The following is a 72,089-nucleotide window of genomic DNA, read 5'->3' as shown; positions in this document are numbered from 1 at the left end:
ATATTCATATATTGTAACATATACACTTATAATCATGTTTATCTATCCCTGTACATATATTCATATATTGTAACATATACACTTGTAATCATGCTTATTTATCTGCACACTACTGATTACTAATAGCAACCTGCACATATATTCATAGATTGTAAATCTGTTCATAGCTTATCCAACCTGTATATAATGTTCATAGCACATCCATCTGTAAATATTACCATAGTTTTCTATAACTGCACTTTATAACTTATTCCTGTATCCTGCACTTGCTGCTATTGCACTGCTGGTTAGACCTAAACTGCATTTCGTTGCATTGTACTTGTACATGTGTAATGACAATAAAGTTGAATCTAATCTAATCTAATCTAATCTAATAAATGGAGCACCTGGAGGAAACTCACGGAAACACAGGAAGAACATACAAACTCCACACAGAAACGCCAACTGACCCAGCTGAGACTCGAAACAGCGACCTTCTTGCTGTGAGGCAACAGCACTACCTACTGCACCACTGCGTCGCCCCTACGTGTACTATAAATGTCCTGTTTTTGGAGCCATTGTTTTTTTAGGAACCTTCATTGAATAGCATACTTTTACATAACATGACTGACCACATCTGAACAGAATGAAGAATTCCAGAGAACTGTGTATTAATAGTTTGAATGTGAACAAATGAGATGGATCACACAAATAATGCCTGGATCATATTATGTTATTTGTGTCACTGAACTAATTTTGTTGTTGTTGTTGTTGTTTCGTTTTTTGGATGAAAGGGGCAGAAATACCTAGCCCAAGCAAAACAACTTACAATATAAGTATACAGACATTATTACAGTCAGTAATACACCACATATCATTTTGTGGTTACCTTAGAGTTTATTATTATTAATCACATTTTTATATTTTGTTTAACATGAACTTTTTTAAAAAGGAATTTTGCACAAAAGATTGCACCTGTAAAATATCAAACTTTTGAAAGTTTGGTTGATTTATAGAAGGGGTATTCTGAACAGTGTTGGTAACTTTTTAAAGTAGTGCATTACAACATTGAGTTAATCCCTCAAAAAAGTAAATAAGTGCCTAGTAACTTAGTTACTTTTTATGGAAAGTAATGCGTTATATTACTTTTGAGTTACTTTTGTGTTACTTTTCCTTACCTGTCTGAGGTTTGATCTCTTTCAGAGCTTGCAGGTGTTTTTTTTAACCTTTTTTTGTAGAGAAGCTCTGCATTATCTGTATATACAGATTAATGACAGCATGTAATATGTTTGCTGCTTTTGAATGTTTTGTGTTATTAGTTAATTCACTGTCCATTAGGATAAAGACTGCAATAAAGCGTTAGAGTACTAACAAGAAATCATAATAATGAAAAAGACAAATACAGATTTTAAACCTTTAAAATGTTTAATAACAAAATCTTCAAAAACTTTAAACCTCAAATATCACACATTTTGTAGAAAAGAATGAGTTTATACCACAACAAAGCTGCATATTTCTGCTAAATCTTTTCCCTACAGAAATGTACTGTAAATGCTTTGTTTTTGCACACTGGATTTTACTGTCTGCGTAATCTACAAGAAGCCACAGATGCGCTGAGAGTTTAACCTGTGTTTCACCCTGAACATTCCTGTGTGGGTGTTTGTTTTGGGTGCATATCTGTGTTTAGAGACTGTTTTAGAAGCATGACTCTGATATCTGCTTCTGAGGGCCATGGATCAGTATAAATGTTTTGAGGTGAAGATAAAGGGCTTAGGGTTTGTAGCATCTGGTGTGTCAGGAGGACTCCTGGCCTTCTGGTGGGACGGTCAAATCAGTTCCCCTAACAAGGTTGACCTCAAGCGGCAAATTAAGTTCTATAAAGCGGATCAGAGGCCGGCCATCACTTTGGGTGGCAGGAATATTGTAGCACGTAATGGGACCATCACCAGCTGAGTGCACACTAAGGTTCATGTCTGAGACAAAGTCTGTTTGATTTTTATAAGTAGTTAATTCATAATTTATTAAAGAATAGATTACAAATACATTCAGAATATCTAGAGTAGTAATGTAAATCTTTTATTGAATATATGTATTATCTCATCTCTTTATATATATATATATATATATATATATATATATATATATATATATATATATATATATATATATATATATATATATATATAAATTACTTGATTTTTATATTATATACAAATTTTCAACTCTTTTCTGTCTTATTTGCAAGTTATGGTAAAAACAGCAGGAGGAAAACACAATAACAACAAAATAGCTTGCTTAATTTATTTGTTTCTTTGCTCTATTGATTATATTAGTCACAGTATTTCAATCTTCATCAAATTTAATAGAATTTATAATAATACGCATTTCAATATTGTTCTTTCATTTTTCCAACTTCAGACTTTTGCATCAAAATGTACATTTATAAATGTAAATAAATGTATTATTTATGTTATAAAATGCACAAAACATTAAATTTATATATGTAACCCACTGGTCCTACTGCACCAATCCCCTTCTGAGCTGGGATCAAACAAGTAATTCTTGGTATGGGAGTCAGTTGCTCTAACAAAGAGGCTAAAGACCGTGGTCCCTAACGTCTTTCACAAGAGCACCTTAAGAGGTCAGAGGAGTGAGGTTTACCTGCATAGCACTTCACTAGCTGGCCTTTGTTGCACTGACCCCCCTAAACCTGACTCCCATCCTGGATGAGCTCCCACATCTAACCCACCGGTCCTATTGCACCCATCCTGGTCTAAGCTAGGATCGAACCCCAGATTCTTTGTTTGGCAGTCAGTTGCTCTAAAAAGAAGGCTTAAGACCATGGTCTAAAGCGTCTGTTGCTAGAGCACCTTTAAAGGTCAGAGGAGTGAGGATTACCTGCATAGTACTTTGCTAGCCTGCCTCTGTTACACTCACCCCCTTAAACCTCACTCCTATCCCGGACAAGCCCCCACATCGAACCCACCGTTCCTACTGCACCCTTCCCTTTCTGAGCTGGGATCGAACCGGCGATTTTTGTATGGGAGTCAGTTGCTCTATCAAGCAGGCTAAAGACCATGGCCTCTCGCTCTGTCGCTAAAGCACCTTTAGACATCAGAGGAGTGAGGTTTACTTGCATAGCACTTTGCTAGCTGGCCTCTGTTACACTCACCCTCCTTCTGAGATAGGATTGAACCAGCGATTCTTTGTATGGGAGTCATTTTCTCTAACAAGCAGGCTAAAGACCATGGCCCCCAGTGTCTAGAGCACCTTTAGAGGTAAAAAGAGTGAGGTTTAAGGCTGATTTATACTTCTGCGTCAAACGCCGGCGTATGCTACGGCGCTGACGCATAGCCCTTCGCCGTGGCCGTCTCCGTCACTGACGTGCACCTCTCAAAAAATGTAACTACACGTCGCAACGATGCGTAGCGTAAGCTCTGTGATTGGTCGGCTTGGTAGCGCTGACGAGTCTGGGCGGGACCGAGAGCCGCGCGAATGGCGCGAGCGATTGTTTACAAGTGTGGAGTCCCGTGAAGGTGCTCCGGATGGAAAGTTTTGTTTTGTGTTTACCTCATAGTTAAAGTTGTTGCACGTCCGCCAGTTCCTGCCTCAAAATGAGCGAGTTTGAGCCACTTGTACATCCCGGAAGTGTTCAGGAAAAGCAAAAAAGCAGCGAGGAAACTCGACATAGAGGACAATTTCCACCTCACTGCCAACTAGCGTTTCGGAAGTGTTAATGCAGACCAACAGAGACAGCTCACAGAAGTATAAATGCACAGCCACACAAGTTGCATGCGCCGTGGGTTACGCCGGTCACTTGATGCAGAAGTATAAATCAGGCTTTAGCTGCATAGCACTTTGCTAGATGGCCTTCGTTACATAAAGGATTTCATCACTTTCCTTCTGCTTAGTTGCCACAGCAGAATTAACCGCCGATTACTCATATGTTCATATTAATATTCATATTACTGTTTGTTTTTGCCCTTCCAGCAACAATCTTTTGCTTTATTTATTGTTGTTATAATATTGTATTTGCTTCATTTACTTTTTTCATTTATATAAATATTATTTTCGCCCTCCTTCTATCAGTTTTCTTCATTTGCATCACAACATACATTCGCCAAATGCACACACACACACACACAGACACACACACGAACACACACACACACACACACACACACACACACACACACACAAACACACACACACACACACACACACACACACACACACACACACACACACACACAGATAAGCTCTTAAAATAGACACATAAGCACAAACAGACAAAAGTAGAATTTATGGCATGATGCAATACCCAAATAATAACCCGAGTGTGTATACAGCAACAAAAGCTCCAGACACACTTGTTTCTCTCCTAAATGAAAACTTGTTTATTGGCGTAATAATTGCAAAGGTAAAAGGTCTCTCTCCCTCCCTCTCTCTCTCTCTCTCTCTCTCACTCTCTCTCTCTCTCTCTCTCACTCTCTCTCTCTCTCTCTCTCCCTCGCTCACCCTCTGGGAGGTTTAAATTGTTTGTCCTTGCTCTCTTTCTCCCTCGCTCTCTCTCTCAGTCATTGGCCTGGCTGTGTTTCTGTATCCCTAATGAGACAGTCCTGTCCTAACCTGACACAGCAACTTACTTCTGGCTAACCACTAATGAGCAATATGAGGTGCTCCACTCGTTTATTTACACCCTCGTTCTCTCTCTTTCTCTTTCTCCAGCATCACAGAGCCTGCAGAGCTTTGCTGTGAGGTCATAGGGACAGCAAATAAAAGCAGAGTGAGTAAATGACAGGGTAAGTGGAAGTACCCCAGCAGTCATTACCCATGAGTCTTCAGTGATACAGTCATCTCTGATTGGCTCGCCCACAAAAATGGCTCCTAGCATGCCGTGTCGTGTTGTGTTGTTTTTTCGTTTTGTTTTGCAAGCACGAGGCAATAACTCATGCGCGCACTTTGGCTTAAGGCAGAGCGTCATCTGACATGTGGGGAAATTAATTTGCTTAAAGTATCAACTTGAGGCTACAGTAAACTCTCGCAGAGTGTTGTGTTTTGTTGATTGGTGGAGGCTAAATGATATTTGATCGTTGGAAGATGAAACTCTGTAAATGTGTGTGTTATACTGTTAGAACACAATGTACAGTGAGGGAAATAAGAATTGAACGCGTCACCATTTTTCTCAGAAAACATATTTCTAAAGGTGCCGTTGACTTGAAATGTTCACCAGTGTTGGTTAAGTAACTTTTAAAAAGTAATAGATTACAAATTACTGACTACTACAGGAAAATTGAAATCTGATTACATTACCAATTACTTAATGTAACAAGTAATCAGATTACTAATTCTTTTACTTTGAAGCTACTTTTAAAACATATAAAATATACTTATAAAAATACAAAAATAAACTGCAGCTCTTTTAGTAATTTATTATTCACTGAAAAACATCACAATGGGTTAAACACAGCAGCTTGAAAACACTTTTGCCCAAAACTTAAAATTCTCTTAGCATTCAATTGTTCCAAACCTGTGTCCTTTTATTAACACAAAAGAAGAAAGGAAGAAAATTGAATACCTGTAACCATTGACATCCATAGTCAACCCAAGCTCATTCTGGAAACGTAGACCCGCAGACATTTCTGGAGACCGCGATTTACGTGGCCGGAGGTACGTAAGGCCGCGTTTAGTTTTTTCCGAGCGAACGCTGCGGGGCAGTGTGGCGCCGCTCCGCCCCTCGTCTTCGCGCTCCGCCTCCGAGTGGAGGGCTTTCCCGATGCAACCAGTTTGTCCGCCCAAGTGTTAAATGCATTTCAGTAGTTCAGCACTTACTCTTTGTGTCATTCCATTGTTATTACGCATAACTAATGTTTCAGCTTTGTTTGTTGTTTTGTTTTGTTTAATTTTTATGCTCGTATTGTTCATTTCCATGTCAACACTCCCTTAAGAAATATTATTCTCAGGAAAAAAACATGATGTATAAAATCAGTCAATAGAGCTCAGAATGGTCTTTCTGTTATTTGTTTTCTGTAAATGCTTCTGTGTTAACTGAAGCTAGGAGAAGATTCGCTGTTTTGCCAGAAGGATGTGGATATTTTCTGGTAATTAACAGGATTAGCTAATCGAGCCATTTTTTTCTGAGGTCAATGTCTTAGCTTTGTGTTATCTGCAACCGTTTGGTCTTTTTCTGTTCCAAAATACTAATAGGCCTGTAAACAAAGCAGTAGCTGAGTCTGGTGTGAAAGAACTAGATAAATCCCAGACCTGTAGGGGACTTTGAATTGCTAACAGATCAGTCTGCTGGTAATTTCTGCAATTTTTTCTGCTTTTTACTTAAAAAATAAAATGATTTTGGAATGTTTATTTTCACAATAAATATGTTCTAAATAAATAGGAATAAATAGCAAAAGAGACATTTTAATAACACAAAGCACAAGCAGCAAACACATTGTTTAACTGAGAACTCTTTACAATAAGGTTGTTTTAGTTAATGTTAGTTAATACATTTACTAACATGAACAAACAACCAACAACACATTTATTACAGCGTTTGCTCATGTGTAGTTAAGAGAAATAAAGTAATTCATTGTTAGTTCATGTTGACTCACGGTGCGTTACTAATGTTAACAAGCATGAGATTGGATGTTAACATTTATTATTAACATTTATTAATCAATGTTGAACTATGATTAATAAATGCTCTACAAATATTGTTTATAATTAGTTCATGTCAGTACATACATTAACTAATGAAACCTTATTATAAAGTGTGACCGTTTCTTTCAACTCATGCTCATTCTGATTACGTACCCCTATGGGAGAGCACAAACTACTTCTCAGTTTTTGTTTTCTAAGAATGCATCAGAGGCCACTGTGTACGCTTTTTGAGATCTCAAAGATGAACTGCAGCCATACGTAGCTCTGGCTACGTAATTCAACGAAAATTTATAATGGGCTACGTTTTCAGAATGGAAAACATTTCAGAATCTATTGGTTTAATTCACTGTAAGTTTCAATAGATGGATCATGGAAGCTTGTTAATGTAATAAAACATATATTTCAATTTTTAAAAAAAATGTATTGTGAGTTTATAACTCACAATTCTGTTTAAAAGTCAAAATTACAAAAAAGCTTGTAAATGTGCAGTTTTTTTTTTTTGAAAGTGCTTTTTCTAGAAGCTTTTTTATAAAGGTTGTCTCAGTAGAAATATATAAACAAGCAAAATTGTTTGATTTGTGATATTAAAAAAGTCACTATTTATTTATTTATTTATTTATTTACTTATTTATTTATTTATTTATTTATTTATTTATTTATTTATTTATTTATTTATTTATTTATTTATTTATTTATTTTGGTGTTGTTGTTTATTTTGTTGTTGATGGAATTTTTCAACCCAAGCTCATTCTGAAAACAGCCCTGCGGACGTTTCTGGAGACAATTTCCGTGGCTGGAGTTACGTATGGCTGCATTTCATTTTTTCAAGCGAACGCTACGGGGCAGTCCTCTTTGCACTCGCCAGCTGACGGCTCACCTCCTTGCGGAGGGCTTTCCCCTTTTTTTTCTTTTGTGCAGAGGCCCAGAGGGGAGCCGGCCGCGACGACCGGGTTCGAGTCCGGGGAAGAGCGATTCCAGAAACCAGGTAAGACAAAAGACAGAATCCAAAAAATAAAGCGAACGAGTTCATAACGGAGCGAGAATGCGGTGAAATCCAAAACCACAGTCAAAATCAGACGAGGGCTTTTCTTTTCCTGGACGGCTTTTGTAAATCGTTGCTTATGTTTAGGGAAGGAGGAGGAGGAGGGTGGGTCGGCCAATTGGCCGGCCGCCCAGTCAATCGTTCAGTCATTCAGTCAGTCAGTCGGACAGGCAGTCACTCGACAGCAGCCTCCGCCGGCTTTACGCAAGAACAGCACGGGCATGAACGGTGCTCACGAGAGGCATTTGACATGCGAAAATGCTCGCACAGCGGCCTCTCACTGATTCGCGAAAACAAAAACTGCACAAATACATACCTCCCAGGACGTATATCGCGGTCTCCAGAAACGTAGGAAATTACATGGTCATTTTCACTGTATTTGCTATTATATTTTTCTTCTGGAAAATATTTATGTTTTACTTTTAGTTTTGCAGAAAAAAAATCTACACTGTAAAACCTAAAACATTAAGGTAACACAAACCATTTCAGGAAACTAATTGCAATAAATCATTTAAGTTCAAAAACTAATCCTAATGAGTACTGTGAACGTAATCCATTTGAGTAATTAAAGCAATTTAAGCAGAGTAAAACCCAATAAATGAAGAGAACTCAAACCAACCGAGTATTGTAAACCCCAATAATTTTAAGGCAACTCAAACTGTTTAAGTAAAACTGATTGCTGCAAACCATTTGAGTTAAACGAATCTATATGAGTACTGCGAACTTACTCCGTTTAAGTTGAAGTAATGAGGTATAAACTTTCGGTAAATTTCAAGTAATCTACCATCATTTAATTTGATAAAGTTGACTTTTGGTTTTACAGTGTATTAAAATAAATAAATAAAAATTTGCCTTTCTACCTTATCTTTGTTTCTGAAGAATCCCTCCTTCCACCCAATCTCCTCCTTTTCCTCCCTTTACCAAGGGGAGCTCCTGAAACCTACCTGATCTCTGACCCCCTTATATGCTTACTGACCAGGCGGGAGCCCTGGGCTCAATTATTTCTGAGCTCAGGGTTCTCTTCCGGGACAGCATGCCAAATCTGCTAATAGCGTCAAAGAAATCTAATTTTTTTTTTTTTCAGTTGTAAACTTGCCTAGTTAACCTAATGAATTAAGTCTTAAAATGGCACTTTAAGCTAATTTCTAATGTCTTGCAAAATAGATAGAATAATATGTATTGCCTTCATCCAAAGATAATAATAAAATAGTTATTAGGAATCAGTTAGCAAAATTATTATGTTTAAAAATCTGTTAAGAAAAAACTCATTTGCATTTTGCTGTTAAGTTTGTGTTTAACTGTATGTGTTAGAAACATGTTCATCATAATAATGTGCCTGCTTAATGCAAACATGTTCATGCTTCTGTAACTGGCACCACTGAATTCATAGCTTTCATTCAGTGGTAGTCCATCATGATAAAATACACTATAAAGTCAGGTAGCTTTGCTTGAAAGCATCTGCTAAGTGTAAACACACCGATACATGTAAGTGCAATTAACGTGCGTTTATGATCTAACATATTTCTCCTGTGCTTGTTCTGCCCAAGGCGACTTATCATGTATCTGTGCATTTTTCTGTGTGCATGTATATGTGTGTGCGTATGTGTGTGTGTGTGTGTGACAGTATCACAGCGCATTCCCTTACATGCAAATGAAGTGTATGCATGAAGTGATTTAAGTGTAGGCAACAGATTGTGAATTACCACAGCAGCGCAGCAGTTGTATCTCACACACAGCTGCTGTTCTCCAGCATCTCCTCTTTGGTCTGGCTAACAGTCAGAGGCAAGCCTTTATACATTGCGTCTTTCGCAGGGAGATGAGCTGTGTGCGTGTGCGTGTGTGTGTGTGCGCGCGTGAATGCATTAGGCTTAAATAGAGAGACAAGTCTTGTGTTTTCTTTGTTTGTAGTGTAATGGTTGTGGAAAGCTGTCAGAAGTGGTTGGATCTTGTTTTATTCTTTCATAGGGAGGCAAGACTTACAGTTTTTATTCTTTCACATTCTCTTTCCTCTATTCCCCTGTTGTTTCTTGTTTATTCTTCATTTGTGTGTGAGTGTATGTGTGCATGTGTGAAAATGTAGTTCCTGTTGATGTCACACTTGCGGAAAATAGGAAGAAAAAAATTGGAATTTGCTCAACTATGGAAGCAGAACGGATGCTGATTTAAAAATAGCATGTGTGTTTGTTTGTAGGGATTTTTACACAGTATCGTGTGTGAAATGGTTTTGGCCATTTGAATGCATAATGGCTTGGAAGTGGGATGTGTATGGATCAACAATGCTGCCATTTTTCTTTGTGCATGACCATTTAGAGTTCCAGTGACAATAACTTCTTTATATGTGCTTTAAGTGTTAAATTACATATTTAGTTTTAGTTTCATTTAATAATAATAATAATAATAATAATAATAATAATAATAATAATAATAATAATAATAATAATAGTAATAGTGTACTATCTATTTATTTAATAGTATTGTATGTGTCCACTTTAATCTCATTGTTTGTCTCAAATTTCTCTCTAGTGCCATTCGTGCCTGCTGTTCTTGCGTAAATCCACCAGAGGCCGCTGTAGAATGACTGACTGATTGACGAACCAACTGACCAACCGACCAATAACCCCACCAACCGCCTTCCATAAACCCAACCGATAGTGTTTTTAAAAGCACCAGTTGATCCACACACTTCCTTCCCTAAACCCAACTTTTAGTGTTTTCAAAAGCACAGAGTGATACACCCACCCCTTTCCCTAATCCCAACCAATAGTGTTTAAAAAACACAGATTGATACACCCACCCCATTTCCTAATCCCAACCGATAGTGTTTTGAAAAGTACAGATTGATCCACCCACCCCTTCCCTAAGCCCAACTGATAGTGTTTCAAAAGCAATCCAGAAAAAGAAAAGTTTTCGCTGCTGCCTGCTTTTTACCACATTTTCAGATCTTACCACTTTCTCACCCTGCTATTTACTTGTTTATTTAATTTTTTGTGTTTTGTTTTAGTTTTACCTGCTTTCTGAAATCATTCTTTACCAGACTCTCATCGTCATGGTCAAGTCCTCTTTGCATCTCGAGACCGACCTGCATGGGGAGTTACTGGGCAAAATGGTAAAAGCAGAAAAACCATCCACACGAACGTAAGCGGTTAGTTGGTAGCACAAAAAGAAATAGAAGCTGTCTGCGGCATCAAACTGCCCCATAGAATTTTTTTAAAGACGGAATGCAGCTATACATAGCTCTGGCTACATAATTTGCGCTTTCCTGGAATGCATACAGGGTTACGTTTTCAAAATGAGCCCGTGTTCCAAGACACACACACACACACACACACACACACATCTATATAATACACAAAAGAAAAGAAAGAAAAATATAAACCAAAATTACACCAACAAAAAGGCTTATCTGTATTTTAATCTAATATTCATTATAACCTTCCATCTTATTCATCAATCAACACACTTTCAACTCCACCACATTTTAGGAACAATTTAAAAAATCCCCAAACTCTCTCAAAAACCTTGCATTTTTTACACTTTATATATGTTAAAAAGTTCCCTGTAGGATTTTTTCCAGCTGTGGTGGCAGGCCTTTTACACAGATCTCCCAACTACCTGACGTTATTTTAATGACAAATGCCATGAGCGCAGAATTACAAGTCCAGATCACATTCACTTAATATGAGCATGTGAATCTCTTTGCTTGATTGCTCATTTCCTCTGTTCATGCAGAAAAAATTTTGCATACCCTCAAATATACGCTGCTTGATTACAGAACAGTTTGCTCTATTATAGTTCACTTACCTTTTTATACGTTTTAGTGCAATTATAACCTGCTATATAATATATATATATATATATATATATATATATATATATATATATATATATATATATATATATATATATATATATATATATATATATATATATTTTTTTTTTTTTTTTTTTTTTTTTTTTTAATGGGAAGCTGTAATGTAGCTGTGGCAGAAATTTTGGTATGGTGCAGGCCATGAAAGAACAAGTGTAGCGGAAACCATGTGTTTTTCATTGTCATATTTATAACTATTTCATTCAGCCAAGATCCTCTATTTGGTGGCCATAAATGTAGAAATTAACCATTTAAGTTCGAATAATACATACAGTATGTTTATAAATATTATTTATTTTTTAGCTTTGTTTTCTTGGGCTATGAATGAAATAAATAAAATCAGTGGTGACTTGTTTTGATTTTAGCTTAGTACAATTGATTCCTTTTTAATTATTAGTCTCAGGGTAACTATAATATTTAAATTAAACATTTACAACATCTTATTTTTACTTTAGACTTTGGTTTGCAGTTATAATGATGTTATTGTGCAATTATTTGTATATAAAATCTCCAATAAGGAAAATGTTAGCATCCCTTCAACCGTACAGAGCACATGCGATTTGAAAGGGATGGATGGATGGATGATGAAAGCGCTGTTTTCAATTCAGTCCATTGTTAACAGTAACACTGTTTCTTTGGAATAGATACAAGTTTGCAGTGACAGACCACAAACACATTCAGTTTAATCAGCCTGACTGAATCCAGATGATTGAAGCAGTTCATAGCTAGATTTTTGAGGTGTGGGTTCTGTTATACATCTTGGATCAAATCACATTGGCTGTGACTGAACTGCTTCAGTGTTTGTATGTGTGGATTTATTTGTGCGTAGGTTTTTTTTTACACATCTCTCTGTTCCCCTGCTTTATTGTTTGTGTGTTTGTATGTGTGATACGACTAGTAATTGTTTCCTGAGAGAAACACTGGACAGGTATGAACGAAGTCCGTCAGACACCTTCAAAACATATTAACTCACACAAACAAGCTTTCTGCTCATTAGCGCGTGTTGTGGATTTTCCTGCACGCGCTGATCATTTACAGATGCGCCTCGGTTTGTTTGTGTCTCAGAAACACACGACCAATGTTTTATGAGCATCTCATACTTTCTGCTAATCTTTAGTCATTTTTCCTGTGCGTTTGCGCTCTGTCTATTGACTTTAGTAGCAATAAAAGGAGAAGATAATCTACAAATATTGTTGTGAAAACTCATATTACTGAAAGTTTGGGCTTTCAGAATGATTGCAGCACCAGGTTTGTTCTCTAAAGCTAAAAGCAATAATTTTATATTAACCAATTTTAGATGTTTCGTAGTGTTTTGATGTTATTTAATTACATGTGTATTTCAGAGCGTTACCTGCATACTTATTATTAAAGCCTGGAAAGTGTTTTTTTTTCCTGTCCAACATCAGTACATCCAGATTGTCTCAGTTTCCACTGTTTATTATAGTGTCTCCAGCATTATTCCACGGAGATGATTTGGTTTGTTTGCTATGCTTAATCATAACTAGGAGTAAAATTAGAGTTTGCCAGTCAGAAATTTAATTGTAGTACTGTGGGAGACTTTGATAAACAGCAATACACATTATTTCAAAGATTTCAGTCTAGAGGATATCCGCAAAGTTACTTGAATGATGGATTAAGGTAAATAATTTACATCGACAAGATATTTTGAAAACATTAAAACCTACTAAAAAACTAAAAGAGTTTTCAGTAAATTGCTCAATAACATACAGTTAAAGTCAGAATTATTCATATACCTTAGAATTTTAGGGTGCTTCCACACCTACACTTTTGTTTCGGAACCTGTCTCGTTTGCCCAGTTAGCATGGTTCGTTTGGCATATGTGAAACCACCAATCGCTCTCGGATCCGCGCCAAATCAATCGCTCCGAGATTGCTTGAGTGAGGTGGTCTCGGCTCGACTGAAACGAACTCTGGAGCGGATCGATTGCAGTGAGAAAGCGATGTGATCCGAGCGCGGTTATATCACAGTGTTTTATGGATATGTAATAGGCATAAGGTTATATGAGGAGAGAATTATGAGTAGGGCGGGAAGTTTTGCGAGTCTCAGGATGCCCGCAAACGAGTGATAATCTCCCGGTAATCTCGCATCTCTCTCCCGGTCCTCAAATAGGCTACGTCGCGCACCCTTCTCACCCCTGCCCACAGCATCTGTCCTCTCTTCACGTCGCGCACCTTGTCAAACACCACCAAACCACCACCTGTCCTGACAGCTGAGCAGGACTCTGCCAAATAAACCCTGACACTCCGACCAATGCGAGGAGAGTTTACTCACACGTGACTTGTTTTAGCTCTTTTGGCCCGATTAGAAACTTTGCAGTGTGAAAGCGAACCGCTCCAAAAACAAAGAGCAACAATGTAACAATTGTAATCTCTGTTTCAGAACAACTGAATCGATTCACAGGTGTGAAAGCACCCTTATATTATATTTCCCAAAAGATGTTTAACAGAGCAAGGAAATTTTCACAGTGTGTCTGATAATATTTTTTTCCTTCTAGAGAAAGTCTTATTTGTTTTATTTCGGCAAGAATAAAAGCAGTTTTACATTTTTTAGAAAACATTTTAGGTCAATTATTAGGTTCTTTAAGCTATCTTTTTTTTTCGATTGTCTACAGAACAAACCATCAGCCTACAATAACTTGCCTGATTACCCTAACCTGCCTAGTTAACCTAATTAACCTAGTTAAGCCTTTAAAAATCACTTTAAGCTGTATAGAAGTGTCTTGAAAAATATCTAGTCAAATATTATTTACTGTCATCATGGAAAAGATAAAATAAATCAGTTATTAGAAATTAGTAATTAAAACTATTATGTTTAGAAATGTGTTGAAAAAATCTTCTCTCCGTTTAACAGAAATTGGGGAAAAAATAAACATGGGGAATAATAATTCAGGGGGGCTAATAATTCTGACTTCAACTGTACATAGGGAAGTCATCACGTCAGTTACGGTTGCGAATTAGTGAACATAAATGAAGTATACGACGACAAGATATAACTTTAGCAGTAGCAAGACATTTTATAGATTTTGGACATGACGTTAAACATCTAGAATGCATAGAAATCGAGAAGTATTTGAGCCACATAGAGGAGGTAATCTGAATAAAAGATTTACAAAGAAAAGCGTTTATAAAATTCATTCATTCATTAATTTTCTTGTCGGCTTAGTCCCTTTATTAATCTGGGGTCGCCACAGCAGAATGAACCATCGACTTATCCAGCAAGTTTTTACGCAGCGGATGCCCTTCCAGCTGCAACCCCTCTCTGGGAAACATCCACACACATTCACACACACACTACGGACAATTAGCCTACACTACGGACAATTAGCCTACCCAATTCACCTGTACCGCATGTCTTTGGACTGTGGGGGGAAACCGGAGCACCCAGAGGAAACCCACGCGAAGGCAGGGAGAACATGCAAACTCCACACAGAAACGCCAACTGAGCCAATGTTCGAACCAGCGACCCAGTGAACTTCTTGCTGTGTGGCGACAGCACTACCTACTGCGCCACTGCCTCGCCCCGTTCATGAAATTATAAATTAAAATCACTTACGCCAAGAGGAATTAATGAGGAATTGGACCTTTCTGTGTTTCTTTAATGGCTTGTTGTTTAGCTATAATATTGTGAATCATGGATTTTGAGCATGTGAAGATACAAATAATTAGATGAAAATATGTATTAATGTTTTGGACTGTCGGAATTTCATTAAATTGATGTAGACATGAATAAGTGAATGATGATAACTGATATGCTATTTTCCTTTGAAATAGTGTTTTTGAAGGTGAAGGTAAATATTTCTATTTCTGTTATTTATTTAATGACGTAATTTGATTGACTGTGGGAAAAACTATACCACTTTAAGGATTTTGTGTTTGGTATCTTTTTCCATGTTCAAACAGCAACATTATGCTGAAGAAAGTTACCATTTAAAATCAGTGATTTAAATAAATGACTGTTGCATAGTGCATTTACATACTTTATTTCTAGGTACAAAGATATTCTTTTAAAAAAAAAACTGCTTTAATGACCCAGTTCAGTTGTGAATTTGTTCGCAATGTATTCATCAGCAGAACGATAAGTATGTAAACAAACCACAGTGGGGAAATAATGAAATATTAGATGCATAATTACCTGATTTCATGCAATTTCTCTGTTCTTTTCATAAAGCGTACGCTGTGGTAGCCTAATGAATGTGAATTTGTCCAGCACATATTATAATGCACGCCACTAATTAATGGTGTTTAATAGTACATGAAAGCATAGTGGATAAATCCATGCTCCATCTAGCATTTTCCTGTCATCGCCTGGTCGTTGTGATTCAACATTGATTCCAACAGGGAGTTGATCTTGTGACCCTCCAAGTGGCCTAAACTTCAGCATTTCATCCAACACACTTCTTAGCTTTTAATAACCCATTATTTAACCAGGTTGGTCCCAGTGAGACTTCAGGTGTCGTACAAGAGCGAGCTTTTTGTTTCAGAGATCTATAGTTAAGCAACAACCTTTTCCCTGTTGGAATCTCTGGTCACCCACAACGCACTGCCTTTTATAGTATTTTAATTTGACAGCGCAGTGGGCAAGTGTTGTAATTTCATTTTGACTGTATGGCAGATTTTTGCAGCGCGTGTGACGAGGTGGAGCCAGAATCAATGTTCAGCGGCTGTGTGCTCACCAGGTGTGTGAATTAGCTGATGTGTGGAGACTCAGACTGACTCTGTCGGCACTCTTTCTGTGCTTCTACAGGCCTTATTTTTGCTGCCGCCTCGCTATTCTTGTCCTTGGACAGGCTCTGCATCATGGATCTGCTTGTATTTTCTCTTGGGAGGGCTAAAATACAGTGTTCAAAGGTTCGTCTTTCTCCTGAATAGCTCTTTGCCTCTCTGTCCCTCATGTACTGTACCAAGTCGTCGTCTGCAAAAACACTGCAGACAAATTGATATTATTGGAAAGGTGTACATTGTCATGATAGTGAAGGATAGATAGTTGTTTGGCATTTCGAACCTTACATTTTTAAAGGTATTTTAATCATATCTTGCCTTTATTATTGTCTCTATTATTATATAGTATGCCTGTTTAATAAATGATGTTCTAATTATCAGAGAACTGTGAAAAAAAGCAGTACAACTGCTTTCAACATTGATAGTAATGAGAATCAGCTAGGTAAATGATTTCTAAAGGCCCTTGTGACACAAAACAAAAACAAAATCTGAACAATACTGTTTTTACTGGATATTTTATTCAGCAAATGGAGTCTATATAAAGTATTTCTTAATTTATATATATATATATATATATATATATATATATATATATATATATATATATATATATATATATATATATATATAAATCTGATTGGCTGATAGCTGTGCGATATTCTGCAATATCAGAACTCCTACAGCCTCTTTACCCTTTGTGTATTACTCCGCCCACATACAGCCAGCAAAAAGCAGACACTACAAATCTAAAGTTTAAAAGATGCACACTTAACTGTTTAACTGTCAGCTTATGATTTGAATTCAATGTGGAAGAAAGTAGTTCCTCATACAAAAGAGTTTTTGAAACTCTCCGTGTTCGATTTTGTTTTTATGTACACAATTATGCTGTCAAACTGTTGTATAAATGCAATATCACATGAGTAGCAGTGCGATATGGCTGTATATCGGCACTGGTGGGGGCACTAAGGCACTCTGCCTGCGGCCTCGTGCCATCGCACGCCTCCCACCAGTGCTGATATATATGAGCAATATCACACGAGTAGCAGTGCAATATGGCTGTATATGTATACACACACACACACACACACACACACACACAGAAGTTCTTTGTATTTGTGTGTTTATATATATATATATACATATTTATTTATGCTTTTATTATGGATGCAACTCATTTTTGCCCAGCACTACATAGGGTCAGTGAGACATTATCACTAGATAAATTCCACCATGTGCTCAGGTGTATCTTCTATCATCCCAAAGTGATTTGTCTTGAGATAATGACCGGCTGGCTGCATTATCAGACTTATTACGCAGCTACTTACTGTACCTGATGAATAAATAAATGCACATGAAATATTGATTGAAGTCAAAATGAATTTATTATGGCATTATGGTAGACGGAGGCCGTGTTGATATAAGACAGAGTAGAGCAGCACAGCCACTGTATTAAAAGAAACAGTTTACGGTAAAATACTTTTTTTTTTTCTTTTTTCTGAAACTGAAGTCAGTTTTAAATATCTTCTAATAGATTTCTATTAATAAAGCAGTTGCCAGGAAAACAACAAATCTCTTCTTCACGCTAATCTCCAGCTGCTATTATTCAGATAAGATCACCCTTATGCATTATGCATTTTAAGTTTCTATAAACTTTAACGAATTAAAGTTGGAGTTTAAAATCTCCTTGTTTTCCACTGGCAGTGATCTTTAGATACGCGATCTTTGACCCTTCTCCCATTAGCTACTAACGTTTGCTTTCCTCGAAAACGCCATTATCTCCTTCAAGAAATGCAAATGTGCTTCTCAAGTCATTCTTTATGCAGGTACTCAGAATATATTGAGATAGAAGTCCAAACATCCATCTCTCTCTCAGTTGTTCTCGGCAGAAATGAGGTCCACCCAGGTGTTCATTAAGGCCTGATCGATTCATCTCTGGCTAAGCTGATATCATATTTCCCTCAGAAGCTGCTCCTGATGAGCACCATTACTGAAGAGTGTAGATGTGGATGAGGAGCAGCAGGAGCCTTTTCTGCTTACAGTACGGCATAATGAATGATGGGATATTGCTTTATAAATATGCACGTATGGCCTGGCCATGCTGTGGAACAAACCACTGGGTTTCTGTCAATATTGTGGGTGGAGGGTAAACAGGGTGGGGTTTTATTTGATTATTATTTGTTGGGGATTGTAAAAAATATTCCTTGATTTCAACAGTAAGAAATGCTACACTAAAAATCCACAACCTGTTTAATGCAACCCGGGCTCATTGTGGAAACATAGCCCTCGGACGTTTCTGCGGACCGCGATTTACGTCCCGGGAGGTGTTTTTTTGTTTTCGCGGTTCTCGCGCGAAAAGCCGCCGGATCGGGGAAAAAAAAAAAAAGCAAAAGCCCTTGTCTTCGATTTCGTACGATTTCGTATCTCCGGCCACGTAAATTGCAGTCTCCAGAAGCGTCCGCGGGGCTACGTTTCCAGGATGAGCTTGGGTTGGTTTAATAGTAAGTTTCCTTAATAGGTATATACAGTTGAAGACAGAATTATTAGCTCTCCTAAATTATTAGCCCACTATATATATATATATATATATATATATATATATATATATATATATATATATATATATATATATATATATATATATATATATAATTATTATTTTTTTTTTTTCAATTTCTGTTTGATGGAGATAAAATTTTTCAACACATTTCCAAACATGATAGTTTTAAATAACTGATTTATTTTACCTTTGCCATGGTGACAGTACATTTTGCTAAATATTGATTTAAGTATTCAGCTTCAAGTTCAATTTAAAGACTTAACTATAGGTTAATTAGGCAAGTTTTGGTAATTAGGCAAATCATTGTATATTGAAGACCAGGGGTTCTTAAACTTTTTAATCCGCGACCCATAAAATAACAACTCCAGTAACTCGCAACCCTCATTATGCTCGGAGGTGGTTATAAACATACAAACAATGCACACAACACTGCACACACACCAATAAGAACTATATAAACACGTGTATATTGACAACACAAAATAGTGCAACAGTCTAACAACACCATATCATTTTTATAATCATTATTCATTTGTTTAATTTAATATTAACCCCACTTAATGAGAATGGTGGGCACAACGTTTACAGCACAAGACTATTCTTGGTATAATTTTAAAGACTGCCACTTGGAAATCATCCTCTATGTTCAGTCGTGGGCTTTTTTTTTTGATGTATGTGAGGGCCATCAAAGTGTCAAAATTTAACATTGTGATGTAAAATCAATCTGATGCAGCTAATGCTATTGCTGTGACGTTAATCTAATAACCTCAGTGGTCGCAATCCAATGGATTTTTTTTTTAAGTATTTAAACTATTAAATATTAAGTATATATTAAATATATTAAAAGTTAAAAACTATTTTAGCTTCTGTAGTTTATAGATAAAATATGGTTATTCTAATAGTTGAATAACATACATGAAATTTTGTTGTGAATTACCAAGCACCCACCCCCTGCCCCCTGGTCTCGAGACTCCACAGGGCATCCCGAACCCCACTCTTGAGAACCACTGCTGTAGACAATCAAAACTTAATGTTGCTTTAAGGGGGCTGATAATATTGAATAAAAAAATATTTATTTAAAACAGTTTTTAATCTAGCTAATATAAAACAAATAAAACGTTATCCTGAAGAAAAAATATTGTATGAAATACTGTGAAAAAAATATTGCTCTCTTAAACATCATTTGTGAAATTTTTGAAAAAGAAAAAAAATCACTGTAGATTTACAGGAGGACTAATTAATTTGACTTCAACTGTATATACTGTGGATAACCATAAATTCACTTTCCCATAATTATCTGCATGACACTTCAATTTGTATGCTTTTTTGTTGACTTAAAAAAAAATAATTAAATAAAAAAAATAATAATAATAATTATTATTAAAATTTCTACATTAGAATTTAATATTAAATCTAATGTTAATTGATAATTTATTGATTTATGTTTTTTGCTTGTGGTTGTGTTTTTGTCTGTGTATAAAAGTTCGATTAGATGTTAAGTGTAGATGTTAGTACTTCAAAACATTGATCAATGACAAAAAAAAATGAAACATGGTAATTTACTGTAAAATGTGGAAATTCCTTTTATGTTCCTACCATATTTTAACCATATATATATATATATATATATATATATATATATATATATATATTTTTTTTTTTTTTTACAATTTTTACAATTTTTTTTCTACAATTTTATAGATTTTTTTTTATTTGTTTGTTTGTTTGTTTGGTTTTGTTTTGTTTTGTTTTTTTACAGTATTGTTGAATATGTCACTCCTTGTCGTAGAGAATTAGTGTTGATGTTTTCTGGATGTTGGGTATTTTCTAGTGTTTAGGTCTGTTTTGTGTCGATGTCTGTATATTTAGATGTGTATTAGTGAATGGAGATTTGGTTTTGTCTCAAGGTTGAGCTGCTGCTGGTTGGTCATTTTTAGGAAACATTTTTATCTGTGTGTCACTGATACATTTATAGAGCAGAGATAAAGACAGAATAATGATAGGCCACTGAACCTAAAGAGATACTTCACCAAAAGCAGAAAAGTCTGTCATCATTTACTCAGCCTTTACTTGTTTCAAGCCTTGTGTACTTTTTTTCTGTTGAACTGTAACCACTGACAACCATATTTTTTTTCCCTATACAGTGAAAAAAAGATTCAAAGTTGATTCCTTGGATTTACTAATTGTTTTAAAAATTAAGTGGTTGTAAACAATTTATTTGAGCTGAATTTAAACACATTAAGTTGAACATTACCAAATTTATTTATTAATTTTTTATGTTTAAATTAAACCTATATAAATCGTTATAAATCTTTAGATAATGTAGTAAATGTAGTAAGACTTTCTCCAGAAGAAAGTGATTTTAAAAAATGTCCTTGCTCTATTAACACAGTACGACATCACACATCCCCGAATTCAACATGGGCCCCCCTGTCTTGTCTTCTGCTCTAGTTCACATTCTTCCTCCATCACATGCTTCACACTGAAGATCCTTCTGTTTCTGTTAGTGGCGCGTCTCATGACGAACTCCAGAACGAAAGCAGATAAGAAGAGCTCGACCTCCTACAATCACTCTCTTGTTGGTCTGATGTTCTGCAGCCCAGAGCAGGAGCAGATCGGCTGATAACTGGGCTTTGTCTGTGGTCATTCAGTGTTCGCCTCATATCTCTTGACCTGCTTTTTATCTGGTTTCGTGCCTGTCTGACATTTCATGGTTCGACCTCCTCTTTAAACCCGTGAGACTGGAGAGAAAGCGGGTATGTTATTCTTGGGGTTTAGAGAGTTTTGAAAATGATCACAGCGGTTTTTATCACCCTTAACACTGTCAAAATCATAATGATGTTTGCATGAAAGGATCAAATAGGCAGAAGATCAGACAAATAGTACTTTCTTGGGAGAAATCGCCATCTGTGTATATTTGTTACACATTTCTAAAGGTCATTTCATGCTTTTTTAACACACACACACACATGCACTGTTAAGCTTTGCCTTGATTTAACAGTTATTTGCTGAAAAAAACTAAACTAAGCCAGTAAAATGCCACATACATTCTTTACAGTTGACTACTGTAATATGCACTGCATTGTGGGTCATTTTAAAACGTTTACAGTAACGTATTGCATATTAGGAATTTTGCCGTACTTTACTGTAATCAATGTAATCAATCACTGCTATTGTAGTTGAAGACAACAATGAGGCAGATGATGTTGTTTGGAATTGATTAAATTCAGTAAATACTATAAATAAAGGTAAAAATTGCCATTCTTTAAAATTAAAATGTGTTAAAAGGTATTTAACATAAAAAGAAGTTGGGGCAGGACTATTTTACTGTAACAGAATTGCAGTAGTGCCTAGCTACTGTAAAACACATTTACAGGCAATTTACTGTAAAGAGGCAATTGTGGTAACTTGGTGGCAGCAGTGCTGCTGGGAAGTTACCGCAAAAATACATTAAGATGTCTATCAGTTCATAAATACGCACAAACACATACATACACACACACAATAATAATAATAGATCTAGTATATTATGTTTAAATGAGGAATTTCACTGTTTACAAATCTAATGTCTCATTTTAAAATGTACTTAATATTCACTTAACTTCACTTAAAATATTGGTATATATTTTTGTTTATTATTATTATTATTATTATTATTATGTTTTTGGATCTTTTTGAAAGAAATTCCGTATGCTCACCAAGGCTTTTTTTAAAGTAATATAAAAAATTATCTTTTGGATGGGAATATTTTGGAAATCAAAACATCTTTATTAGATTTTGAGAAATAAAATCCAATAGAAAAGCTAGAACAAATAAACTACAATAATCAACAGTAATAAACAGTTACACAGTTCTATTCCAAATCAAGGACCATTTATTAATTAATTTATTTATTTATTCGTTTTTTGTTTGTTTATTTATTTATTTATTGTTGGTTGGTTGGTTGGTTGGTTGGTTGGTTGGTTGGTTGGTTGGTTGGTTAGTTAGTTAGTTAGTTGAAATTGTATTTTTGTTTGTTTTTATTGTTTTTATTGAATGGTTCTTTAATTTAGAAAGAAAGAAAGAAAGAAAGAAAGAAAGAAAGAAAGAAAGAAAGAAAGAAAGAAAGAAAGAAAGAAAGAAAGAAAGAAAGAAAGAAAGAACAATATTAATTGAATGCAACCATTCTTTAAACAAATAAACAAATGTATAAAATGTATTAACTAATCCTGGACACATATTACATAAATATATATTCAATAAATAAATACAAATAACAAATAATAATGATAAGATTTACTTAGAGTATAAGAGATACTTATAACATTATTTTGTTCAATGTTTGCGTGCTGAGGCAGCATATTTCAAAGCCATTATTAACCTGTATAGTGCTTTTATATGTAAGCACAGTAGCATGTATTCATTAAACCAAACATTAAGTTAACTTAAACTGAAATTAAAAACAACCACATGAAGAAAAGGCATTACTAAATCATTAAAGATCTCATTATCCAGTGGTGTGGATAAAGCCCACAGGGATGCTGGTCTGAATGGAGGCCTGGTATTTACTCAAAGGCCCTTGTTCAGTTATTGTCAGGACTCATTGTGTCCATTTTGCACCAAGTGAAAAGTAATTTCTGCCATATTTGTCCTCTTTGTAAAAAGAGCGCTTCATGTTTTTTTTTTTTTTTTCTGTTGCTGATTAGTCATGCGGGAGTTTTCAATTCAAAGCCTTGTTTTTACATGCTGATTTTACCCATGGCATAGAACTGGGTGTTTTTCTTCTTTTTTTTCTTCTCCTCTCTGATGGCCAATCAGGAACACTGGAGAAAAGGCCAGAGAAGTTTAATGTTGAAAACAGCTCTCTAATCACAGTCAGTGCGACAGGACTGAATAAACATCCGCAATCAGAGGCTTTCATACTCGTGCTTATCGTTCGGGCCAAGAAGTAAAAGATGTTCTAGATTGCTTTGAATGAAACGATGAGCCTGTGAGCTAATATGTGTTTTAGAGAGAGAGACCGGCTGAGCTGTTGCAAAACTACTACTGTATTTTGCAGAAGTCCAAAAAGTCTAATCACAAAAATATATTTGCTAAAGATTATAACAGTTATTGTATTAACTAAAATGAACTATTTAATACTTTATTAATCAATAATCATGTTTAACTGTACTAATGCATTATTAACATCTAAATGCATGCTTGTTAACGTGACCATTAGTTAATGCACCATGAGTTAACATGAACAATTGTATTTTAACTCATGTTAACTAACATGAACAAATACTGTATTACATATATTGTCCATTGTTTGCTGAAGTTATTAAATGCATTAACTTATACAATCTTATTGTAAAGTGTTACCAGATTATAGATTCCAAACACCCAGCAGGATCAATTTTGAATTCTGTCTTTCAACTTCTAATTGTAAATAATGAGTAATAGGTTAAAAAAAATAAAAATAAAGAAGAAACAAAAGCAGTAAAACAATGTAACATAATCAGACAGATATATACCCTCACCGGCCACTTTATTAGGTACACCTGTCCAACTCCTTGTTAAGGCAAATTTTAATCAGCCAATTGCATGGCAGCAACTCATTGAATTTAGGCATGTAGACATGGTCAAGATGATCTGCTATAGTTCAAAATGAGCATCAGAATGTGGAAGAAAGCATGGCATGGTTGTTGATGCCAAACGGGCTGGTTTGAGTATTTTTGATCTACTGAGATTTTCACGCACAGCCATCTAGGGTTTAAAGAGAATGGTCTGAAAATAGAAAATATCCAGTGAGCGGCAGTTCTGTGGGTGCAAGTGTCTTGTTAATGCCAGAGGTCAGAGGAGAATGGCCAGACTGGATTGAGCTGATAAAAAAGCAACAGTAACTCAAATAATCACTCATTACAACCGAGGTATGCAGAAGAGCATCTCTGAATGCACAATATGTCGAACCTTGAGGCAGATGGGCTACAGCAGCAGAAGACCACACTGAGTGCCACTCCTGTCAGCTAGGAACAGGAAACCGAGACTACAATTTGTACAGGCTCTCGAAAATTGGACAATAGAAGATTGGAAAAACATTGCCTAGTCTGATGATTCTCAATTTCTGCTGCAACATTCAAATGGTAGGGTCAGAATTTGGCATCAACAACGTGAAAGCTTGGATCCATTCTGCCTTGTATCAAGGGTTCAGGCTGGTAGTGGTGGTGTAATGGTGTGGGAAATATATTGTTGCTTATATATATAGTTGCTTGGCAGACTTTGGGCCCATTAGTGCCAATTGAGCATCGTGTCAACACCACAGCCTACTTGAGTACTGTTGCTGACCATGTCCGTTCCTTTATGACCACAATGTTGAATCTATGCCACAAAGGATTAAGACAGTTCTAAAGGCAAAAGGGGGTTCAACCCGGTACAAGTAAGGTGTACCTAATAAAGTGGCCGGTGAGTGTATAAATTGAGTTCGTCTTTGCTGTCTTTACATTACTTTTTATTGTCTGCCATACTTTACTATTTATGTTTTCCTAGATATTTTGGAGCGCCTTCATATTTTTAAGCATATTAATTATTAAAATGAAGAGACCACATGATGCCACTCAGTTTCTCTGGATTTATTAGGTATGGGTTTAAGTAAAACATTGCTGTTTTATTGCTTTCTCCATTTTTTTTTCTTCAAATATGTGATGATAAATCAGTTTTTATTTCCACCAAATGTTGACTTCTTAACTCATCTGAAGGTTAAACGTTGATATTGTTTTCTAATAATATTATTTTTTATTATTATTATTTTTAAGGGGGCAACATGCTCTAAATGACATTTTTATTTTAAATTTGTAAAAAATAAAAAATAAAATCAGTTTAAAGAATTTAGTTGTTTAAATAATAAAACTAAAAAAAAAAATAACCCAAACACACAACTATAAATCATAAATCCAGGAAACTACAAACTTTCAAGTGTCCTCTTAATTTTTTCCATTATTGTATAAAACACAGGCGGATATACAGTAATTATACGGTCAGGGGTATTTATTGTAAAAACTGATGGGAAATAAACAGAGTAATAGCATTACAATCAACGTATGTTGTATTCCACATCAGCTGAATCATACGACATATAAATGTGAGTTTTTATCACCAGATATCAGTCATTCTTTATTCAAAAGTTAACATTAGTTATTATTATATTAACATTGTAATCAATAATGAGGTACACAAGTCAAAAGTGTTTACTGGAAAGCAATCAGGGCTAGTTTTTAAACAAAATGTGTAGAATTTGAACATGTCAGCGGTTTTTATGATGTGTATTATATACGTTTGTACCTGTATATGTCTCAATATATCATTTGGTCACGTTTGCAAATATAGTCCTAAAATACAGCAATTTCATACTCTGTGCAACTTGTTACCTTCTGTAAAGCTGCTTAAAAACAATAAATATTGTATAAAGAGCTATACAAAGAAACTTGAATTGAATTGAATTGAACTTACATGTCAACGTGATCAAGTTTCAGTTTCATTAATAGCCTTCATAACTTTTGTATGTGTTTTTGATTTGAATGTTGCTTGATCTATTTTAATTGTGTTCCAAAGTCAGCTGATTGATCTAAAATATTCATAATGTTTGATTAGATTCCAATTAGTTTGGTCAAATAGTGAGGTTAATGGCTTAGGTCACAGGTGTCAAATTCAGGGCCGCAGCTCTGCACAGTTTAGTTCCAACCCTAATTAAACACATCTGATCAAACTAATTGAGTCCTTCAGGCTTGTTTGAAACCTACAGATAAGTTTGTTGGAGCAGGGTTGGAACTAAACTGTGCAGGGCTTCGGCCCTCCAGGAATTGAGTTTGACACCCCTGGCTTAGGTGATCAAAAACGTCTAAATACCGTTTCTTAAAATTACTGTAGCTACTTAAATTAAAATCAAACTACTACAGGTATCTCACTGAAAGCAGAGGAGAATGCTTGGAGTTCAAAAGTGTTTTTAAAAAATGTGCTTTATTGCTTCATTAGTTAATGTATTTCCTAATATGAACAATACATGTACAGTATTTATTAATCATAGTTCAAAATGTACCAATGCATTGTTAACATCCAAGTTAACATTAGTTAATACCCTGAGTTAACTATACCAGAGTTTCTCAACCGCATTCTTGGAGGGCCACCAACATTGCATGTTTTGGATGTCTCCTTTACAGGTCTATCAGTCTCTGCTAATGAGCTGATAATCTAAATCAGGTGTGTTTGGTTAAGGAGACATGGAAAATGTGCAGAGCTGGTGATTCTACAGGAATATGGTTGAGAAACACTGAATTATACTTATGATAAATGACTACAATTTTAATTAAAGAGTGTTAACAAAGATTAATTAATACTATAATACATGTATTGTTCAGTGTTTACGTAAATATATTAACATTAACTAATGGAACATTATTGTAAAGTGTGAATGTTATGTTTGGGCAAATCACCGCTACTTCATACCAATTTGTAAAATCTCATTTGTATACTCTTTTTTTCATCTTCATTTTATAGAATTTGTGATACGGATTTGTGACTAATTCCCCAAATTGTTCAATAGTTTTTTTATGAGGTCATGTGATAAGACTATGTTTTGGAAGTTTTATGTATTTGTACTTCAGCAATAACCTGGTTATATTCAGTAATGTGTTCGCGTAAAGAGAGAATTCACGCATGAAGGAAGATTTGCTGTTAATTCACTCACCCTCAGGCCATCCAAGATTTAGGTGACTTTTTTTCTTCAGTAGAACCGATTGTTAGCTAAAATTGTGGTCCTTGGCGACTTGGTGAAATACAAGTTGGCATATTTACATTGTATTTAATTGAGACCTACACTCTCACCGGCCACTGTATTAGGAACATCTTACTAGTACCAGTTGGATCCCCTTTTGCCTACAGAACTGTCTTAATCCTTTGTGGCATAGATTCAACAAGGTGCTGTAAATATTCCTCAGAGATAATGGTTTATATTGACATGATAGCATCACACAGTTGCTACAGATTTGTCTGCGGCACATCCATGATGCAAATCTCCCATTCCATCACATCCCAAAGGTGCTCTATTGGATTTAGCTCTTGTGACTGTAGAGGCCATGTGAGTACAGTGAACTCATCGTCATGTTCAAGAAACCAGTCTGAGATAATTTGTGCTTAATGACATGGTGCATTATCTGCTGGATGTAGCCATCAGAAGATGGGTACACTTTGGTCATAAAGGGATGGACATGGTCAGCAGCAATACTGAGGTAGGTTGTTGCATTGACACGATGTTCAATTGGTACTAAAGGACCCAAAGTGTGCCAAGAAATTGCCTCACACCATTACACCACCACAAGCCTGAACCGTTGATACAAGGCAGAATAGGTCTGCGCTTTCATGTTGTTGATGCCAAATTCTGACCCTACCATCCGAATGTTGCAGCAGAAATCGAGACTCATCAGACCAGGCAATATTTTTCTAATCTTCTATTGTCTAATTTCAGTGAGGCTGTGTGAATTACAGTTTCAGTGTCCTGTTTTTAGCTGACAGGAGTGGCACCCGGTGTGGCCTTCTGCTGCTGTAGCCCATCCGCCTCAAGGTTGAACGTGTTGTGCATTCAGAGATGCTCTTCTGCATACCTCGGTTGTAACGAGTTGTTATTTGAGTTACTGTTGCCTTTCTATCAGCTCGAACTAGTCTGGCCATTCTCCTCTAACCTCTGACATCGACAAGGCATTTGCACCCTGAGAACTGCAGCTCACTATGTGTTTTCTATTTTCAGACCATTCTCTGTAAACCCTAGAGATCGTTGTGTGTGAAAATCCCAGTAGATCAGCAGTTTCTGAAATAATCAGACCGGCCCGTCTGGCACCAACAACCATGCCATGTTCAAAGTCACTTGAATCACTTTTTTTCTTGCTTGGTTTAAACTGCAGCAGATCACCTTGACCATGTCTACATGTCTAAATACATTGAGTTGCTGCTGTGTAATTGGCTGATTAGAGAGTTGCGTTAACAAGCAGTTAGACAGTTGTACCTAATAAAATGGCCAGTTAGTGTAGACTATTAGTAAGATCTGATTATTACCCTACTCACACCAGAAATGATTAAATATAACAATGAAATACAACACAATAACATAAAATGACAATAAGATGTAGCATTTGTGATCCACATCCACATATGGCCGTTTGTAAATTTAATGTGTCTGGTCTAATCCGCTGCCGGTTATTTTTAGCTGTACAAAACGGCTCATTATTCAGCTTGATTCTGCAAGCTGGTATGTCCTACCATATTTAATGTATCCTCTTTCTTATGACCACACCGGTTTGTAACCCAAACAGTTTTACTGTTTAATCCATTTACGCTTCTCTTTTATTTCTCTACAGGGACCACTGAATCAGAAGTCGTGCACATTCACAGAAAACAGCTTACTTCCACATTGAAAAATAAGGCGGATACATCATTATGGTGTACAGCTTATGTGCTGTAGACTTTCATGAACACACTCTGGAACATTTGCTGAGGCATTAAAGGTACTGTAATAATAGTCTGCAGTTTCTTGCACATACTGATTGTTTTTCCCTTTATAAGACCCCAGTGTATTGTTTGGGCACAGGTATTCATTTTATTTGGCCTGTATATGTTTTTTGGATTCTCAAAGTGCTGGAAGTCAGTGACTTGCTGTGTGTGAATCACCAAGAACCAAAAGATTCGATTGTGTATTTTAAGGGATAGTTCACCCAAACGTTTAGCTGTTTTGCTTTATTTACTTAGCCTGCAAACCTGGTTTACTTTCTATCTTCTGTTGAACAAAAAAATAAAAGATAAGGAAGGACTTCCGTAGTATTTGTTGTTCCTATAGTGGATATCAATGGTGTATTTTTCCCCTGTATTCTTCAGAATATTTTGTTTTGTGTTCAACAGAAGAAAGTAATCCATAAAAGTTTAGAACAATTAAGTATGAGTAAATCTTGAGGAAGGAAATTATGTAACTGTCCTTGTAAAAAAATCATCTGAATGCCTGTAATGGTGAATAAATTAACAGCACATTTAAATTCATGGTGACAACTCCTAATATAGTTATCATGACATCATGCGGTCATCCCTTTGCTTATTTTAGTCTCACTCTCATCTATGTTTTGGTGTTTGAAAGAGACTTATGTCAAATAACTATAGCATCAAATAAGTCTGCACTTTAAGACAGAGAGGCTACACAATCCAAAGCCCCAATTTCAAAAGCTAGTCTTTTCAGCACTGATATTCATTTATGGCAATTTGGTGTTAACGAAACTATCCAATGGGCTACACAGGTGCAGAAAAAAAAGTGTATACAGTTGAAGTCAGAATTATTAGCCCCCCTTTGAATTTTTCTTCTTTTTTAGATATTTCCCAAATGATGTTAAACAGAACAAGGACATTTTCACAGTATGTCTGATAATAAATTTTTCTTCTGGAGAAAGTCTTGTTTGTTTTATTTTGGCTAGAATAAAAGCAGTTTTCAATTATTTAAAAAACATTTTAAGGCCCAAATTATTAGCTCCTTTAAGCATTTTTTTTTCAACTGTCTACAAAACAAACCATCGTTATACAATAACTTGCCTAATTACTATAACCTGCCTAGTTAACCTTATTAACCTAGTTAAGCCTTTAAATGTCACTTGAAGTTGTCTTTGCAATTTTATTTACTGTCTTCATGACAAATATAAAATAAGCCAGTTATTAGAAATGAGTTATTAAAACTATTTTGTTTAGAAATATGTTGAATAAGTCTTCCCTCTGGTAAACAGAAATTAGAGAAAAAAGTAAACGGGGGCAAATAATTCTGACTACAACAGTATATATATATATATATATATATATATATATATATATATCAGAAAATGTTAGATTAAATATCTGAGCGGACAGAATCATCTCTTCTGTGTTTTTTTGCACATACTCATTGTTTTTCCTTTCATAAGACCCCAATGTATTGTTTGGACCCACAGGTATTCATTTTATTTGGCCTCTATATGTTTTAATTATTTATTTATTTATTTATTTTTTTGTCTCTCGAAGTGCTGGAAGCCATTGACTTGCAGTGTATAAATCATCAAGAACCAAAAGATCTGCTTCAATAGTGCATTTTGGGAGATAGTTTACCCAAAATGGTTAGTCATTTACTCTATACTTTTCCCAAACATGCTTCCATTTCTTCTACATAAAATATACTGAAGAATGAGCACAGCCATTGACATCCACTAAAAAAACTACAGCAAAAAAAAAAAAAAAAAAAAAATATATATATATATATATATATATATATATATATATATATATATATATATATATATATATATATATATATATATATATATGGAAGTCAGTGGTAGTTTTCTAACATCTATAATAATTTAGAACCGTTAAATGTGAGGAAAATGGTGAGGAAATATATATATTTTTTAAACTGTTCCTTTAAGAAAATTGCTTGCATCTTTAATGGCCTGTAATGGTGTATAAATTAACAGCGCATTTAAATTCATGGTGACAACTCCTAATATAGTTATCATGACATCATGCGATCATCCCTTTGCTTATTTTAGTCTCACTCTCATCTATGTTTTTGTGTTTGAAAGGAAAGAGACTTATGCCAAATAATAAGACTGCACTTAAAGACAGAGAGGCCACACAATTCGAAGCCCCAATTTTAATGCAAGTCTTTTCAGCACTTGTATTGATTTATGGCAATATGGTGTTTAGGAAACTATCCAATGGGCTACACAGGTTCAGAAAAAAAGTATATTTATATATTATATATATATATATATATATGTTAATATATATATATAGATTTATAGTTATTTGAAGCTTTAAAAGAGAACAGTACACACTTGCACATGTGAAGATAACCACAATGTCAGATGAAATATCTGTAGGCCAATGAGAGGACAGAATCATCGTCTCTTCTTCTTTTTTTCTCCATTTTTTTGTCCCCCGCATCCACACTTTTCTAAAGATAGTAACTTCAGAAGAACACTTGACCACACTGATTAAGAAGAAAAAATAAACAACTATAAAAACAGTCAAGTCTAAAATGGATAGTTGAGTTTATAATGCACATAGTTTGGGCTGCTCTTTGTACAGTACATTTGTACAGTGTGTATGCATGTGTGTGTGTGTGTGTGTGTCGAATCGGGTAAAGGGCTCAGATAGTTGGTATAGTTTACAGTGGACTGTAAACAGAGACACATTGATCACAGAGCGGAGAGAGTGAGGAAACAACCGTGTCCATTGATCATCCATTTTTCTCGTTTTGTCTCTCCATCACTCCTAATCCTCTTTTTGAGCTCTCTCCCTCTGTTCTTCCCTCTTCTCATCCAGCTTTTCGGAGGAGATTTGGCGAGGTTTCTCAGTCCTGCTGAGAATTCTCAGGGTCCTTACGTCATCGGATCGCATCCGATTTAATCTGTCTCAGACGTCTGACAGAGCTGGGAACGACCAGATCGGCCATGATTGAGTTCAGTACAAAGAAAAAAATAGAAACGAAGGAATTTTTCCTTTAAAAAAGAAACCGTTGATGCTTTTGGCCGGTTGCGTTACTGTGCAAACTCACGCTTTTTCAGGAATGTCCACACGGAAGGTGCTAGGAAATCCTTTTGCGTGCTATAAGGGCAAAGAACAGGCAGAAAACACATGGATGGTTAAAATCAGATTCTAACCAGTCCTAACATCTTCTTTGGTTAGCTGAGTTTGATCTCACAAGAAAAAACGATGTACGTTGTTTATCTGTGCACCACAAAACATCATTCTGGACGGATTTCATATTGCAGACATTAATCTGTATAGATCTGTCTTTAAATCTTGTGTTTGAGTAAGAGTTTGATTGATTTTTGTGTGGTTGTGCAGTCAAATGTGTTTTGTATCATAATATGACAACATCAAAAGTATCGTACCTTTAATTTAAGGCAAGACACTACAGGCAAATCATAAAGTAATATCTTTGTATATATCATGTATATTTAGTTATATTTGTTAGTTTGTTTCCTTGCCTGTTTGCTTCCAAAGATTGTTTTCTTTCAGACTAGTGGAAAGAATAGTTTTAAAATACACACTTTTACCAATTTTTTTCTACAGTGTTTGGGTATATATTGTTTAAGATATAGTTATATACAAACTACCAACAACGTAATATTTATCCAGCCCAATCACCCAATGAAACGTAGTTATTGTATTTATAGTCCGAAAAGTGGCTAATTTATACAAAATGTTATTTTTAAATGTCAACCCCCACCCCCAAACACAACCATCATTGGTGGATGAGCAAATCATAATAAAATGTATAAATGCAATCATACAAATTAGCCACTAAATCAAAATGTTAGGATTTCCAGAGAGAGATTGCAATGAAATTAAATAAAAAGTAAAAGAGTAAAAAATGGAAAAAGTTACATGTCACATTTAAATTAAAATTTAAACTTTATTTTATTCAATTTTTTAAACAGATAAATACATTACCTTTAAGTGTAATGCATTTTAAGTATCGTTCCTTATTAGCTCAAGTTACTCCTAGTTACTTCTTTAAAATTATATTTTAAATTGTATTTTATATCTGTTTTTTTTTTTTTCAGTTTACAAGCAGATAAATACATTAATGTGAAATTATTGTTCCTTTTTAGTTGGTCTACACGGAATCTGCGCGAGCACAATTCTGCAGATTTTTAGCCCATCATTGAATGTTAATTTACTTTTGTAAATGTGTGTAAATTCATATTTATTCAGTTTTAATTTCAGTAATATTATTGACTTATATCAAAATATTTATATGATTTATTTGCAATACAGTTTGTAAAGTAATATTTTCTGTCTTTTAGTATATTATATAAGAGACTTGCTTTGTTTACCAAATGAAGTGGATCGTATTGGATTTGCATTGTAAACATTTAATACAAGTTAAAAAGATTTTACCTTTTATTACTTGTACTAAAGGTATTATTTCATATATTAAGGTTTTAGTTATGATACTCCTGAAATCATTCTGCATAAATCCACAGATTTTTACCAAAATTCTGCGCAGAGATAGAAAAGAATGTCCGCAGATTCCATCTGGCCCTACTTATCAGCTCAAGTTACTGGTGGTTACTTCTCTTAAATGATATATATATATATATATATATATATATATATATATATATATATATATATATATATATATATATATATATATATATATATATATATATATATATTTTTTTTTTTTTTTTTTTTTTTTTTTTTACTATAAAATGCATTAATTTTCTTCCATAAAATGCATTCATCTTAACATTGATTTTTTTTTATCTGTTTGTAAACTGAAAACAACCATTGTTTTCAGTTTACAAACAGATAAAAAAAAAATCAATGTTAAGATGAATGCATTTTATAGAAGTAATGTTCCTTATTAGCTTGAGTTACTCCTAGTTTACTTAAATGATATTTTAAACTTTGTTTTATTCAGTTTACAAACATAAATAAAATAACAATAAGATGAATGCATTTTATTAGCTCAAGTTATGTCTCTTGACAAATTAAAAAAAAATTATTGCATATATTATATATAAAGGACAATCACAGGAAATGCCAGATCTAACAAAACAAAAACTTAACAGAACCCTCTGAAACTAATAAAACATTTCTGGAAGCAACATTTAGGTGGTGCGCAGATAAACATCAGATATTTTCTTGTGAAAGTGATACTCGAACACAAAAATACAGTTATTGAGATAGGAAAGAGGCGGGGCTTATGGAAATATAAGCTCCATCATATCCACTCATCTGGAGCACTACAAACACATGCACATGCATGCACACAGCGTATGTTTGCCCATGCTTTAGTGCAGTGTTTCTTAACCACGTTCCTAGAGGACCACCAGCACTTCATGTTTTGAATGTTTCCTTTGTCTCCTTACACCCATTACAGGTCTTTCAGTCTGATCTGAATCAGGTGTGTTTGGTTAAGAAGACAGGGAAAATTTGCCAAGCTGGTGGTCCTTTAGAAACATGGTTGAGAAACACTGCTTTAGTGCACCAGTAGCGATACTGCATTAAAACACATGGAACAAACTTCAGGATATCTCCTCAGCTGTGAGCGTACACTACCACAGTTTGCATGCTATAATCAGAGGCGAGGAGGCAGGCGTTATGACTGTCACGAGTGCGACTACAGTAGAGCCGTGGCATATGGTGATCACAACAAACACGAATACAGCGCATGATGAAAGACACAGGTATTAATGTGAGATTTTATAGCATGTGTATGAAAGCTTGAAAATTACCACTGCCATTCCACATGGTATGGATTTTTTGTTTGCTGAAAATGAGCTAAATGGAGATGCAGAAGCATGTGACGTGTCGTTCCATGTGTCTAACATGACCATGATGAAGGTAGATTTCAGCTTTAGGAGAAGTCACAGCACAAAGTATGTGTTATGTAGGTTTGGATGACAGATTAGTTGCAAATTCAGCACTCGTGAGCCAAATTTGTTTTTTTTTTGTTTTGTGTTGTCGCTTTTTGTTCACCAAATGTCTTCAGATGCTTTGGATGGGAGAATTTAGAGGGCAGGGAAAGGACAAAATGTTGAACACAACTCCACAATTTCACTCCAAAAAAGTCCTTTATTGATATGTCCATATATTACACATTGTTTTTTTGGTTTTTGCCATTTAGTTTTAGAAGGAAAGGGGGAAAACAAATTAGAAAGTGAGAGAATAGGTGAGGAAAAGGGTGTTTGAGATTACATAGATTTATTTATTTTAGAAATATAAATAGATTTATACAAACAGAGTCATGGATTAGATGACGGCAGTGGATCAGATCTGAAGGGGGGGGGATCAGAAATCGTACATTTTGAGCGAGTACTCACACAGATAGTTGGGTTTGTAAGGCGCTCGGGCGCTTGGTAAGAGTGTGTGTAGCTCGTGGCGTGTGAGCGTGCCGTGGTGTGACTTGTCTTTGCCAAACGTGGAGAATGATCTATCATCGGCCCGATTGCACGCATCGCCCGGAACCACGCTCTCCTGTACCTCAGTGTCCGGCACCGCGTCCATCCCCGGGACGTGCAGGTTGCTACGGTAGTCGGCACCCTGGCGACTGTCGCCAGGCATGAAGGAGGGCATCCAGCAGCGGTCGGAGTGCCCCAGAGCCTTGCACTCTTCAGTGCAGTTGGAGAAAAGATCAGCTCCTGCGAGAGACAGAGGACAAATGGGAGAATGATTAGCTTTAGTCTAGTTGAACATGATAGAGAACATCGTATAATAATTAGCGCTGTTGCTATTTTTAGTCAGGTAGTTCAATCACAAGTGAAAATTCTGTTATTTGCTCATGAAAAAGTCATGCATGTGTTTCTTCAGCAGAACACCAAATATATACCTTTTTCTTTCCCCCTTTTTACTTATGTTTTTGCAGATACAGTTGAAGTGAGAATTATAAGCCCATCTGAATTATTAGACCCCCCTGTTTATTTTTTCCCCAATTTAACGGAGAGCAGATTTTTTTCAACACATTTCTAAGCATAATAGTTTTAATAACTCATTTATAATAAGTGATTTATTTTATCTTTGCCATGATGACTGTTACGACTGGGTGGAGTGACACTCACAACAGAAGGTAAGATCCAATATGCAGGTTTATTCAGCGTCAGGCAAGCAGTGGTCATACAGGTGCAAACGGGTATATTAAGGCAGTCCAGAATCATAAACGTCAAACAGGCAAAAGGTCGAAAGGCAGGCGGCTAAACAGGATAACAAGGATACAAGGCTAGGTTCAAACATGGAGAAAAACAAGACAAGGAGAACCGCGTTGTAATGTCACACTGGGAAAACAAGACTCTGCAAACTGGAAGGGTTCATGAGTGGCTTATAAGTGGTGTGATATCAGACTATGACAAGGTTCAGCTGGTGTGTGCAATCAAGCTAGATGAATGAGCATGGGTGTCTGGGAGCAGTGCATGTATGAAAATGTAGTCCTGGGAAATGCGGAAGTGTAGTCTTGAAGTTCGTGTGAGAACCAGCGATCTCTGGAAAGCGGTCGCTGGTTGTGTGACAATAACAGTAAATAATCTTTGACTAGATATTTTTCAAGACACTTCTTAACAGCATAAAGTCACATTTAAAGGCTTACCTAGGTTAATAAGGTTAACTATGCTGGGTAATTAGGCAAGTTATTGTATTATGTTGGTTTATTCTGTAGACTATCAAAAAAAAATGTGGCTTAAAGGGGCTAATAATTTTGTCCTTACAATGGTGTTTAAAAAATTAATAACTGCTTTTATTCTAGCCGAAATAAAACAAAAAAGACTTTCTGCAGAAGAAAAAATATGATTAGACATACTGTAATAATGTTCTTGTTCTGTTGAACATCATTTGGAAATATTTAAAAAAGAAAAAAAAATTAAAAGGGGGGTAATAATTCTGAATTAAATTTTTAATATGTATTATTTTTCCATATACTGTTCTCAAAACCTTTCAATGGTATTTTCAAGCCCTAAAGCACACAATTGTCACATAAATAAGCAGTCAAAACACATCAAAGGTTTTCCATTTGTATTGTTGTGTGAATAAATTAGATTTGATATAAAAACCAAAAAGATGCACAGAGTTAAAATAAAGTAAATGAGAATGTGTGGGTGCGTCAACATCCACATGTTAAATAAAAAGAATATTGTGAAGCTACAGTCTTTCTCATGCTCCGAGATCTTCTGCTTTCACTTTATCAACTCCTCTTCTGTGTAACAATCCGATGTCAACAGTAACACAAAGGCAAAATTGCCATGAATTATCCAGAGCGCGGAGTCTGAAATTATTCATATTTGAATGGAGATGATTATTTAACCAGACAGATTGCGAGCTTTTTACTCGTTTTATAATCAACTGCAGTCATTGTCAGGCTTCAGCAAAGCCCAGTAATTGACTGGAAGGCGGCCCCGCTGAAAGAAGGATAGTTATATACACAAAGCAGTGAACTCTCCAGACCTTTGTTTCTCCCTCTCTGCTTTCCCCCAGTGTCCCTCCCACCAACCGATATTAAACCAATCTACTGTGATGTTTTCATGCTCTTTTCATGCTGTTAATTTCACCATGTCCCTCATCCGCTGGTCTCTCAAGTCCTCGGTACAAACACTAGGCAACGCAACCAAAACTAACAACACTGGGAGAAAGCATCGTCCAAACACACACAAGCTCACACGTACACACTCTTGCTTTTCTGACTAATGACTACACAGAGCATGATAATTAGCCGGTTTCAGAGGAAAAGAACGAGAGGGGAGTTTGAAAGGGGAATAAATAAAAGAGAAGGCCAGAGAGCAGTGTGGCGTCACTATGAACTCTAATGAAGGCCTCTGGATACAAGGGTTTCAGTCGAATGCAGAATTTGAATGGACAAGATGACCACATGAAGTAGTAGACATGAATTAGTGGTTATGGACTCTGAAAACACAGTGGCAATGACAATATGTAACTATTTTACGTCATCTTTTGGTCTATTGGTGGTGATTTCATTGTTTTAACAAGCATTCATTCTGCATGATCAATATTGTATAAATTCATTCAAACCTATTCACCAGCATTCATACACACTCAGAACTAAAAGTACAAAGGGGCAGTACATATTCATAATGTACACTTTTGTTCCGTAAAGTAAAATTTTTGCACCTGTAGGGTATACTTTTGAACCTTTATGGTACTATAAGCCAGACACCCTAGTTTTTTTTTTTTTTGTGTGTGTGTGTGTGTGTGATTTTTTGCGATAAAAATTACTGATTTTTTTTAGTGATAATTCCCAGAAATGTGCAGATAAATTTGTTATTAAAAATATGTATATAAATATAAAAGTCGTTAAACAATAACTTGCCTAATTACCCTAACCTGCCTAGTTAACCTAATTAACCTAGTTAAGCCCATAAATGTCACTTTAAGCTGTATAGAAGTGTCTTGAAAAATATCTAGTCAAATATTATTTACTGGCATCATGGCAAAGATAAAATAAATCAGTTATTAGCGATGAGTTACTAAAACCATTATGTTTAGAAATGGGTTGAAAAAACATTCTCTCCTTTAAACAGAAATTGGGGACTAAAATAAACAGGGGGGCCAATAATTCAGGGTGGCAACTAATTAATAATTAATTAATAAACTAATCCATCTAATTAAGGTGTACAAGACTACTAGAGACCATTAAGCAGGTGTGAGTTAGAGGTGGTTGGAGCTGAATTATGCAGAGCTGCGGAAATTTTTTCTGTGAAATTTGGTTCACTTTGGTGCTTTGTTAATTTCTTGTTCAAAATATTGTTAAATGTGTCATGTTCCACTGAATTTGTCCTTTGTTTAAAGAGATAGTTGACCAAAAACTGAAAATTCTGACATCATTTACTCAACTTCTACTTATCAAAAAGCAATTTGAGTTTACTTTTCTTCTGAACACAAAAGAAGATATTTTGAAAAATGTTTAGTAGTATTTGTTTTCCCTACTATGGAAGTCACTCGTTACAGGTTTCTATCATGTTTTAAGATATCTTCTTTTGAGTTCAACAAAAACAGGGAACTTTAAACAGGTATGTAACCACTCAAAGATGAGTAAATGGTGAGTGAATTTTCATTTTATTAAACTATTCTGTTAATAGTTATACGGATCTTACCTGTCCTTCCAGACTTGGAGCAGAACTAGTAAAAACATGAGCTAAGATTGGAATCAAGGTTAGGGATTTGGACGTTTGAACTTGGAAAAAAGGTTAGAGCAGGGTTCAGGGTTAAGCCTTGCTTAAACCGATACATTCACCCTTCCATGAAGCATCACAGCACCGTTCTTCACATGCACTGCATTGCAAGATTCTTTCCTATCTGTATTCGGTAAACCTTGGAGAAATGTGTTACTAAATACCCTTTAAATTTGTGATGGGCAATTTTCACAGTGCAGGCAGAAACATGACACTTTTAAAAGTATTTGAAATTGTTCTGCGTTTCAAAATATCCCACAATAATCCATCTGCAAAGCCAATGTTTCTTATTGTTAAGATTGTTGCAGATAAAAAATGATGATGTTACTATTGGTATTCACACCTTTATATTGTTCACAGATACATCAAGAACTGGATAAATTTGGAGTTCTGGATGGGATTTGGACTATTGTTCATGATCCAGCAACACGACATTATGGTGTGCAAGATCCCAGTCAACGCAAGCAGCAAAATACGGTACAGTGTGATCTATTATGCAAAATATTACATGATTCTTTCCCCCATTAAATATGAAAGATGTATTAGTTATTTTGTCATTATATCACAATTAAGTGAATTTTAAATGAGGTGTTGCTATGTCCTTGGGTGCATGGCAGTAATGCCTAATAAGCCTTTTTGGTTTAATTGGTAATTAGTTGTCGAAGGTTTTGTAATTTTGCCTCTGTGCACAATATCACTTTCTGTCCTGGTGGTCTTTTAATGAACTCTCTATCTGCTCATCTATTTACATTCAAATCTCAAAACTCAGAATGGAATTTTTCAGTCACAATAAATTATATGATTTATTCTGCACATTATTAACTATAGTTATCATAACATTTTAGTATATTGTTTTAAAACATCAATTTAATGATCATTCAGAAGCTTTAAATACATTTAGCATAGGTATTCACCATACCATTTACCAAAAGTAAACAGTTTGTAAGGATTAGCAAGGCTTTAAATAAGGATTTCCATGTATTGATCACTGGTGGCCATCTTTAAAACACATCTCGGGCTTTCTGTCTGAATGGGGACACATCAAATTCTCCAAAACTGTTTGCCAAGCTTATGATTACATTACATATTTGGAATCATCAATAAAATTAAACAACAACTGTCTCTTTAGTTAAATTTCTAAACGTTCGAATCAAACAAAATCGGCATTTTTTCATGAGGCTAATGCACATGCTCACTCAAAATGAACGAGATCACGTCACCAACCTCATTTATTGTCCTTCTACACATGATCATCATCTGAAGAATGCTTCATCAGATCACGCCGGTGTTCTGAAGCAATTCACAACTTGGTCTAAATAACGAATCTCCTGCAGAAATCACAGCGACTCTTTGTTTACAAGTTTGTGGGCAGTTGAGAAGTTGCTGTCATGTGATGTGCGTTTGAAAGGACGGAGTGTACCCCACGTAAATTTCATACGGATTACAAGTTTTTCAAGTGTAGTTGGTTCATTTAATAGTGCAGATTTCAAGTTTTATTTGGATATATATGTCTGTGACGCAAATATTCGCTGAGATTCCAGTGTGTTTATTAACCTAATAAATTGTAAAATCACACGTCTGTTTTGAGCTTTTCTCAATGAGAAATGCCAGTCTATAGCAATTGATGATTGGCTCCTGTCTTACTAGGCGGGGCTTCATTTGCCATATTGACCATTCAAAACTATATTAGTGACATGTCATGTGTATTCTGTAATCTTTGATTGTAATGACCTTACCAGGTATAGGCAGAATTTGAATTCCAGTCAAGCCTGAGCAAAATTGTGCTCACACACTTCATGGGTGTTTCTTCCTTTTCCAAAGTAAATTATATTAAATTATATTATAGTATTTTGGCCAAACTTTATCTTAATGTACATTTCATGCTATTAACAAACCCTTAACTAATAATTTTAGCTCTAATACTAATTAGCTGCTTATTAATAGTTATTAATGTAGCAGTTGGTTTTAGGTATTGAGCAGGATTAGAGACATTAAATTAGATCATACTTTATGAAGCCAGCAGTAAATGGTGTGGTTTGTTACTTAGTCTAAAGTGTTATCAGTATTTTTTATTAAAATTATATTTCAAACTGCTTTTTAAAAATTATTTTAGTTTCTTTCGATAAAACACAAGGATTATCTGTTTAAAATGAAATGATTCACAAGTTTGTTTGGCCATATAAGCTATATTTATATTTGTATCCTGTTTACAGCATAACAGCTGACCAACAGAATCCATCACAACAAACTCGTGATTTAAGGTATCAATTACCCCTTTTTTATTTTGAAGTAGTCATATTTATTATATTTTACAACAAACGCACAGCTCTTCTAACAGACCCATTAAAGAACTAGCACTGTTGGATAACGAGTCATGTGTTTATGTGAAGATCACAAGAAATCTTTTTAAGTCGAGGCTAAAAGAAAAGGAAGCCAAAAATAATGCATGGCCTCTTACATAGATTTTCCACGCTGGGTAAAACAAAGCGTCTTACTGTTCTTGATATAATCTTTATGACCTGAGACTACAGAATGAGGCCAAATCGCTTTTTAATGTAATATGTTTGATACATTTTTGCTTAACATCACTGCTTATTCGATTGATGAACGCACGCAATCTTACAGGCGAAACAATTTCTTTGATAATCAAATCAAACTCAACAATCTTTATGCAAAAAAACACAATTATTTAAGAATTCCAGTTAATAATGTTTGTTATTGTTTTTACATCAGTAGAAGAAGAATAGTTAGCCACAAGTGCCCTTAATAAACAAAGTTGTCTAAATTTTGCCAATGGAATCTGATCGTTTATAGGATTTATTATTCTATTAATATACAAAAAAAAATTTTAATTTTGCAGGTTAAGAAACAAAATAATCATGTATAGCAGATAAAAAACTGTTAATATGGTGATAAAAGTCAGATTCAAATAGGTATAACAAGAGAGGAGTGATACTATAAATCAAATCATGATTTTACACTCGATGTCAATACTAAACTCACGATATAATATCTCAATAGTTATATGTATAGTATAATATTAGTATTTTTATTTCTTTAAACATATGGTAAAGTGAAAATAGTATAATTAGGGTTGTTAAAAGTATCGAGTTTGGTACCAATCGGTACTGATATTCAATCAATAGTGTTTAAATTTTAGCGGGAAATTTGTAAAAAGTTTAACATTTTTAAAAACAATTTTAAAATTGCAGTACCGATTGGTACCGAACTTGACACTTTTGACAACCCTAGTTGTTGTCTTTAATGCATATGATGGGGATGACATCAAAATACAACTATTCATAATTCTGAATATGACTTTAGCAATACCCTTATTTTATTTAAAAAAAACAAAAGTGAGGCTGCGGTGGGAAAAAACACTGAAGTGTAGGATCAGCACTGTAAACATGCTGTGGACTACAGAACTACAGCTGTTGTCACGACTTTATAATGCAAATATGGTTTAAACATCACCTTAATATCATTCAGTTAAGTTTAATTTAAACAATCAAAAGCATATTAGGCATCAAACAAACTCACAATCTCTTTAGGAGTAATACGCTTAAGTGTCCTCCTAGGCTTCAGTTCATGGCACCAGTTAAACACAGTAGGGACGCTTTCCTGCTTCAGCCTATTTAACTTGGTCATGATAAAACAATGCAGTCCTCTGTACACTCTCAGAAATAAAGGTACGTGTGCTGTCACTGGAGCAGTACCTTTTCAAAAGGTACATATTTGTACCTGAAGAGTCCATAATTGGTACCTCAAATGTACTCTTTAGGTACATTTGGGCACTAATATGCACCTTTGAGATATCACTGTGGGCACTTTGGGTACAAATATGTATTTTTTGAAAAGGTACTGCCCCAGTGACAGCTCATGTACTTTTATTTCTGAGAGTGTAGCACACCCTTGTGTTGTCTGTAATAGTGTTGTCCTGGTACATTTAAGCGCTGCTGAGCGCATTCTTAAACAATGCTGATTTGCCATAGTATTCATCAGTGCTTAACAGAAATGACTGTGATTGGCTGTTAAGGTCATCAGTTCATCGCTCTTTACTGAGTGCAAACACAAATACAGGGACACTGGAGCATTTTAAAGTCGCGAAGATCAGTCGATTGCTCGTCTGTGTTTGTACTTGGTAAACATTGAAGTAAGATGAACTGATGACCTTCACGCCAATCACAGTCATTTCTGTTGATCACTAGTGAATACTATGGCAAATCAGTTGTGTTTTAGAAATGCACTCTACAGTGCTTAAATGTTTTGTTTTTGTTTGTTTTTTCAGTACCCAAATTCAGTCTAATGCAGTAAAAGACTCAGATCATTAACTTGAACTTGATAAATGGTATCTAAAACGTGTGTTTAGGAAAGAAAACTAGCTAACTAGTTCCATTCCCCTTAACTTAGCTTAAAAAGAGGACTGATATCCCTTTTTATTTTCACTGTCCATTCAGAACAGACCTTCAGGTAACTCGGAAGGTGAGGAAATTATAAATTTGCGTCACTTTCTCTTTGCCGATAAGATATACAGTCAGGTACACAACGTTCCCTTGTGACTCAGGTAATATCTCCAGGTTTCTTCCCACTGAAGCCTTGATTTCTCTTTTAAAATGGTGGCCGCATGAAATCAGTCTATTTTGTTAGACACAAATGCTTGCACTCTGTCACTGACTATAAATATTCTGTATTTGTAGACTATTATATAGACTGTAATCTATTTTCACAAGTCATTTAAATGATGCACGCTCTTCAAGTCAAGCCTGAAGTTGTTCATACCTCTGGCAAATTATGATTTAAATTTACTTTTATTCAACCAGCAAGTTTTTTGTTTTGTTTTGACAGACTTCCCCCAAAAGATAATAAGACGATGTGCATCATCGTAGAAAAAAAATTCTCAACTTTTATTTATATTTAAACAAAATCTTTTAGTCAGAATTTGCCAGGATATTAATAATTTCAAGCTAACCCATATATATGAAACGGGAAATGTGGAAAGTTAGAGCATGTAGGCTGATATGGGAAATCTAAGACAAAGTTAAAGACAAAGGTAAAGACAAAGGCTAACCGTGGAGGAGAAGGAGGGCAGTGGATGCATGTCAGGACAATCTCTAATCTCTAATTCCTTGTGGCAGAAGCTTTTCTGAGTCAGATCAAAGGACAAATCTGCTGCACCGATAAACCTGGCCATGCTATGAGTGTGTGTGTGCTGCTTGAATTAAAACACAGGGGACTGGTGTGGTATTGGGGTAGAACTGCTGTAATGATTTGCATAGGTGACCAGGAAACGTGTTATTAGCCAAGCTTTGTAACCTGCAGATATATGCAGAAAAGCTGGAGATTGAATGCACTGATCCAGAATTCTGTGCTTATTAGAATCGCTATAGGGGACTTCCATTGATGATCAAGCGTTATTTAGCCATCAAAAGTGTCTTGCTAAGTTGCGCACTAAGAAATCAGCTTGTTCGTTACACCTCTTTCATTTACCGAACAGAACAGAAAATGCTGGATAATCTGTAATGAGGGCTGAAATGGATGCATCGGACCAATCACAAGTGGACAACGCTAAACACTGGTGAAATGGGCTGTAAAATTCTTAGATTCTGAACACTTCCAGAGGTGGTTAAAAACACTCTTGATTGAATTGCTTACACAGTGTAAACGCTCATCCAGTCGAATTGCCACAAAAGACCACCTACTCCCCGTCAACTGACTGAACACATGCTCATAATGGGATGTTTTGTTGGAAATGAAGCAAAATGAGGTATTCTTGCTTATATTATTTCTCTTTTGTTGATTTTGATTGCTTCTATTGTCTGAGATGTCAGCTTAGTCTTTAGTCTTTCTTAAGAAACTGCTAGAAATGTATCTTTTCCGTCAGCACTTCTAGTATTGCTAACATTCTTTATTTTATTTTATAATCTACTTAAATTGCTCCTGCCTTTTAATACTAACACTGTTTATTTTATTTTATTGTCTGCTTTTTATTGAAATAATAATAATAATAATAATAATAATAATAATAGTGCTCTGACTTTCTTAATACACTTGTAAAAATATTAATTGTATTTACAATTTTTTTTTATTAAGGTAAGTGGTTGCAAACAATTTATATAGGCTGATTTTACTACATTTAACCAATTAAATGTAGTAATGTTCAACTTAATTTGTGTTTAAATTCAGCCCATGCAAATTAATTGCAACCACTTACATTATCTTTTTAAGCTAATAAATATTTTTTTCAGTATACTAACATTTATATTTCTGCGCTTATATATATATTTTTCAGTGTATATTTTCTAAAATTATTTAGATCCTCTAGCACTTACAATCAGTATTTTTTTCTATTGTCTTTTATATATATATATAAAATATAAAATAAAATAAATTAAATAAATAAACAAAAATCTAAGCCTGTAGTTACAACATCTTGCGGCTAAAAGTAGCTCCTGATTTGCGAGTTTAATAATAATAATAAATATTTTTTATGTATTGCCTTTAAAACTTCACAAAAAAAAAAATACAGATATAAAAACAGTTTAGAGTAACAGTATTTTTTTTTATTGCATAGAGCACAGACGAGTGAAAGTGGACTGTTAAAAGACCAAAGTCAGAGAAACGGAGGTCACGTGAAGGGGAGTACTGTGTTAGAAGTTCAGACAGATAATGTGAAGCCAAACCATGCAGGGCCTTGTATGTGAGCATGAGGATTTTAAAATCAATACAGAATATGACTGGTAGCCAATGGAGAGATTCGAAAGCCGGAGTAATGTGGTCCCTCAAGGAGAAAATTTAGGAGAAAATCTTTCAAATAATTGGTGTCTTAGTCCTAAATTTAGGACTCTTACTGCACTTAAACTAACTTCTAATTCAGTGAAATGTTAGTGAAGAGGACTACAAACATTTATAAGACCAAATCTTACAAACTATTCTAAAATGACTGTTGCAAGCAATCTAAAAATCATTTTACGAACATTTTAAGTACATTTGCCCAAGATGAGCTGTTAAAAAAGTTTTGCCTTAATCTTTTAATCACATATATATGGAGGTATAGCCAAGTGGTAAAGAAACATTTTTAAATGTATAAAAAAAAAAAAACAGCCAAATCATTTAGGCAAAACCTATATTTCCTGTTATTAAATACTTGGTCATTTTTAAAAAAATACGTTTTAAAGAATATTTAAAGACTGTATTAGGCGTAAAAAAAAAAAAAAAAAAAAAAACTTTCAATGTCACAACATAATATTATGCTCTACAACATTTCCATGAACAAATCTGACAGAGACTACTATTACATTTACTATTAAACTACTGACTATTGTCAGATTTCTTTTCCTCTGTCATGTTTTCCATGTGCTTTTGTCTGTCTGTCTGTCAAACGCAGTTTTACTAGGTCTCAAAACCCTTCTGAAATGATCAATACTTTGAATCAATATAGTCACATGATATGGTGTTTCGAAACACTTTAGTCATGTGACCTGGGGGTTTCGAATCAGCTTGGTCACATGACCTGGATGTTTCAAATCATGTTTCAGTGCAGTGTTTCAAAACACTTGCGCTTTGGAATCTTGACACGGTGTGGAAACATCAGTTTCACGTCAGCCTTCCTTGCAAAACAACGGATTACCATTGAAATTTTTTGTTGCTATCAACAGCCTTTTAATTAGCTTGCTTGATTACTTTTAACATAGGTCTGTTCGTTTACTAGCACTCACACAACACACACTGAGCACAACGTAAGGAGTGTGAACAAATAAGGGAGAACCAGAAAATTGATGAAATCTAAACACAAGTGATCACATGAGAACACGTTAATACTCCATGTAAACAGTCATGTGTCTCTGCTGACCCACAAATCCCCAAAAACGAATGTTTATAGCAAGTAAAACCAGACATTTAGACATGATCAACTTATATTGCTTGTATTTAAAGCTCAGGAGTCAAAACAAAGTATCATATCATCTATCAGTTTCATCTAGAAACGCTTAGGAGAAAAAAAAAGGTAGCAGTTAACATAAGGTAAGAATAAAGCTGTAACATTATCTTGAGATCGGTGGTTTTGTAAAAGCAGACTTCGATGTCTTAGCACGTCTAAGCAGTTTTGGAGATCTTTTCTGAAACTCTAGAGGAGCCGTTTGCGAGATTACGGGCTTATTTTTTTCCTCAGGAGAGATCCGAAAAAGCTTAAGCAGAAGTCTCCGTTCGCTCTCTGTATCAACGCTGTCAAGGATAAGCAAAGTTAAAGTGATTTCTTATGTGATTCTTCTTTCCCTACGTGCAACTCGCTGCTTCTAATCTTACGGACTGAACGTCTGAATCCGCGCTCGGATCACATTTCTGCTCAGATGTGTTGTGAAATCCATAGATCACTTCGGTGAGCTGTCCACTTTGTTATTCGGCTATTATATCAGGGTGATGTATAAGGATGGGGATGTGCGGATGTACACAGAGGAATAAATCTGGTTAAAGCAGGCATCCGGGGCCACTGTGACATCATCGATATTAAGTACACAGATAAACCTGACTGCATACAATCAAACTCAATGTAATTAGAAAAGAGCACTCTCTAAATAGCAGACAGAAGCTCACAGCGGGACGTTCACATCGATATCACAGTCACACGCAGAGAACATGCAGGACCTGATAGAGTCCTGTCTGATTGAGGTCTGCTTCTGGATGTGAAAACAGCCTGTGAATAATAGAAAGCTATGCCTGACGATCTCCTGAAGGCAATGACAAGGCTTGTAATAGAGTTTAAGTTTTTACAAAATTAGTATGTAAGTTTGGGGTAAATCTGAGTATGGCATTGACTGCAGAGTGATGCACTTTATTTTTTTGAGTTGAATCCAATTGCCTTAAAACCAAGTGCCTTAAAACATTAATTAAGCTGAATCCAGTATAACTTACTGGATGAACTTGAAATGAACTGAAATGACAAAATGCATTGAAACATGGCCATTTTGTAATTGTGTATTAATTTGAATATAAATTAAATATTATAGTATATATATATATATATATATATATATATATATATATATATATATATATATATATATATATATATATATATATACTATAATATTTAATATTTAATAGTGTGTTTATTTTAATATATTTAATAATATATATTATATATATATATATATATATATATATATATATATATATATATATATATATATATTATATATATATATATATATATATATATATATATATATATATATATATATATATATATATATATATATATATATATTATATATATTTTTTTTTTTTTTGGTATATTTTTGTCATTTTTTAATTTATTTTATTTTATTTTTTTTATTTGTATTTTTGTTATACTTTTAGGTATTTAAGTTGGTAAAGTGTTAACATTATAACCCTTTTGACATATAATTAACTAAACAAACGTTAATGACATTGAAAGTGTATACAGATATATACAGTGCATCCAGTAAGTATTCTATCGCTTCACTTATTCCACGTTTTTTATTTTTTTATGTTACAGCCTTATTGCAAAATTTTCATTTATTTCATCAGAATTCTATACACAATACCACACAATGAAAATGTGATTTTTTTTTTTAATTGTTGCAAAATTATTACAAATAAAAAAACTGAAAAATCACATGTACATCAGTACATCATTCTTGAGATATTTCAGCAGCTTAATTGAAGTTCACCTGTGGTAAATTCATTTGATTGAACATGATTTACAAAGGCATATACCTGTCTATATAAGGTCCCTAGGTTGACTGTGCATGTCAAAGCACAAACCAAGCATGAAGACAAAGGAATTGTCTTTAGACCCCTGAGACAAGATTGTTTTGAGACACAAGGCTGGGGAAGGTTACAGAAAAATTTCTGCTGCTCTGAAAGTTCCAATGAGCACAGTGGCCTGCATCATTCATGAGTGGAAGATGTTTGGAACTACCAGGACTCTTCCTAGAGCTGGCCGGCCATCTTAGCTGAGTGATTGGGGGAGAAGGGCCTTAGTCAGGAAGGTGTTCAATAACCAGATGGTCACTCTGTCTGAGCTCCAGCGTTCTTCTGTGGAGCGAGGAAAACCTCAAATCCACCAGTCAGGCCTGAATGGTAGAGTGACCAGACGGAAGTCACTCCTTAATATTGCAATTACCAAAAGGCATCTCAAGGACTCTCAGACCATAAGAAACTAAATTCTTTGGTCTGATGAGACTAAAATTAAACTCTTTGGAGTGAATGCCAGGCGTTACGTTTGGAGGAAATCAGGCACAGCTCATCACCAGGCTATCCATCCCTATCTATCAGGCTATCTATCCATAAAACCATCCCTATCTTGAAGCATGGTGGTGGCAGCATCCTGCTGTGGGGATGTTTTTCAGCAGCAGGGACTAGAAGACTAGTCAGGATAGAGGGAAAGATGAATGCAGCAATGTTTAGAGACATCCTGAATGAAAACCTGCTTCAGAGTGCTCTTGACCTCAGACTGGGGCGATGGTTTATCTTCCAGCAGGACAATGACCCAAAGTACACTGCCATAATTTCAATGGAGTGGCTTCACAACAACTCGGTGAATGTCCTTGAGTGGCCCAGCCAGAGCCCAGATCTAAATCCTATTGAACATCTCTGGAGAGATCTGACAATAGCTGTACACTATCGCTTCCCATCCAACCTGATAGAGCTTGAGAGGTACTGTAAAAAGTAATGGGCATAAATTCCCTTAGACAGGTGTGCCAAGCTTGTGGCATCATATTCAAAAATACTTGGGGCTGTAATTGCTGTCAAATGTGCATCAACAAAGTATAAAGCAAAGGCTGTGAATACTGATGTACATGTGAATTTTCAGGTTTTTATTTTAATTAAATTTGCAAAAATTAAAAAAAAAATTACATTGTCATTACGGGTATTGTGTGTAGGATCTAGAGGAACTAAATTAATTTAATCCATTTTAGAGTAAGACTAACATAATACTTTCCGGATGCACTGTGTGATTTGATTGTTTGTGTCAAATGCCAATCTTTGCTGCAATAAATATCTACTTACAGGTAGCAATAAAGTCAACTTAACTACAATTAAGCTTTTTTTATGATTATTGTATATATAATTAAATGAATAAAAATAGTAATAAAGCCTTTGGTAGGTACAGTATGATATAAAATCACTGAAATCTAGTGTATTTGGAGCTCTCAAAAATGAAGAAAAACATTGTGGAAAAGTAATATACCACAATCAGATGTTCCTTTACAAACAGGATTAGATTTCTCAGAGGACCCCGAGTTAACTTCAAAACAGCAAGGGTTGTGGAAAAAAAAACTGGCATTTTCAATTTGGATGGGATTAAAATCACAAAGTATGTCTGCGAAACACAGAATTACCCTCCTGGGGGAAAACAAGTCCTATTTGAATGAGGATTAAGGTTGAAATTATCCAGAAAACAAAGTTTGAATGCTGTCATTAAATGGTTCAATCTGAGTTAAATGCAGAAATTTGAGCAGATTGTTTGGCATTAGGGCACTTTGATAAAAAGAACATGACAATGTGGCATCTATTATGCATCGGAAGCTCTAGACCTCAAGGATTTTTTAGCTGTCAGGAGATATTTGAGCTGTCGGAATAATTGCGTTTAAAGTCTAACAGCGATGTGGTTCAGCAAACTGCTTTTGCAGAGTTCATTCAATTGTTCTGCAATATAATACATCCAAGTGTAGCAGGTTGTGTGCTATAGATTAACACCTGCGCTGGTGCTAACCAATAAATATTGTATGCGCAGAAATAAAATCAACACAATTGGGCATGAAATACTATAATTACAGGCATGCAATCAATTCATTATTAAATATTGATTTATTTGTTTATTTGTTATTTATTTCTTTTATATTTATCAGTTTATTATTTTATTAAAATTAATTGTATTTAAATTATTTATAAATATTTTCAACTTCAACTAGCTGCCATTTTTAATGGGTTAATTACACATTAAAAGCATTGTAATGTTAATATAAATAAAATATCTACAAATGTAATTTTCAAGCAACAAGATTTCTGCGTTTATTTTAGTCTGTGTACATCTTTTAATTTCCACTGTTATTTTATTAGGGAAACTACCTGAGGTAATGGAAGAAATTTATTTTTTCCCCCAATTTTTGTTTAATGGAGAGTTTTTTTTCTAAACACATTTCTAAACATAATAGTTTTAATAAGTCATTTATAATAATTAATTTATCTTTGCCATGATGACAGTAAAAAATATTTTACAACATGTTCATATGTATTCAGCTTCAAGACACTATATGCTGCTTGTTCAGACAATGTGAAATGAGTTGAAACAGCAGAATTCTTGAGAATATTTTGGGACAACTTAAATGTTTTAAGTAACTTAATTGTTTTGTGTGTTGGAACATGACAGAACTAAGGTTGTTGGGACAACAATTCCCTCAGTAATTGTGTTGTTTCAACCCCTTTAATTAAGTAATTTGAACAAACAGCAAACTAAATTTTTTCGAGTGTAGAGCTTTTGAATGTTTGAGTGTAGCCGGACTTTGGGGTTGCAGAGATCGAGAAAAAAGACAAAATATATAGAGAGAGATGCTGCGTTGAGTACAAACACACTGACTAACTAAGCTTTTCCCCATCAGGAAGCGCTCTGCATCCCACTGTGTGCGTGTTATTTTTGTCTCTTTCCGCTTCTCTTGCATTTTCTCTTCTGGAGACCTCATCACATCTTTTATCAATGGTGTGCAAAAGCATAAGACGAAAAGGAAAAAACACTGCCAAAGCCCCGATGAGCAGAATTTCCCTTCTGAACACCTGTCGTCAGGCTGACCAAAGACCTGAGCTCCCGCTGAGGATCTTGTTTTTTTGCTAGGGTCGGGAGGAAACTTTGCTGTATTTATTTTGAAGAACAAGATTGCAAATAATGATGATTTACAGTAAATAGCTGGGTGGGCTTTCATTCAACTTTGGTATTCTTTTTGAATCACCCCGTACAGGTTGTTGTATTTACTACAACTTGTTATAGTTTAAGTTGAGATATTTTATACAAAAACATTTTTTAATAATGTCATATTTATATAGACTTAAAAATATGAAGGTTACATTTTAAATAGTGCCAAACAGTTTACTAATTCCTTCTCTAGAAAAATATGGGATCTGTAGATCTGGTCTGTAGGGGGGAAAATTTATAAAACAAACTAATAAAGATATATAAAATACAATTTTATATATATATATATATATATATATATATATATATATATATATATATATATATATATATATATATGTATATGTATATATATATATATATATATATATATATATATATATATATATATATATATATATATCAAATAAAAAATAATATCTGATACATATAAATCACAGTTTTATAAAAATATGAGGTTTACACGGAATGTTTTTGAGGATTTTTTTCAAATGACCTCACTGCTCAAACGTCTGACACTTTAAATTCAAATTAGTTACTGTTTGCCACCTCCTCTTTCAAGAAAAGGGCGGAGCTTTTGCGACTCTTGCCTTGGTTATTCTAATAACAACAAAGCACATGTTTTCAACCCGGGCTCATTCTGTAAATGTACAGCTATATACATTTCTGTAGAGAGCAAAATACTTCCATGGACAGGGGTGTCCAAACTCAGTCTTGGGGGGCCGGTGTCCTGGAGAGTTTAGCTCCAACCCAAATCAACTACAAATGAACCCGCTAATTAAGCTCTTAAAAGATGTACTAGAAACTTCCTGGTGTGTTGAAGCAAGATGGAGCTAAACTCAGCAGGACACAGGCCCTCCAGGAACGAATTTGGACACCCCTGTCCTTGGAGGCATTTCTTCCAGTTTTTGTTTTCGCTAATCCCCTAGAGGCTACTGTGTACGCTTTTTGAGATCTCAAATTTCTCTTGAGAGACATTCGTGCCTGCTGTTCTAGCATATATCCACCAGAGGCCGCTGTCGACTGACTGAATGATTGACTGACCCACCCTCCTTCTTCCTCCTTTCGATTGACTTGCCCACCGCCTTCCCCAAACCCAACCAACAGTTTTCAAAACCAATCCAGAAAAAGAAAAGCACTCAGCTGTTTTTTTACCACATTTTCAGATTCAAACTGGTAACAGCGGGATAGCCATTCATACGGAGGAAATTCAAACGGTCAGCTGGTAAGCACTTAAAAGGAACTGAGTCATGCTGCCATGTAGCATTCTGCATTTTAAAGACGAAATGCAGCCAGATGAACTTCTGGCTACATAATTCGAGGTCTTCAGAAATGTATATAGGGCTACGTTTTCAGAATGAGCCAATGTTGCATGTTTTGGTTCCTCATCGAACCTTTTTTAAATGTGTGAAAAACTCTTTTTTTTCATTATTAACAAACATTTGTGCAGTTGAAAGCTTTTGTGGATGTTAAAGGTTCTTCATCAATGCCAATAAAGAACATATATATTTTAAACACATTGTCAGATGTTGTGAATATCACACAAGTTTTCTTTCTTATGAACTCTTGTCAAGCACAACACAATTATAGCAAAAGCACACAAGCAAAACTAATTAGTTTTAATCATGTTGATTATTTTTGTAAACAGCATCATTTTAATTCTTTAGAATAAACATGCGCTAAAAAGACCAAAATAAAAATATATATTGCTCCCTGAAATTAGTTTGTTTAGCTTTATTTTAGTGGTTAGTAGCTTCTAGCATAGTGTTTACAGTTTCATAAGGATAGGCTCACTGTAGTCAACCTACTTTAAATTATAAATATCTTGGCAAGCTACAGTTTCAAAGTTATCCCTCCAGCATTGACTTTCACTATAGCTACAAACTGTGCGTGTGTGTGTGTACGTGTGTGTCTCCAGCAAATGGAGTTGCTCTGATTGGGATCTCATAGCATTAAATTACAGTGACAGGAGTGATTTGATTAACGTCATCACCTCACATCCCTCATTTACAGATAATCATCAATCTATCGCTCACTCGTGTTAATCTAATTGTGTAATTTGTCACGCTTCTCTCTCTTTGCAAACAAATGCAGTTGTAAAAGTCTAAATCTGACCCCAGCTCTTAGTTTGACCGTTATGCTCATCTGAGAAAAGCTAAAAAATAACAATAAAGTAGCTTGAAAGATCTACTTTCTATTTTCTGATCTGTTCCAAAAATACATATTACGAAAAAAATATAAGAAAAAAAAACATTTATTTGAGGATTACTTAAACATCCCTCTAAATGCCTCATTTCATCAGTACATACAGAGTTTATTAAGTATTTTGAGAGTTTTAAAGAGGTCATATTAACCCAGAATAACTTGTAAAATACATCACCCACTTTAAATGTTATCAGTTGATTGAATGGACATTATCAGTGGTTATCAGCTGATAGATATGGGCCAATTGGGGCCTTCTGCGTCTACTAGTAGGCTCAGAAGGCTGTTATCATCCAGCCACATGGTTAATTAGCTATACTAAAACAGAAGACTCCGGATTGTGATGGCTGAGTTATGGCTGGGTTTAGGGTTGGGGTAGGGGTAGACGCTATTAAAATACAATTAATAAAAAAATGTAATCATATATATATATATATATATATATATATATATATATATATATATATATATATATATATATATATATATATATATATATATGTATTTTTTTTCAGAATTTTTTTAGAGCATAAAATGACTATTGGTCGAAATAACAACAAAAAATATGAGATTGTTTATTTATAACCAATGTTTTAACATTAGGAGAGTTAAGAAAGCAAATAATTTTGGTGGATTACACCTGATTTTCAATCACGACTAATGAAGACACTTTTTTTTTTTTTTGACCAACTGACATTTCCTGACAAAAAAAAAAAAAAAAGTTGTATAAAGTGCATGCATAGTTTGTGGCCAAACAGATGAATTCCTTATTGTTACAGGTGTAAACATGATCTACAATGTTTTGCGATTGTCCACATTCAATCTTTTCTAATGCTTGATGAAAACATGTTTGACCAGATCATGTTTATGTGGACGAATGCATTCAAACAGCCACAAAATACCATCTACTATCCACCTACGAACATGTTCTGAGAAGATGCATCAAAACTATCTGTCTTTGGTTTTTACGAATAAAATTGTAGTTACCATTTACATCAGGGGTGTCAAAACTTTTTTCTAAAAAAAAACTAACTTTATAGAGGCTAGAGGGCCAAAGATGAAGAGATTTGCCATGTGTTATGCCATTTCCTAATTTATTTAATAATATAAAAAAATTAACTAGAAAACATTGCTTTACGTGAACTAATATACAGTTGAAGTCAGAATTATTACTTTTTCTTCTGGAGAACGTCTTATTTATTTTATTTTGGCTAGCATAAAAACAGTTTTTAATTGAAAAATAACATTTTAAGGTCAAATTTTTTAGCCCCTTAAAGCTATATGTTTTTTCAATAGTCTACAGAACAAACCATTGTTATACAATAACCTTGCCTTATTACCTAGTTAAGCCTTTAAATGTCACTTTAAGCTGTATTAAAGTGTCTTGAAAAAAATCTAGTAAAATATTAGTTACAGTCATCATGGCAAAGGTGAAATAAATCAGCTATTAGAGATGAGTTATTAAAATTATTATGTTTAGAAATGTGTTGAAAACATCTTCTCTCTGTTAAACAGAAAATGGGGAGAAAATAAACAGAGGAGCTATAAATTCGGGGGATTAATATTTCTGACTTCAGCTGACTTCATTTCATTTATAGTTTTAAAAACTCAGATTCATTTACATTTAGTTTCAATTTGTGTTTTTGGTTTTTGCAGCTCAGCAATAAAACAAACAAAAAAAGTCACGTCAAGTTAGAAATGACGATTTCTGTTAAAGGCATTCTCACCAACCCTCTCTATCATTCTCAGATGGGATGGAAGGCCAAATCAACGGTAACAATGGGCCAACTTTGGCCCACTGGCCCTACTTTGGGCAACTCTGATTTACATCATTTTATTTTGCTTCTTTTCCTGCTCACTGTATTACACTGGTCCATTTGTTCAGTAGAACTTCTACAGAGTATAAAGTGATGAGTTACTTAAAATGAGTAAACCTTAAATAAACGTTATATTTAGTGACACATTTTTTTACTATTATTATTATCATCCTTTTACAGTTTTTTTTTCTGTCTTCCCAATAAAAACAAACATCCACGATTGATTAAGTAGTGGAAAAAATCTTTTATACTGCTCGACAGTCTCACATGCTCTGCAGACCGACAGAGACCCACACTTTTTTGCATCCAGCTGGGACTTCTAAATCCTCTAAAATGTCTGGCATTTAGGTTTGCTTTTATTTTCTAAGCTGTCGTTAATTTTCTACACATAGCCACGTGAGACATTAAATAATTAATTATTTAATCTAAACAACTAAAAAAAATCTTTACTAAATACTCGGAGAGGATGAAATTACATCTAAATTGGCTGCAGTACACCATTAGAAATGGCTAAACAATTCATTTGTCTTATTTAAATGATCTACACATTTTATTCTTGTAATTGTTTTTATTTTAGAGATTTTTTTTTTATTCATTTAATGATTTATTTCTCATTTGCTGAATATTTAATTAATTTAATGATGTCAATATATTAAACATTATCTACATTTAAAATGCTTTGGCAATACTGCACAAAATGTCATGCCATTAAATCAACCTGAACTTGAATGAGAGATGGAGAGAAGCAGATTTTACCTGTTAGTGGGTGCACATGGCTCCTGAGCATAAAAGAGAAATAGTAGATTTTTAACATTTAATTCAGCAGTCTTTTTTATTTTTATTTTTTTTACTTTTATTATTTATCCTATTGAAAAGATTAAAAAAAAACAGATGACAATAAAAATTCTGTTAAAAAAACTAATTAAGGTTATTTTGTGGCATATAGTTAACTATTTATGTGCTGTGGGTAAAGGGTGTGTTTTCAAACCTGTCGGAAGAACTGAACCAATTGCCTTAAATGCATTAAGCTGACTTTATTTTAAAAACTCAGTAAAATTTGCAGAATTATTTCAATTAAGTTGACTTTATTTTTAAATAAAGTAAACTAATCTCTTTTTTACAATGAAGCTTTGAACTGAGTTATGTTGTGACAAAATAAAAGTTCTTTATGAAACCCAAACACATTACAGATATGCCGTCACCTTAGAATTATAAGGTTCTATCTGACATTTTGGTCAAAATTGAGTTACTGACACATTCTTATTAAATGACAACTTTTTTACATTATGAGATGTTTTTTATAAGTTGTTTACATTTTAAGACTTTTCATTTAAAAAACGACGAATGGTGATGCACATGTATATTAAAATTAAATGGAAACCGGGCTATGAGGACTAATCATGAGATCAGTAGAGTCAGCTTCAACAGAATATAATGTTTCAAATACACCTTTCTCTCTCTCTTCTATCTTTTGTCTGGAATTTTCCTAATTTAGACCGATATCTCCAAAATTGACACTGTAGGAACAAAAGGAGGCGAGGCAGGGATGTGTGAAGGAGATGGTGGGTGTGTGTGTGTATGTAAGTGGTTGTTAATGCAGTAGTGTTACCCCTGTCAGTGTCCCAGGCCTTCATCTTAACCTTGCTGTGATAATTGGCTATGCGGAGACAGGCACTGAAATGGGAGTGCAGAAACTGTTCGCCTGCCAACACACACCCAGAGGAGAGCAGGAAAGGACACACATACACGCACGCATACACACACACACACACATCTTCTCATTTTACCTCTTTGATGCTCTAATAAGTTTTCCAAAAAAATAAAAAATAAAAATCTCAATCTCTCTTCCCTTTCCTCTATCCGTGACTTTTCCGTTTCCATATCAAAGTTTCCTAATGCTAGTAGTTAGCTAAAATGCGAAACCATGCTCGTCGCAAACATTTGTATTCCATTGTGTGCGGCGCATACGTAATATCTGGCAACCCGTCATCTAACTGTTTGCCAAACCGAAGGCTGAATGTCATGATTCTTTGGAGAGAAAGGTCAAAGCCTTATCCAGTCGAAAGCGTAAGGATCAATAAACGAGCGCAAATGAAATCTAGAACTTGAAAGTCGGAAAAGCTCATCAAATTGAATATAAATAAATAAAGAATAAACAAAATAAAATCTCAGATGAGCGATTGCCGTTTGATTTAAACGCTTACGCCATTTAATATGAATGAAAATTTAATTGTGTTTTGGGGGGTTGTAAGTGGGCAGCTGTTTGGGTTTGTAACTGTGGAAGCTTTCAAATACTCATTAAATGCTTCAGAAAGCCTGTCTATCAGACAAGCCGGACTCGTTCGTGGCATTGACTGCAATCCGTTTAGCTCTGTTGACAGATGTATAATTTCCACGCAGTCCTTATATTGATCCACTGCTGGAATCGGTTGAAGGCTTGTCGTGTTGCTTTCAAAGGCACAATGCGAACAATTTCCCAGTGTCTATCACTGCCTATGTTTCTGCTCAGCATTGGTTCCCCAGGGGCCTTTCACCCATCCGCACTTCTTTCAAATCCACTGTGAGGTCGACAGTTAGGTGAGAAAGTGGTAATCAACTCACCTGCTGTGTGGCCCCGGTTGGTGGCGTCATGGTCGCTGTCTCCCTGCTCGCTGTCTCCGTGTCCGCTGTCTTTAGAGCTGACGATGTCTGCCTCTTGAAACGCTGAGCTGTATGAGACATTTCATTGCTTAGTGATCATTTGGTAACTGGAGCTTTGCGCTGCTTTTTTTCCCATTAGATGTATTGATCGTTTTGGTTATTTAACACTTTTGGCATAGTTTAGACTGTGGATTTAATTCAGTTTCAATTTCTGAATCAAACTTTGGATGTGTGATGTCGCAAATAGGATGACACATGCGACGCTTAGTCAGGCTGGGGGATTTTGGCTAAAGGCCATATCATTTATTGTGTGCAATCTGTGAGTATGTGTTTAACCGTATTTAGGCCAAATTTGTACAAGATATGAGATGCTAATAAATAAATAAAACATTGTATATATTTAAATATATATATATATATATATATATATATATATATATATATATATATATATATATATATATATATATATATATATATATATAAATGAAGACTTTAGATGCAAAAACCTCTAAATGTCGTCTGAAATTTTCCTCTAAAAATAGCATTTATATCAGTCTCCTATGTGTATATTCAGTATTATCACTTTTATGGCAAAGAATAAGTTATTTTTCTTGTCTTTAAAATGAAATATCCTAACATAAATGCAAAAGGTGCAGTCAGTGAATATTGGCAATGTATTTTGGTGCATTTAAAGAAAACAGATTTATTAAACAGATATTAAATCTTTTTTATCAAATTAACATTTTAATCACCAAACATATTTAGAAATCGAAAGATAATACAATTAAACTCAAGCAAAATGTTGCAAAAAAAAAAAAAAATTACAACCTACAAAATTTTTACTAAATCTTTATTATTATTATTTTTTCCTTCTCTCTATTTTTTCCTCTTTTTAAATTTGTATTTAATATTTTTAACATAAATGTGGGTATACTAGTTTTTGGACCATTGTCGTATTTTGTTAGATAAGCTCCAGATTTGGCTTCAGTACTGACTCATTTGATGTATATGCACAAATATAATATTGTATAGCTTCCTATTAAATATCAATTTAAAAGATAGATTTGTGAGGGGTGTACATATATATGCTAAGCACTGTATTTATGCATGTATGTATGTATGTATGTATGTATGTATGTATGTACAGTATGTATGTATGTTTGGATGTATGTATGTATGTATGTATGTATGTATGTATGTATGTATGTTTGGATGTATGGATGTATGTATGTATGTATGTATGAACAATAAAATGTAAAATAACATGGTCATCATTGTATAAATAATTAAAAATAATCCTGCTATTTGACTTTAAATATATATATATGAAGTCACATAGCAGGATTATTTTGAATTATTTTTACAATGATGACCATGTTATTTTACATTTTATTGTTCATGTTCTGTACTTGAATACTGTTAGACTCCCCCAAAAAAACATAAGGCACTGTTTATTTATTAACTTTGCTAGTGATTAATTAGATTTTAGGCATATTTTTATCATCCCAGTTGATCTAAATTAAAAAAAAATCTTTCCAAATAGAGCTATTCAAATAAAAAGTATCACAATATATATTGTGGCAAAACACAACATCGCAATGTCAGATTTTTGCAATATCAGTCAGAATTATTCTCCCATCCGCGAAATATTAGCCCCCTTTTTATTTTTTCCCCAATTTCTGTTTAACAGAGAGAACATTTTCAAATTTCTAAACATAATAGTTTTAATAACTCATCTCTAATAACTGATTTATTTTATCTTTGCCATCATGACAGTGAATAATATTTGACTAGATATTTTTCAAGACACATTTATACAGCTCAAAGTGACATTTAAAGGCTCAAGTAGGTTAATTAGGTTAACTAGGCAGATTAGGGTAATTAGGCAAGTTATTGTATAACGATAATTTGTTCTGTAGACAATCCAAAAAAACAGCATAACTAATAATTGAACTAATAATTTTGACCTTAAAATGGTTTAGCTGAAATAAAATGAATAAGAATTTCTCTAGAAGAAAAAATATTATCAGACATACTGTGAAAATGTCCTTGCTCTGTTCAACATCATTTGGGAGATATATATTTAAAAAAATTAAGAGGGAGGCTAATAATTCTGACATATTTAAGAACTGTACTTCTTTTAAATAAAATCTAAATATTTTCTGTCAGGGTTGGTGTATGGGTTAAGGACAAACCCAACATTCACTCAACAAAAAACAATATTTTTGCTGCTTGTTCAAACTACTTATTTAAAATGAGCTAAAAAACAGAATTATTGGGATTTCTGGGGGATGGCCTGATTGTTTTAAGTTCAATCCACTTAAATTTGTTAAATTCATTTGTGTTGAGACAACATGAATCAATTGTGTAGAACCCTGCATTTGTTACAGTGTTGGGTTATTATTATTTTTTTATTATTTCAACTAGAAAATGTAAAATAAAAATGTATCTAGAAACTTTATTTTAAATAGTTGGCAATGACCATATTTGATCCATTGTTGGGTTACTACAAACCAGCATTTTTAGAGTGTACTTAAAACAAAGAAACAAAGTTAATATGTAACTTGGGTTGCCCAGATTCATGATTGACTGTCAGGCCACCAGGAAATGTCCCGGTACGCCCCATGGCCAGTCCCCCCTGATTTAGGGGAGGGTTAGTAAGTTAGGTTTATTAGTATTTAAACACTGAAAAATTTTTTGGAAAATGATTTATTGGATTTACTTTTTTAAGTTAAGTGGTTATAAACAATTTTTTTGGACTGAATTTTAAACAAACAAATTAAGTTAACATTGCTAAATTTGTTTAAATTCAACCCAAATATACTGTTTGAAAAAAAAAGTGATTCTGCAAAAGTGTTGCAGTGTACTGAATTTATATATTACCGATAAAAGTCTTTGCAATTACCCCATTCGATAACTTAACAACATTCGTGTGCGTGTTTGTCATCAGTCGTCTCACCTATTAACACGACGAGGTCTATCCACCAGGTAGCTGAGCTCAGTTCTCTGATGCTTGGTCTAAAAGACAACAATAATATTGATTTATTAAGGTATTAAATGCAGTTAACATGTAGTCCTATATGTGTCATTAAAACCCTGCTCAGGCCTCTGTTCTGCTCTGCTCTGGCCATGCACTGGAGCACCTCAACCATAGAACCGCCTTTGTTCCACTGATACCCAGAGACTGTGTGCTTGGCATACTTAAACCCCTGTCCAATACACTCCCCCTCCCTTCTCAGGCTGGACTCCAGAGGGCTACACCCTTTCACAGAGTGCCAGGGGACAGTAAGGTGTACTTTTCAGATGAGAAATGGCTAGTTTCAGAGGCAGAAAGGAAAGATTGTGGAATAAGATGAAATAGCAGGTTGTAACCGTGCTCAATATTTACGTCGTCTTATCAATCAGTCGATATAGAATTTTCATTGAACATTTCTGAAATGTTTCTGTTTGGTTTCCTTCCAAACTTGAATGTAGCCACATCATATGTAACTGACCCTGAAGTGCTGTAGTGTAATTAAAGGATCTGGAAATAGCTGTGCTGCCCAGAGCTACCTTTAAAAGCACTATGTGAGTCATAAGCAAGCGGATGATTACAATCGGACATTACAAACACAGGAAGCTGAAAGATCACTGTACTGAATAGCCTTTTAAAGTGCTTATATGTAGGAGATATTGGCTGGTGCACATCCATATAAACTGGACAAATACATGACTTTTCAGATTCTCTTTTCTGTGTCAGTGGTCTAAAAACTGCTATGATCTGCTTTTAGAATGATTATAACTTTAATTGTATCTACCTTACATGTACTGCTTTAAATGTCTCAAATTCCCCAACTAATGGTGTGTGTTACACTTAGTAACAAGATGATAACACTGTCAGCTTTTCAAACTGAGTTAAGGACATGTAAAGGTAAACGTGTTTTCACCTCGCTCGATAAAATGCTCCCGTTGGAGATGATATCTGGTTGCTGATCGGCGTATCCGGTAACGATCGCCCCGCACGGGTTGTGCTCTGTATCTGTGCTCCGAGATGGGCTGCACGGTTTGAGGAACATCAGGTCGGTTTTGGCAGACTCTGGTGTCAGGCACACCTGGTAGCAGTAGTTCTGGTTTTGGTGGTGCGAGCCGAAGCTGCCCGACTCCTCCACCGGCACCTGTGCTGTGCTGGCCACGTTAGTGCTCTGCACGAGCATGATGTCCGATTTACTGAGCTTTTTCTTGCGTCCGCGCGCTTGGCGGCTGCAGCACTGACAGCACGAGTCTCCGGCCATGCACGTGTAGATGTTGAGCTTTTTGTCCTTTTGACAGCGCACCGCCAGAACAATCATGGCGAGGAGGAAGATGAAGGACACCGAGCCGAGCGCGATAATGAGGATGAGGGTAAGATCCAGCGAGCCCTCTTTGGACTTCACTGACCCCCTGTCGCCGCTCCGGCCCTCCACAACGCTGTCCACGAGCAGCACGTTGATGCTCGCGGAGGACGAAAGCGGAGGCTGCCCGTGGTCGCGCACCTCGATCAACAGGTCGTACGGGTGCGGCGGGTCCCGTTTGCTGGATACCCGGCGCGCGGTGCGTAACTCGCCTGTTCTCCAGTCCATTCGGAACATTCCGAGCTCGTTTCCGCGGAGGATGCTGTAGGACAGGCGCGCGTTCTCGCCATCGTCCGCGTCCGTGGCCACAATACGGGTCACCAGGTAACCTGGCTCGGCTGAGCGGGGCAAATGTTCCCTCGCGGTGCCGTTTTTGCCCAGAGGCGCAATTACAGACGGGGCATTGTCGTTCTGGTCCACTATGATGACATTAACAGTGGCGTTGGCCGTTAGCTCGGGCGCACCGGAGTCTTTGGCGTGCACCATGAAACTGAACTCTTTGATTTGCTCGTAATCAAAGGAGCGCAGCGCGTACAGGTAGCCGTTCTCGGAGTTGATCGACACGTAGGTTAAGATGGACATGCCCTGTATTTCGCACTCCAATATGGAGTAAGTGACATAGGCGTTCTGTCCAACATCAGGATCCACGGCGCTCACCGCGTAAATGTAAGCGCCTGGGACGTTATTCTCTGTCACGTACACGTCGTAAACCGACTGCATGAATCTGGGCGCGTTGTCGTTTTCGTCTGAAACGTGCACTTTGATGGACTTGCTCGTGGAGAGAGAGGGTACCCCCTTGTCTTTGGCGACCACCGTGAGCGTGTATGACTCCGCTTTCTCGCGGTCCAGCGGGCCGTCCGTGACTATCGTGTAATAGTTTTTGAAAGACGACTTGAGTTTGAACGGAACCTCGCCGTGCAGCTCGCAGGTCATCTGTCCGTTCTCGCCGGAGTCACGGTCCGTGACGCTCAGGAGAGCGATCACAGTGCCCGGGGCAGCCTGTTCGCTCACCGACTCCGTGACCGTGCTGAAACTAATCTCCGGAGTGTTGTCGTTCACGTCGATGAGTTTGACCAGAACTTTGCAGTGCGCGGGCACTGCGTTCGGCCCCATGTCTTTAGCCTGCACGTATATCTGATGCGTGCTGCTCTCCTCGTAATCCACCTCACCGGTCACTTCAATCCTCCCGGTGCGCGAGTCGATATTAAACAGATCCCGAATGCGCGGCGAATTGTGACTACTTAGAGAGTAAACAATCTCTCCATTCTGGCCCTCGTCCATGTCGCTGGCGTTGAGCTGAATAACGAGCGTGCCAACTGGAGAGTTCTCGCGCAAGCTCACAGAGTAAACGGATTGATCGAACGTGGGCGCGTTGTCGTTTGAGTCCAGCACTTTAACCACTAGCAGTGCGGTGCCAGTCCTCTGCGGCTGCCCTCCGTCTACGGCGGTGAGCACGTATTTGTGGATCGCCTGCTGCTCTCGGTCCAGGGGTTTATCCAGCACGAGCTCTGCGAAGCGGTTGCCATCGCCCTGCGTCTGTACGTCCAAGTAAAAGTAGTTGTTCGTGGTGATGGCGTATGTGCTCAAGGCATTAGTCCCAACGTCAGGGTCGAAGGCGTTCTCCACCGGGAAACGCGTACCCGGCGTGGCGCTCTCGGTGATCTCCACGGTGATGTCAGTCTCTGGGAAACTCGGTGGATTGTCGTTTATATCCATGACCTCGATCTCGACGCGAAACAGCTCGAGCGGGTTCTCCAAAAACACTTCGAGATGCAGGAGGCACGGGACGGTCTGGCGACATATCTCCTCTCGGTCGATGCGCTCGTTCACCACCAGCGCTCCGTTCTCCAAGTTGACCTCCAGGTACGGCGTGCGCGAGCTGGGCACGGTCTGGAAACGGCGCGCGGAAAGTTTGGTGATGTCCAGCCCCAGATCTTCGGCGATATTTCCCACAACCGTCCCCCGCTCCTGCTCCTCCGGTACCGAGAAGTGCAGCTGCGATAGCCCTCCATCCAAGATTGAGAAAAAGAGAAATATCAAAATCATCTCCAAACAACAAGTGCACCCCTCTTTATTCCCTCGCTCTGTCTTCACACCGCTTCTTCTCCAGTCACAGCTTAGGAATTACCCATAGCTTTGGTCCACGAAAACATATGCGCTGTGCAACTTCCCAAACGAACACGAAAGCTCCTGTGTTGTACGGTGTCAGCCTGAAACCATGTCGCCATATGCGCAAGAGCTATAGCCATTTGATATAATGCTTTCTCAAAGAGAGCAGAATTTAGTAGTCCGTGCGTCACAGCAAGACATTGCAGAACCTACTGATGCCCCAATCCTTAATTCTGAGCAGCAAAATCTTTCCCCAACTCTTTTGCTCAGTAAGTGGAGAGGTCAGTTTGAATTAAAATCCTGAACGCGAGCTGTTGCAACAACAGAAAAATGAACACTTTTTCTACATATAGCTGTCTAACGGTCCATGATATGTGCGGGATGATTAGAAATCCGTAGGTCCCCTCTTCTCGAGTTCTGCAAGGAGAGTGAGCATCAGCGCGTTGTTTTGCGCAGAGCTCTTGCCACCAGGAGCCAATCGACGCCACGGGCTGCCAGCGCTGCGTCCTCTGATTTGACCGCAGAGACGTCAATCAGACGCTCCCTCCCTCCTCAGTGCGCCCTTACATCCTCACTCCAGCTCTCTTTAAACGGAGAATGAGAATTGATTTACATGTCTTATAAAGTCAAACAGTCGCATTCAAGGTAGCCTAAATATATGCATGGGAAAACGCAGAGCTTTGGATTGCTTCTATCGGTATAGCCTTGTTTTGTATGTTTTAACCAGTATCTTTATTTGTATATGTTGCCATTCTATTATAAATAATGCTTGGTTGAATGTTTATGTGACTATAGTCGCCAATTTGATGAATGTGATACTTGTCTGAGAGGCATGTTCGTGATGATGGCATCTGAATGTTCTTAATCTCAAGCACGGAAAGTGCACTCTTTAGTATGCAGTTCACGAGCGCGCACGCCGAGTGCGCGTGTATGTGGAGGAATCTGTGACATACAGTTTCTGTGGAGAAAAAAAAAAGTACAAGTAAAATGTGTTAACTGAACCACTCTATTGTTTAAGGTAGAATAGTCTGTTTCTTGTTTTATATATAAACTATTTTTAAAAATGTTAGAAGTATGGTGTATGACTTACCTTGAAAATATTGAAAAAGTACATCTATGGCTAAAATGCCAAATTCATTAGTATCAGCTGATAAAACTAAAAGTAATCCCACAATTAAATGCCTTAACCATGACATTTGTTTGAGTGTTTCACTCTTGAGGCATCACTCTATACATGTTTATTGCGTTATTTAGGGGTCGTGTGTTTTTTACTCTGTTTTTGTGTATGTTTTGATTAACACTGATGTATTCACTGGATTCAGTCCAACTGTGAGCCATGAGAAATGCCAATATAAGCCTATATCACTATGTGGTTATCATCAGCAAAGCTACATGTTTAATACATTAAACTGATGGATACACCATAACTATAAAACAATAGGCTAAATATCAAATCCCTGCAATGTGTCATCACATAATGCCAAAAGGCAATGTTTTCACAGAAAATGCAACATTTTACAGTGTGCCTTCTCTGTCTGTCCCGTTTGCAGCTAATGAGATTTTGTCATCTGATTTTTTTTTTTTCCCCAGCGAGCCTCATATCAGTAACCAGATTTATCTCTCTCCGTCTTTCCTTCCGTTTATCTCCTTCTTCAGACCGCTGTATGCCTGGGACAGGCTAAACTGATTGTTTGATATCAAGAAACAAACTCATTTCAGAATGCACTCCTCCCTTTCCTCCGTTATTAACACGGTAATGTGTGGGTGCTGTATTAAGCTCCTGTCACACGGCTCCCAAGTTCTGTTCGTGTGCAATGAGTTGTAAGGCTCTTTCGGTCTCTTCTACGTGCACTACGCGCCCTCTAGCGGAAGCTCAGCGAACTACTGCTCTGTCATGGGGAACTGATTGTGAGGAAAGATCTCGGGTGCAAGACCGACAGGCTGTTATTATGTATTTTAATTGTCACCTCGAGGGTGAATTTAATGAATAATGCATGTTACGATGTGGCACTGATCAACGTAGCTACAGTTTGATTTTTTTGTCGATTCTAAACAACTGACTGAGCTTTTTTCTTTCTTCAGTGATTTTTAGGAGAAGCACTACCGTGCTAGCATTCGTTGTGATATCCTCAAAAAACAATTATTTCCCCCGAATCGTGCACCACGACAAGAAAGTTAGCTTTTTATGTCTTTATGTTTAGTCTTGCTTTAGAAAACCCCTCACAGATGTCAGTTTATTCGACATCAGATGATTTTAAGCAAACAACAGCGCCTCCAAGCGGAGAGTTAAACATTGTTGTGTTTCTTCAGTCATGCTTCTTCAGATGATTATCTGGGCTATAAGGAGATGTGTGTAATTAAGAAGCTATAATGCGAGAGTAATTTTGAGGAGCTGTAAAGTAAGCATTTATAACCAACGCTGCAACTCTGCCAGTGCCGAGACGATTAGCACAGTTTTAAGAGAGACGCAGATACAGGAAATCATTGATGGAAATAATGAGATAGTTATTTTCCCAAAGCAATTCAGCTTGGGTTTGGATTTGGAAAGAATTTGTAATGGATAATGCACAGTCAGATGGTCATTAACACAAAATAAATCCTGATTGGGTGAACAATCACAGGGTTCGTTCACAGGGGTATGTCCTGCTAACTGTAAACTATCACTTATTACATGGCTACTTACCAAATACATTGATAAAAGGGCATGAAATATTGGCCAGAGATGGAATGATTTTATTTGCATACTTTTAGAGACCACAGAACAACAAAACAAGAGTAAAACATATATAGGTTTCCCGCATGAGCAATCATTTATATAAATCACTGACCTAGACAACAGTCTTCGTTGTAACAAACAAGTTATCCATTGAGAATATAAAATACTATTAAAAGATTAAAGGGATAGATCGGCCAAAACATAAACATCATATACTCACCCTTCACTTGTTTAAAACCTGTTTGGAGTTTTTTTTTTCTCTTCTGGATCACAAAAGAAGATATTTTGAGACATCGGAAATCCATTGACTTCCTTGGTATTTGTTTTTCTAACTATGGAAGTCAATAGTTACAGGTTTCTAACATGTTTCAAAATATCTTCTTTTGTGATCAATGAAATAAAAAGGAAACTCATAAAGGTTCTTTAAGATATATTAAAACAAAATGTTTACTTTTAGTCGAAATACTGCTCTGAAGGTATAGTCGACGCAAAAATGAGTTAATAGCATGAAATTAAAAGGAAACTTGTTTTTGTTGATCCAATGAATGCCAGTGTTCAAAAATAGGCATAGGCAGGTAAACGATTCGGATGGTATGATAACCTTGGATAAAAATATCACGGTTTCATGGTATTTCAATTCTTTTTGAATATCAGTAAAAATCAGCAACCTTTTTTCCCCATTAAATTTTAGGAAACATAATATTTTGCAACAGCGAACATGTCAGACTTAACAATTAAAATGAATCATTGACTTCTGCTGTCTTCATTAGTTTCAAAAACACACATTTCTTTACAACACATAAAAACACATTCAAAAACGTTACGTATATCTTAGGAATGGTATAATAGAAAATCTTTGTGGTTTTAAATCCTTGACTTTTCCAAACCAACGGTAAACCTTGAAACCGGTTATCGTCCCATGCCTAGTTCAAAACAACTCTGGTCATCACTGACTCTTATATCCTGTTTATTTTCCCCATTAAACACAATCTATTTCATTTTAATAAACATAATATTTTGGAACAGTCAACATGTCTAGCTAAAGAACTAAAATTAATCACTGACTTCTGCTGTCGTCATTAGTTTCAAAAACACAGATTTCTTTACAATATATTAAAATAAAATAAAAAACATAAAAAACTTTACATATACCTTAGGAACGGTCAAACAGAACATCTTTGTGGTTTTAAAGCCTTTACTTTTCTAAACCAGTGTAAACCTTGAAACTGGTTATCATTCCATGCCTAGTCCAAAACAACTCTGGTCATCACTCATGACTCTTATAGCCTGTTTATTCCTATTAAGATTTGGTGGATCAGCCCACAAGTATATGAAGGTAGACGCATTCCATTGACACTTTGTGTGTTTTATTCCATCTCTTTTGCACAATCTGATCAAATGTAGACTTGATTTCTACTAGCTGTCGAAAGTAAACAAACTTCAGATGTTTTTTTTGTTTTGTTTTTTGCCTGTTTTTGGGAGAGGGGTCTGGATGCAAACCTGGTGCAGTGCAATCTGAGCTGCATGCAATGCTTTTTAATGGGCTCAACTAACCCCACCCTTAAGCCTACCCCTCACAGTGACGCCACTAGCTCCGTTGAGTGTATTGTGTCTCACTGAGATATGCAGTCTCTGCTTGCATCATCAAGGCTGCATCCAGATACTATCGATTATTTGTGGAATTGTTGCAAAGTTTAAGCATAATTGCTTTAGCAAATATTAATTTTATTTTTTTCATTTATTGGATAAAAGCCATACAGTGTTATTTTACATTTGAGTAGTCCATTATTTACCTCAAATTTATTACCTTCCATAAAACCATAACTCTATGCAAGTGATTTGTTTATAATATTTTAAGCATTGTACTCTCTTACAAAACCATCTCAATCAATCTAAAATGATCTTTCCAAATAGAACTTACAATTAATATGGAGTTGTATTCATATCACAATATGCACTACCTGACAAAAGTCTTGTCGTTGATCCCTGTAGTAAGAGCAACAAAGAGTAACTTGACTTCTAGTTGATTTTTTGGAACACAAGGTTGCACAAGGTAGAATCATCTGTTGAACTGCATCCTGATCATAAAAAATACTGCAGAAGACCTATTGGAACCTGCAAGGACCCAAGATTCTCAGAGAAATCAGTCAAGTTTGGTGAAGCAAAAATCATGGTTTGGAGTTGCATTTAGTATAAGGGGTGAGCAAGAGATCTGTAGAGTGGATGGCAACATCAACAGCCTGAGGTATCAAGACATTTGTGCTGCCCTTTACATTACAAATCACAGGAAAAGGCTAATTATACTGCAGGACAGCACTTTTATCATTCTTCAGCCTCCACATCAAAGTTCCTGAAAGCAAAGAAGGTCAACACTGCAAAAAATGCTTTTCTTGCTTAGATTTTTTTTGTCTTGTTTCTAGTCCAAATATATAAAATATCTTATATCAAGAAGCATTTTCTAGACAAGCAAAACATATTGTCTTGCTTTGAGAAATAATATGCCAATATTAAGTGAGTTTTTCCTTGAAACAAGCAAAATAATCTGCCAATGGGGTAAGCAAAATAATCTTACGTCAAAAGAAACAACAAGATTCATTTGCTTACCCCATTTGCAGATTATTTTGCTTGTTTTAAGAAAAAACTCACTTAATATTGGCATATTATTTCTCAAAGCAAGACAGTATGTTTTGCTTGTGTAGAAAATGCTTCTTGATATAAGACATTGTAGATATTTGGACTAGGAGACAAAAAATCTAAGCAAGAAAATCATTTTTTGCAGTGAATGTACTGAAGGATTGGCCAGTCCAGTCACCAGCCATGAACATTATTGAGCATGTATGGGGTAAGATGAAGGAGGAGGTATTGAAGATGAATCCAAAGAATCTTGATGAACTCTGGAAGTCCTGCAAGAACGATTACTTTGCTATTTCAGATGACTTTATTAATAAGTTATCATTGCACACATATATAGATGCAGTCCTCCAAGCTCGTGGGAGTCATACACAATAATGAATCTTTTTCTACTGCACCATGACTTTATATTCTATACTGTACATTATTTCTGTTAAGTAACATGACTTTTGTCTAAGTAAAGTCAGATCTTACTGCCCTAATTAAATAATTAAAAATCAAGGCATGATCATATTTTATTTTCTTAAAATAAGTGTAATCTAGAGGACTTTGCCTTTCATATAAGCCAATTCAAATGATCAACTAGAAGAATGTATAAAACATAAAAAACATATTGCCACAATGTCAGTTTTTTCCCAATATCATGCATCTATAAAGCAAGGTTTCATTGAATAATCAAACAAAGCTTATTGTGTATTTCACAGACAATAGTCAAAGGTTTTCCACTAACTGAGATTGTACACATAAAAAAAAAAAATTATAATCTGTAGGTTTTTTTTGGTTGACAGCATGTCTCAGTCTCTCTCACGCTGTCTTTTGCTCAGATGGAGTGATTTGTGTTTTCATTCATCAATCTGCACGTCACAGCAGGGAGGATATGATAGTGGTTGTCGGACTATACGGCTCTTTCTCTTTCCTCCTTCACCTAATGCACTAAACACATCTATTACTTAAAATCTGTGCGTTTGTGTCAGAGGAGGATGGAGGTAATGATATTGTGCCATTTTGAGAAATGAAATGACGGTTGCCAGGATATGACATGATGAGCATCTGCCGATTCTGCCGACCAATAATTGCTCTCTATCTCTCTCTCTCTTTTATTCTCAGCGACATTATTCTGCAA

At 35.6% G+C, this 72,089-nt stretch overlaps 1 protein-coding gene across 4 annotated transcripts; it reads right to left on the bottom strand.

Moving 5' to 3' along the window:
* Positions 1 to 31,468: 31,468 nt before the first annotated feature.
* On the bottom strand, positions 31,469 to 66,040 carry pcdh10a (protocadherin 10a). 4 transcript variants are annotated; one of them, XM_009306589.5, is made up of 5 exons: positions 63,067 to 66,040; positions 62,100 to 62,158; positions 59,099 to 59,205; positions 35,859 to 36,016; positions 31,469 to 32,462 (listed from the first exon to the last, which is right to left on the bottom strand). In XM_009306589.5, exons 1-5 carry the CDS (start codon positions 65,554 to 65,556, stop codon positions 32,409 to 32,411), a joined length of 2,868 nt encoding a protein of 955 aa, XP_009304864.1. In that variant the 5' UTR covers positions 65,557 to 66,040; the 3' UTR covers positions 31,469 to 32,408.
* Positions 66,041 to 72,089: the final 6,049 nt, after the last annotated feature.

This window comes from Danio rerio, chromosome 1 (genome assembly GCF_049306965.1).
Source record: "Danio rerio strain Tuebingen ecotype United States chromosome 1, GRCz12tu, whole genome shotgun sequence".
Classification (NCBI taxonomy): domain Eukaryota; kingdom Metazoa; phylum Chordata; class Actinopteri; order Cypriniformes; family Danionidae; genus Danio; species Danio rerio.
Note: the sequence above shows the minus strand (reverse complement) of the source record. Positions and strands in the feature narration are given on the sequence as shown.

What these genes read in the sequence shown, in the direction of transcription:
- pcdh10a (XM_009306587.5), bottom strand. Translation starts at nt 65,556, where the DNA reads ATGATTTTGATATTTCTCTTTTTCTCAATCTTGGATGGAGGGCTATCG. An exon ending in AGACCTCGTCGTGTTAATAG is followed by an intron (nt 59,206 to 62,099) that starts GTGAGACGACTG and finishes TGTCTCATACAG; the next exon opens with CTCAGCGTTTCAAGAGGCAG. An exon ending in TTACAAACCCAACTATCTGT is followed by an intron (nt 32,463 to 35,698) that starts GTGAGTACTCGC and finishes TTGCCCTTATAG; the next exon opens with CACGCAAAAGGATTTCCTAG.